Source organism: Mytilus trossulus, chromosome 2, assembly GCF_036588685.1.
Source record: "Mytilus trossulus isolate FHL-02 chromosome 2, PNRI_Mtr1.1.1.hap1, whole genome shotgun sequence".
Classification (NCBI taxonomy): Eukaryota; Metazoa; Mollusca; class Bivalvia; order Mytilida; family Mytilidae; genus Mytilus; species Mytilus trossulus.
The window spans coordinates 26,454,801-26,524,789 of NC_086374.1; the positions used below are offsets into that span (position 1 = coordinate 26,454,801).

At 32.0% G+C, this 69,989-nt stretch overlaps 3 protein-coding genes across 3 annotated transcripts; 1 reads left to right on the forward strand and 2 right to left on the reverse strand.

Moving 5' to 3' along the window:
* The first annotated feature begins 213 nt into the window (after nt 1–213).
* On the forward strand, nt 214–32,937 carry LOC134706860 (stimulated by retinoic acid gene 6 protein-like). Its single transcript, XM_063566176.1, has 16 exons — nt 214–220; nt 2,100–2,175; nt 4,713–4,780; nt 5,974–6,125; nt 10,457–10,577; nt 11,886–11,925; nt 16,740–16,880; nt 19,674–19,774; nt 22,463–22,577; nt 24,041–24,179; nt 26,343–26,500; nt 27,006–27,054; nt 28,272–28,389; nt 29,592–29,723; nt 30,524–30,687; nt 32,142–32,937. Exons 4-16 carry the CDS (start codon nt 6,089–6,091, stop codon nt 32,432–32,434), a joined length of 1,608 nt encoding a protein of 535 aa, XP_063422246.1. The 5' UTR covers nt 214–220; nt 2,100–2,175; nt 4,713–4,780; nt 5,974–6,088; the 3' UTR covers nt 32,435–32,937.
* A 3,967-nt stretch (nt 32,938–36,904) lies between these two features.
* On the reverse strand, nt 36,905–38,210 carry LOC134705686 (uncharacterized). The gene is made up of 2 exons (XM_063564407.1): nt 37,910–38,210; nt 36,905–37,617 (listed from the first exon to the last, which is right to left on the reverse strand). Exons 1-2 carry the CDS (start codon nt 38,208–38,210, stop codon nt 36,905–36,907), a joined length of 1,014 nt encoding a protein of 337 aa, XP_063420477.1.
* A 4,596-nt stretch (nt 38,211–42,806) lies between these two features.
* Nucleotides 42,807–68,522, reverse strand: LOC134706861 (sodium/potassium/calcium exchanger 4-like). Its single transcript, XM_063566177.1, has 9 exons — nt 67,985–68,522; nt 57,935–58,120; nt 55,580–55,663; nt 53,679–53,782; nt 52,898–52,998; nt 51,557–51,849; nt 46,248–46,463; nt 45,545–45,646; nt 42,807–44,449 (listed from the first exon to the last, which is right to left on the reverse strand). Exons 1-9 carry the CDS (start codon nt 68,136–68,138, stop codon nt 44,124–44,126), a joined length of 1,566 nt encoding a protein of 521 aa, XP_063422247.1. The 5' UTR covers nt 68,139–68,522; the 3' UTR covers nt 42,807–44,123.
* Nucleotides 68,523–69,989: the final 1,467 nt, after the last annotated feature.

The window sequence follows — 69,989 nt, forward strand, 5'->3', positions numbered from 1 at the left end:
TTTTTTCAAGACGACGTAAACTTTGCAAGGTAGATTGTGACAGTTACACAAGTGATTTACAGCCAATGCATTTATTGGTCTTTTATATTATAAGTGCATTTTTTACTTTCATATGATATTTTATTCAATCGGATAAAATATCTGTATCTGTGTCAGATATTAAGACATTCATATTCGTTCAAACGTAGCGACTGTATCAATATAAGGACGACATCACCAGGTAAGTTCAAATTTAACAAGATTTTTAATAGACCTACATTAAGAAAACTGCTGGGTGTTTTTCCTTTAAATTATGATCCTGGTGTGTATTATTAATTTAATCTATGTATTGTTGTGTATTATTGACCATTCCTTTTGGTAACCATTTTTAAATGAGAATTGCGGGTTTATTTTACATTAAAAACTTCCACTGATGAAATCATATAAAGAAACATAAGTCATTTTAACAAATTATAACCTTAGATTAATTTAAATTGATATATACATACTACTTTAATATTATTTGTAACGATATATCAAATGAGAGACAGCATTATTTATTGTTTATAGCATTTTCTGTTACTATGCCGACAAGTCTTCACTAGAATTATTGAATAATAATTACAATCTTTGATTAAAATGACCTTGCATGTTACAAGAGCTTTTATGATAAAATATGTTGAGTCTTAGTTTTTTGTCTCTGTTTTCTATGTTAAAAAAACAATGATATTCATTATATCAAGATTTACAGAAGTTGATGGTTAAATGATCTGAAAAATTTATAACACTACTGACTGACCCATTCTTTCATGATTATTTTACTATGATAATTTTATTTTCATTATTACTTTAGAAAAAAAAGAAGCAGACATGTAAGTATATACAAGAAATATCACTGGCAGTCTGCACACTGTAAAACATTAAAAATGATGCGTTTTAAATTTAATTTTCACTGGCTAGTGTATAAGTTTTCATTTGAAATACTTAAAAAATGAAAATAGCAAAAAGAGAGAAATTCAAAAAATTGAAGTCGAAGAAAAACAGACGACCATATGGTTTAAAGAGAAAAAACGACGAAATGATGAAAAAGACAATCCAGAAAAAAACTTCATTTAAAACTAAAGATATATAAATTCGACACCAATTCAAACCGAGGATGAATCCAGGTGCTTCTTCAAAATAAGACGCTTCAGCCAAACAAGTGTTTTTGTGGTGCTCTTGGCCAGGTGTATACCAAGTTGTGTAACACTCGAAGCATAGAGAATGGAATTGCGATTTGGACAAGCAGAACATAACCGTTGTCTTAAAAAAATTTAAACGGAATAATTGCTTTAAAAAAGAAAAAACAATACAATTGTGGCGTTACACCGATTGTCTCTATAAACTTACATATTATTTGAACTGAAAAATATTCTAGTTTATATACTTCATACCGAGTTTATCAATTGTTTATAAAAAAAAAAGAAGATGTGGTATGATTGCCAATGAGACAACTATCCGGAAAAGACCAAAATGACACAAACATTAACAACTATAGGTCACCGTACGGCCTTTAACAATGAGCAAAGCCCATACGGCATTGTCAGCTATAAAAGGCCCCAATAAGACAATGTAAAACAATTCAAACGAGAAAACTAACGGCCTTATTTATGTAAAAAAATGAACGAAAAACAAATATGTGACACATAAACAAACGACAACCACTGAATAACAGGCTCCTGAGTACATTACCACCTCAGGGTTTTAGACATATGGTTTTAAAAAAAACACTGTTCCATCATTATTACCCGCAATGTGATGGCGATATGTCGTAGTTTTTAAATTAGGGATACATAAGTAGCTTTGCGTGTGAATGAACACAATATAATAAAATATTACGTAAAACAAAACATTTTTCTTCGTCATAAAAAGGCTAAAGAACTATGTATGCAGTTTTCGGAAATTCTTCCTTGATATAGGACCAAGCATATCGTTACAGTATTTGTGGTTCAAGTATTTCAGAGAAATCACAAGATATTTTGTCTTAATAATAAAACGTAATGATTGAAACTTTTTTTTTTATATAAATCAAAGCCTGACGATGGGTTATAGTATGTTAATTAAGTAACTTTTCTTTCAAGGTCTTCCAATTATCTAGATGAAGTCCCTTCCGATGATGTAGTAACATTCTTAGAGTCCGGAGCAGTAGCCATAGCTGTAAGTAAGTTCTGCATTACACAACATTGTTCAACATGCATTATATGAATGAATTCATGCAAATTATCTAATAATACACTAAATTTCTGTTTGGTGAGAATCGAGGATAGAATTGAGGCATAAAAATGCATAATCCAAAACTTGATAAAATATACAAAAAATAATATCTGAAAAATCTTCAAATACATAAGATGTAAAAGAAAAAAACAAACTTATATGTTGTCATTGTCTGTGAGACAAAATGATATCTATAAAATTCCAACAAAATCAAATGACGATTGTCATACAAATATGATCGAAAATTAACAACATAACAATTATAGCATATTAATGAGGTCAATTCAAGGGTTTATCGACCAAAAGAAGTATATAGACTTCGTCGGTCTTCGTCCTCATCAATATAGTCGTAGTCAATATAATTCTTTCAGGTCAATATTTCCTTGTATTGACCCCATACAAGGCTATAATTGTGTAATAGTGTAACAACTTCAAAGTACACAGTACTATGATAAATATTTTAATCTTTAATGTGACAGAAACACGTTATAAACAAATTTAACTGTTATGGACGTGCTAGGAACTGATATACTTTTAAATTATTCATTATTTTTAATCAAAGTAACTTTAAATCGTCTTTAGGTTTAGATATACCATTTCCTTTCTGCTATAATAACCAGAGTCAAATGTCTTGCCAAATCTATATTGCTTTCTGAAAAATTAAACCAAGGTAAGATAAATTAATGAAAAGTAGGCAAGCAAGTTGTATCTAAAACAAAAGGTTATTTTTAAATACTCCAAACTATCGTAAATTGTTTCATGGGTTTTATTGGTGCACCAGTACAGTTTCTTAAGAAAATTGTATAATTTTGCTTTAAGTTTTTAAAGAATGTATATGATTTTATTGAAGATTCAAAGAGGTTAACACCTGTTTCAGGTTAGGGTTCGACTTTTTATAACGTGTCTTTTAGTCTATTGTATGTGTTTAGTTCGTTTGTTTAGGTTTTTTTTTGTCATAATATGTCATTCGTTTTCTGACTATTTTTAGGTATTTTCTACTCCTATTTTAATTAATTTTGTGAACGCAGTTAAAGTAACCACTTGGAGACTTTTGTTCGTAACACTGGTTTGTGTTTTCTATAATTTGTGATGATGTATTTATAAAGACAATTCTAATATGACGTGCTTCTTTAGCTTTGTAAAGAAACCATACCATATTATCCAATAAAATTAGTTTTCACATGCGTATATTGACTACGGCAGAAAAATGAATCTCGTCAAAATGGTATGCATTTAATGTATTTCCTTAAATTAAATCACTTTCAAACACTAAAATGATACACATTTTGTTACTAATACTTTAACAATGACAACAATGTGTTACAATTCGTAATTGAAAATAGTTGACCTAGATACAGCAACGTTCTAACTTCAAAACCCCTCCCCCTAAAAACACGTTTCATCTCTCCTGTTAAAAAGGCATGTCATTGTATATTAATTTCATTGAAACATATGTTCCGACGATAAAATATAAAATAAAGAATAGGTTACTACTACTGTTGAACTGAAATGACAAAATTGTTTCATATTTCTGATAAAATGGATTGACCCTAGCAGGGAATCGAACCCCATTCTCCTATAAAACAAATAGGCGTAATTACCAATATACCACCAAGGTTTCCAATCCATTTTACAAACGCAACAAGATTGTCACCCAGTATTAATTTTAATCTCATGTATAAATACAGCATTTGAAATCGTCAGATGCACAAAGGCGTGCCCTTTGATCAACTTTAAAAGGTGTAGCCACCGCAAGTATAAATGGATTTCTGTCAAAGGGCCCCTCCTGCCAAGTCTCGAATAACAGCACAACTTTATCAAGAAATCCTCTATTAGATATGAACATATTTACCAATGCTACAATATTAACCGGCGGAATATTTACGATTAATTTAGTAAACAAAGACCTACCCGATTCTCCTTGTGCGTCCACCGCCATTGACGACTGACTTGAAAATGTGCGTGTCAGAAATTGACCTCAAAGGAAAAGACTGTTGAAATATAACTTTTCTGTTATATTGTGACACAAATATTGTTTTAGTTGATAAATTAATTTATTAATATCTGTTTCAATTTTGAATTTTAGAAATTTATACAACTTTGCCAAATTAAACTGGTATGAACTAGTTGGATAAAAATCGACAGGAAGGTTGATGGAAGAGCCTACACAAATACCGTACACTTTATACACAGCGAACATAGATATTACCGTAATTGTCCTAATCAGAATCGAAATAATTGATGCCAGCTATACTTTATTGTAGTTTTAACATGGGTAGGCATTATATTCGTGTTATTTTAGCCCTCGCTATCGCTCTGGCAAAAATAATCACGAATATAATGCCTACCCATGTTAAAACTACAATAAAGTATAGCTGGCATCAATTATTTCTTAAATAAAGAGGCAACTGTACCATTTAACTCCCGTTAAAGCATATTTAAATCAATACATATAACATGTCAGTCTTTACTTTTTTCAGATTTTACTGTCAATTTTTTTGTTTTGCTTTGAAAAAAACAAACTGGGTGGAAGACCAGGTATAGTAATGTAAGTATCCTTACACTACTTTTCAATAGCATACATTAATTTATCTTTAAAATAATAACTTTATTGACGATATTCAATTTATTTGAAACGTTCCATAAATGATTCTCAGATAGGTTGATCAGACCCAGAAATTTATAAATGAAATAAAATTATTGCATTTTGGAAAATAACAATTATAAAAATATATTGCATAAACGGAAAGTCAATATTTACAAAATCATATCCATCAGATGAAAATGGCAGATATCGCGTTGACTAAACTATGAAGGCGAGAAGACAAACAAAGGGACAAAGAAAACTTACAGAAAGCTTAACATGCAATATTCGTGAAAAGGAAAGGGTATTGTCATTACTACATATGGAACATATCTGATATCATCTGTGAAACGGATTTTACATAACAGTCAACCTACTCGTGATTGAGTCCGTAAAATTTACGAAGGGATGTTTTCAACTTTACCATTTGAAAATCTTGGTTTATTAGCATCCTTTTTTGTAGCAATCTTCTGTGAAGGAAATCATGATAGGAAATACAAGCCCGAGAATATCGTAATAATTGGAAGATATATACTCCGTATGCAGGCGCTGCTGGAATGTTACTACATACAAATAAAAAGTTCACAATTGGAAAGTTGAAATCATCTCTGTTGTCGTAAAAACCGACCCTCATTATCAATTATAGATGTAAGTCAAGATATGAGACACACTTAACAAAAGTTGTGTTTTGGATTTTTATGATGGTCGATGTCAGAGTTAAATTCATACGAAACTTAAATCACGACAAACAAGATTCAACCAACCGTTTTTTTCTTAAAATGTTATGTATTAAGTCAGGAATATGGCAGTTTTGATCATATGGTACGTTTTTATAAATGTTGGTGTTTGTTTTTGTTGTACCTGTGTTTCTGTTGTTTCTTTGTTTTCCTCTTATAGTTAACTTCTTTTAGTTTGTAACCCGTTTTTTGTTTTTTCTCAATCGATTTATGACTTTTGAACACCGGTATACTACTGTGCCTTTATTTAGATCTATATGCATGTTCTACTTAAATCTTTTTCCAAATTCACCCTATTTGCTTGTTGCGACTTCTTTTAACTCACGTGTTAACTTACCTGTTAGGCTTCCCAACAAAAAATAAATTCATAAGAGATTATAAGAGGCATCAATATATTGTTTTTTTATGCATATATTTCAGACCAATAAACTTTTTGCAAGATGATAATCTAGCCATTGTGTATGCAGCGGCGTTCGGATCTACTTCAGACGAACTTGTGACTTTGATATTTAATACTGAAACAATTATAAATTCAATGAAAATTCCAACATTAGTTGTCCCTTGGGTTAGAGGTAAGTAATGCATGCTTGTTATGTGCTAACACACAGAAACAGAGATAGAAATCATGAAATATATACAACAAAACAAATATGCTATCACCAAGAATGTTAAAATCTGTAAAAAAAAAAAAGGTTTTGTACATCATGCACTATTTTGAATTGTTAATTGTATTGATGTTAGATACGGATTGTATTGATGTTAGATACGGGGACAATGTATAAAAAGAAAGAAAAAAGACTGGATTCGAAATTAAAATATATGGAACAGTTATTGTTTCATTTAAATGTGGCGTTCAGTAATTTTTAGATTTTGATTCATTATTATATCAGATCGTTGGTCTTTTTTTTTTTGTATTGAGTTACACAGAAGAAGTTGTCCGTTAATCTTAATCACATTTCATGCAAATCAAAAATGATTTCACATATGAAATTACATTCATTATATTCGATTAAGTAGAATTTATCTTTTTAAAACTCTAAATATGTAGCAAAGCCTGTTTATGGACTTTTCTTATTAATTCGTTCTCGTATAACATTTATTCGTGTATTTCGAAAAATGTCAGAGTGAATTGTATAAACATTTATGTAAATTAAAAACTGTAATATAAATCGCTAAATTCACTTCTAAATCCCTTTTTTAAAGTCATAAGAAACGAGTGACCGGTGAAAAATAATGTTCTTCCAATTCTTAAACCAATGCATACAAACATCATAAACTTAGTCTTCTGTGCTCGAATTTATCATTTTTTTCGTGTAAATTTCGTATAATCGTCAATTTTTTTTTCAATCGGTCAGTGTTGTTGTGAAAATATGTCAGGTAATTAAAGAATGTGTTTTGAAGCCGAAGTTTAACGATTGTCACCTGTTTGTCAACAATTGACGAAAAATAAACAAAAAAGCATGGAAATTGAGCACGTGTTTAACATGTAAATTCAGATAATAGTTTATTTTAAGGACATTCATGCGTATTGTGGTCACCGGATTTTTACGAGATGGGTCACCTAGAGGTCACCTTGCATACGGAAAATATATCGGGGGAATTGCTTGCTGGAAGGAAGCAATTCAAATAAAGTAAACTTCTTCTAAATATGAATAAATTAAAGAATTTTCTTCAGAAAAAAGAATATGTACATAAGTTTTACAATGAAAACTATCCATTGAGTTATAAAAAACATATGCATTAATTTTTTTTGATTTGAGGTTTCTTATGACTTTAACAGCTATATTATCATAAATAGGAATAATAAAAAGGATAAAAGTATTTCAACATATATGAATAAAAAAACATTTAATGAAGCTAAGGAAATACTGAGGTAAATAAAGTTACAATCAACAATAAAGTGTTTCTTGAAACTTTAAGCATACTTATTGGAGAACCAGGACTTATAGAGATAGCAGAGTTCATTTTGCACGTCATTGTTGAGAACCCTTTACATTGTTTTAAACATAAAAACAACACGAAAATACTCCCAAGTAATAAGGATAACGTTTGGATTGTATATTTTAAGCCTAGAAATAATGTTCGAGCTGTACACCTAGCCCTCGCATCTAAAGTTTGCATATAAATGTTCATGTACAGAAAGCTTAAAACTTTCATATACAGTTGAACATGATTCTCAAACGAATAGAAATAAGATATTAAAACGCATATTAAATCAGAAAAAAGTTTCAAATTTGAATAGAAACCGCAGATGTGTATACGGATTCTTTAAAAAATATTTGAATATATCTGAAGCATCTGCAATAAAAAAAAAAACAGCTAGAAGATTTAGGAAACAAATCTTTAGACAACCTGAAGGAAACGGTTATAGCATATTGTAATGTTAACAAAGGTTGACGGCTGTATTAAATAATGCAGGTCTGTAGAAATAATATACGAGCTGTGCCCCGATCTACATTGTCATGATATAAATTAAAGCTTGAAAATGTCACATAAAAAAACGTATAGTTGCATATTATATGTTACGAGGTGTGTTAGTGACCTAATACGATACATATGGAGATTCAACGCCATATGGAATTTACTGACCCCATATATATCGTATTATGTCAATCGCACACCTTGTAACGAATTTATCTTACCGGCTGTCTTCACATGTGTTATTAAGACTATCGGCCCTTCAAAGTGTTTAAGTATTCAAATCTTTGTTTTGACCTGTTAAAAACATACTTCATCTGTCTATAGAAAAAAAAGCAAATGCCAAAATAACAATGTGTTAGCTTTAATATATAAAAAAGAAGATGTGGTATGATTGCCAATGAGACAACTATCCACAAAAGACCAAAATGACACAACCATTAACAACTATAGGTCACCATACGGCGTTCAACAATGAGCAAAGCCCATATTGCATAGTAAGCTATAAAAGGCCCCGATAAGACAATGTAATACAATTCAAACGAGAAAACTTACGGCCTTATTTATGTAAAAAAATAACGAAAAACAAATATGTAACACATAAACAAACGACAACCACTGAATAACAGGCTTGGTTTTAGGAATGTATTTCAATCGTTCATTATCAGTGTCTACGTCTATTTAAACCTTTCAGATTTCTTTTTTGTTTTGAATGGAAGAAAAACCTTACTAAACCTATATGGTTGCCAACCCTATATGGTTATTTACCGTGACTTTTTTAGTGCACCCTTTACTAAATATATACAGTCCCCACGTGTATTCCGTTAACCAATCATATCCCCATAGATATACAGTAGGCAAGATAAAATTACTTCCATTTTAATTGTGATTGATAGTTGTCTCATTGGCAATCATACAACCTCTCCTTGTTTTAAATATTATCAGAAACTGCAGCAAAAGTACAGCAATGACACTGAAAACATTTTTCGTAAAACTCTGAATTTGTGAATCAAAAGTTCATTATAGTTAGTAAATGTCATACATACTTACATGGACTATTATCTTAGAATTAACAACGCAATTTGGTACAAAGTTACCAAATAATCAATAATTCATATAGACGCAGCTTATTTTCATTAAAGGTTTGCTTTTTTTAAAGAAAATATTGTTCTCTTTTGAGATAAATTAAATTCATGCCTTCTAAAATATGGATTTTATTTATTTTCTCAATTATGCCAAGGAAGTTAGAGGCTCATAGTCTAAGATAAAACAAGATATGGCAACATTTCTCATCTTCAAAGTCAATTAAAAAACAGATTTTTTTTATTGAATTCTTTCCAACTATAACGATAAAAATTTGGTTCGGATAAGTATAAATAGTATACTTGATCAGACATGCATGATTTTAAAAAAAAAAAAACATTTATTAATGAAATGCTCAAAACATCAATGCGAATTTTATTCTATTTCAAATTAGTGTTTTTTAAATATATTGGGCAAACTTTTATAAAATTAAGAATGTCTACATAATTTTTTTAAAAAGTCAAACATGAAAGCGGAATCTTTCACATACTGCTGTATGATTTTCATTTTATGTACTTCTGTGGGTTCTCCTGATGTTTTTTGCCTAATTACAAGTAAATATATTCTGCCAGCATAATCAAGTTACTTAAAAGAGATTTGGTAAATAATTCTATTCAGTACCTCTTCTTATCTATCGAAATGATGTTGTCTTAATTAAAAAAAACAATGTACTCAAGTTTCTACGTGATTACATTCTAGTGCATGAAGTATTTTGTGTATTCAATGGGAAATAAAAGTAATACTTTAAAAGTCAAAACAAGGCTTGGATGTGTCATTGACTATAATAAAGGCGACAGTATATACCGTTGTTCAAACTCATAATTCGATTGAGATAAAACAAATCCGGGTTACAAACTAAAACCGAGGGAAACACATCAACCATCAGAGGAAAACGACGAAACAACAAAAACACTGAAGTGCAACATACATAGAAATGAAATAAAAGATATCAAATCCCATTTTCCTGACTTGGTACATGACATTTTAAGACAAATTGTGGGTTTTACCTGGTTTTATGGCTAGCCAAATCTCGCGCTTTTATTGTAATGTTAAATTTACCTCTAAACTGACAACTATTCTATTAAAAATGCTAAGTAAAGATAGTAATTATTTGATAAAACCAAATGTATATTAATAGATAAGCAATCATAAATTTTATATTTGTCAATTTCTGTTTCTGTTATATTTGTTTACACATACCAACTGGATATTGAGAAACTCTGTCAACGTTATTAATGGGCTTAAAATAAATTAACTGCATTGTTGGACAAAGTACTGATACCATATCACGTTTTCTTTTATTTGGCTGCATTTAAATCTTTGAAGGAGGCGGAATATTAAATTACATACTTAACCATCATACCTTAGTATCACTTGCTTATTATTACACTTAACTTTTCAGTGTTTATTTTGCTGATTATGGCACTGTTTGTTTCTCTGAAATTTTATCCTGTTTTTGCTGTAATACGAGTTAAAAGAACTATCATTGAACCATTGATTGGCTTTTTCTACACTGCATTCATGTAAGTATTTTTTATACTTTACTGAATTTTGATGTGATGTGTTATAAGATAGAATATTCTTAGATCAGAAAAAAAACCCACAAATGATCAATTCTTGTAGGTAATAGATATGTCCTGCATATGCACCTAAATGCCATAAAGGATACAAAGCTGTTTGAAATTGATATATGTTGAAACACTCTATTCACTGCATATTCAACGAACAGTGTATAACTTAAATCTACTATGTTTGGTTAATGAAGAATAAATGTTTCGTTGACAATCAAATCACATCTTCATTTTCTTATACACATTTCGACATTTTATTTAGAAAACCTCTATATTTCCAAAGTATGAAGACAGATGCTTAGGAATCACATAAAACAACAAAATGAGCGGGATCGTACATGATAAAAAATAAAGGAACTTGAAAAAAAGAAATTAAACAGTTGTATACATAAATAGCGCAGTGCTACTCAAACGGGTTCAACCATCAACAGAATGGTCAAAATTTCCATCTAGATGTATTTGTAATAACGCATTAGTATTTTTTGCATGACCAGGAGAGGCCTATTACCGGAAACTACTCGGCATGACGAGTTACACGAAGGAATAAACAAAAACGAATAAAACTTCCGACTCGGCTTGGGTTGTTCCTGTTTTTTATACAAAATTCGTTGTTTGTTTAAAAATTTCTTTTGACAATTGTTTTGCATGTTTTTCACGCCGTTAATTTTGTCATGTTTGTATCTTTTTTATCATATGATTTCGTGCCTGTCGATATCCCTAAAATTTGAATTCATATCAGAGGAAATATCAAGGTCTTTTAGTATTTGGTTAGGAAAAAAATAGGAACAATTTGACTATTCCCCTCCACCAGGTAGTGATATCATTTGATGATATCCGTTTTATTCAGAAGGATACATAATAACACAGCCATTACCGATCCGATTGGAGCATTTTAATCCGATGTCTCTTTCAAACATTCGTTTTTTCAAGGCACAACCAAATGCTCTGCCTTCAATTCCATTCCAACGAGTTCTAACTAGTTTTATTTTTTTTGTATCATATATCTCTACTTATCAATGGTTTGTCTAAACATCTGTCCTATATGAAAATATTGAGATTAAGGGGAACGGATCAATCTGCAATTTTGCAATTTCTTTTTTTATATGAATGTAATAAAACTGTTTCAATTCTATTTCTTAAAGTCAACTTTGATATATCAATTTTGCACATAAATAGTTATGAGTAGGACAAAATGCATATTCAAACATTACAAAGGCATATTTTTGAAATAACTTTAAAGATCTATTATTTTTTTTTTAGATTTTCAATCTTAATGTATCGGCTGGTCAAATGTTCGTATGTAAGTATTTCTCTCCATCTTTATTTAATTAAACAAAAACACCAAAAAAGAAGGGAATTAAATTTGGATTTATAGCTAGCTAAACCTCTCAACTGTATGACAGTTGAATGTGTGCACATAATAGGTAAAAGAAATTTCCAGATTTTGGAACTGATCAGTGTGGTATGTCTTTAAATCATACATGTGTTTTGGAGGTTTCATTTACTACTTTGGATTATAAAATTCACTAAAACAAATTAAAAGAAATATAGGAGGCAGATATGGCAATGCATTGTTTTCTTATATTTTATATTAATTGACTGTTATGACTCTATTATATATTGTTTCTTTCGTGCAATAGGCATCTTATCACACAAATTTTCCGGATGAAACTTTTTTCGAGTTTCACTTAGACTTAAAAAATTAACGTAAATTATTGTCTTTCTATAGTCTTTCTTTCTTTTCTTCTTTTTGTGTCGCCTCGTCGGAATAAAAAAAGGGGGCATAGTTTAGGTATTCCGTTTCCAGAATTGTCGGCGGCGACTTCAACAATGTATACGTCTGGTGTAAGGTTTAGTTTATTGTAAAATTCTAAGGGTAGGTAAAAGATATTTGGTATGCAGTTGTATGAGCATTTGCACATTTCTTTTCCCTTGAAAATGTTTTACCCTAACCCTTAGTAATAATATTGAATATGAAATATTTTCCTTGTTGTGATGTATTAGTTTGTTATTAGTTCAGCTAATGCTTAACCACGAATGTCAATTTGTAGAATTCGTATAAGCATAGGCACTACCAGTCCCCTCAGTTATGGTATATTAACTTTCACACTTTTTCTTAGTTTACATGTATTTGTTTGTGACTAGATAAGTTTAAGATGAACCTATAATGTTAAGTTAATGACAATTGGTTTGCAAACTTATTGACAAGTTTCGTTCCAAAGGAGATTTTATAGTCCCACCAACTCATTTCCAAGGAGATTATAAAGCTATGTATTGTCAGTCACGGTTCATTATTTTCATAACTCACATGTTGAGGTATTGTTTCCTAAATTTCAACACTTACAAACACTACAAAGGCGAAAAAATATCTGTGTTAATGTCTATTATTCATAAATAGCTCTATATTTAACTTCTATATAAACTACAAACTATTTTGAATTGCTCTACGATACTTGTGTTGAACTGTGTTATGTCTAAATTATACCATCTCTATATTAAAGTTTGTTAACTTGTACTTAAGCACCAAAAGTTTTCAAATCTGAAAAGATAGTGAAGCTTAGAGTTTTTAATTCGTGTGGATTTTTCGTTAACATGCCACGATATTGTTTTGTGTGCATATTCAGTTTTTTTGTTTAGCATTAAGAACTGTTTAAATTTTAGACATATTGTCTTCAACACTAACAGTGCTAAAACATACTCTGTTATATAAAGACCTGTTTAATTTTTAAAAGATACAAGTTATCGTTTAGCCCTTCTATATAAAAAATGATTTCAGCTTGCGACAGTTTACCTATGTTTTCTGGGTGCAGGCGCTTTATTCAAAATTAAAAACTTTCAGGATTTTTCAATTTTTCCCCTAAAATGTAGAGTCCTGTTCAAAGTTAGTAATATGTTAGTTATAATCTTTAGTTCGTTTCCAAGTATTGGTTTGTTTGCATATGTTGTAGTTCAGTGTTTCAGTTGTTCCGTTGTTTTCCATCTATAGTTGATGTACTTCTCTCGGTTTTTAATTTTCTTACCCGGGGTTTTTTTTCCTAATAGAATTATACCTATATTACAGCGGTATACTATTGATGCCTTTAATAAGATCTAAAAAAAAAAGATAAAGTAAGAACAAAACGCGGGACAAATTTTAGTTATACAGTTAGAACAAAAACTCAAATAAAGGCAACAGTAGTATACCGCTGTTCAAAATTCATAAATCCATAGAGAAAAAACAAATCCGGGTTACAAACTAAAACTGAGGGAAACGTATCAAATATAAGAGAACTACGACACAACAGAGACACAACACCGAAACGTAACAAACACAGAAACGAACTATTATGTAACACCTTTCCTTTCTAACATTTATGGCCTAATATTTGTGTTATGCATGTGTTTATTTATGGAAAGAGAATCTTTCATACATTTGATTTCCAATAGTGAAATATAATCCCTTTTTGGAGAAACCATGGCAACAATCTGCATCTATTTGAACCAAAACAGGGGCAGTACATGTCACAAAAGTCTTAAAAATTTGGTCCAATAGAAAATTCCTATCAATTAGAGTGATACCTTTCCTGAAACCATAGACACATATCTATCAAGAGGTAAAAAAAATCATATGCATTTCTGTTCGTATTTTCAGAAAATTTATTTGCAAAGATCGAGCGTCAAATCTTTGTTAAAAACCCTACAATAATTTTGACCTATGGTCATATAAACCCACTAGGAAGGCTATATTATTCTTCAACTATCTAAAAATCAATTTTATTGTACAAAAACTTTTATATTTAAACAAATCACCATTGCAATAAAGCGAAACTTAACTTTTTAACTGTGTAACGATCCATTAATTAAAGGACAAAACTTGAATTGAATAAATTTTCATCAGAAGTTTTGTATAATTGTCCCTAATCAAATGATCAAACACATCAAACAAATGGTCATTAACTGCTATATTCCTGACTTGGAACAGGCATTTTTAAATGTAGAAAATAGCGGATTGAACCAAGTTTTATAGCGCTAAATCTCTCACTTGTATGACAGTTGCATCAAGTTCCATTACATTAACAACGATGCGTCAACAAAACAGATATCATAGTTGAAATTGTCAAAATATGGATACAGCAGTCATCTCTGTGTAACAATTTCAAAACAGACAAATATTTAACAAAGAAGCCATAAAAGCATCTATCAAGTTTAACAACCACATTCATTGCGTTGCGTGGATATATGTACAATGGAAGTAACAACATCAAAATACATTTGTTATCAAAACAAATGAGCCTACTAGGTATTGTTTAATAGGCACAAAGACGGAAATGGTAAGTTGGTGTTAATATCAGAAAAGTCGTAACATGATCTAGAAAATGTAAAACACTCTTGTGTTGTATGATATAATGCATGATGTATATTAACAGCCTGAAATCTCAAAATTTATTACAATATCCAAAACGTTCGAAATCAAATAAATTGTATCAATAAAGGAACATAATGGTGACCTTCTGCTGTTGTTTTTTCTATGGTCAGGTTGTTGTCTCTTTGGCACATTCCCCATTTCCATTCTCAATTTGATAATTTAATGTGAACCCTTGAGCGAAAATGTTTAACTTTGATGTCCTTATGACGTCAAAATCGTTAAACTGACATATCTGATGGAAAGGTACACTTTGACTCATTGTCGGGGGATAAACTAGATGTGACCAAAAGCTGAAGCAAAACAGATATTTAAACAACACAGATGTTATAGCAAACGATCTTTTTGAGAAAAACTTTGCTTATTTTTAGATATTTATAACAAAATCTTCTATTAGGTTAGTTAGATCGTTTTTCTCCAAATTCCACAAGTTTTGAGAACACTTAATCCAACAAAAAGAAACAAAATTTACACTATGCCTAATGTTATATGTTTATAGATACCAGCGTATTCGTTTGATCTATGTTCGTATTTATTGTGATATTTCTACTGAGAGTGTACTCGCATGGCAGGGATGCTTATACAGATAAATGTGAACATGCATAGACTTCAATATAAATGATAGATAAAAGAAATGTATTTAAATCGAAAATAACCTTCTCAAATCGGAAAGCACGTTCTTAAATGGCATATTAAAAAGCTCAAACACCAAACGAAGTTTAAACAATGCCATAGGCTTGACTTGGTGCAAGCATTTCCATATATAGAACATGATAAGTTAAACCGGGTTGTATACCTTAGTTAAAATCTCATCTGCATGACAAATCGCATAAAATTAAATTACATTGATATCATATAACGATGTGTAAATGAAACAAACAGACGTAATGCGTTAAAGTGTTTAAAAAAATGGGTACAGTAGTTAATATTGTGTTATAACCCAACAAATATATCAACAACAAAAAAAACATGGCATTTGAATAAAGCACACAGAAAAAAATGAAAGACGAGAATACAAAAAATGACTATAGCACATTGGCGAGATGCATTAGTATTTAGCCACACCAAAATGATATTTTCAAAAATAGATTAAACAGTTTTAAAGATTTATTGTTGCCAAAGACAAATAAAAGATCATTACAACACTGAATCAAGCTAATAAACAAGTACCTTAGTAAACTCGAAATTTATCAGTAATGTCTTGTTAGCTTCCGATGAACTTTTCTCAACATATTGATAACCTCGCAAGAAGTACATCATTTTAATTAATCTTGAAATAGGTAAAATGTCTGAGTAATAAAAAAAAAAAGAGTAAAATAATAAACCTTTTCAATCCAATTGCTTTACTTCTGCAAAATATTGTAGATTATTTTTTCATGTATTAGATATAGGAAGATGTGGTGTGAGTGCCAATTAGACAACTCTCCATCCAAATAACAATTTAAAAAAAGTAACCATTAAAGGTCAATGTACGGCCTTTAACACGGAGCCTTAGCTCACACGGAACAACAAGTATAAAGGGCCCCAAAATTACTAGTGTAAAACCATTCAAACGGAAAAACCAACGGTAAATTCCCTACTTATGGAAGAGTGTATAATTGTTTAACTAACACATTGAATTCATTTTACACTATATGCACCAATTAATGATTGTTTAACTATGATTGTTTAACACACCCTATAACGGTGTTGGTGGCTTTTTTATCTTTTAGATTAGAAGAATAGATGCTTTCTTTATAGTTTATATACCCACATCATTATGTTATGTGACATTGATTGGATATTTTCTGTACAAGTCAGTTCGTCAAACGTATAAGTTTATTAGACGTCTTAATCAGGATACAGATTATGAGGTAATAAATCTTTCATAAAATTGAGAATGAAAAAAATCGGGAATGTGTCAAAGCGACAACAATCCGACAATCAATGGTTCGTGTATATCAACCAAAACATATATTGTAACAGTATGTAGATCAGTTCTTTTCATAGATTCTAAACAAAACCATTATGGCATGACAATCATTTGAAGTTGAATTTTATCATTTGAAATGATATAATAGAAGGTGTGTTTCGTAAAAGGATTGACAAATATAGGGTTATATTTACACAAGGAAAGTTCAGAACGAATAAGTCTGCCTTTTATAATGAAGGCGTTTTGCGGACGTTTTTAGAACAAGGGTTGCCATAACGGAAGAACTATGTCTCTATTTATCAAAAAAAAATAACTTAAATACAAAACACTAAGAAAAATACATAACGGAAAGTCCGAAATGGCAAAATCAAATGCTCAATCATATCAATCGAATTGAAAAAAAACCTGCCATATTCCTGACTTGGTACTGCAATTTCTTATATAGAAAAAGGCTTCTGAGACAGGAATCTATTTAATATAACAGAAGTAAGTCGATAATGTCTTACAATAAATTAATTATCAAATTACTGCATACAATATGGTTACAGTTTTTGAAGATATCTGCTTGAATATCTGAATGTTTAAATATTGTGCTAGTTCTTTCAAGATTATAACATTTGAGTTATTTGCCATAACAAGGGATGAAAATGTCCTTTTAATGATTAAATCAAAGCACTGTTCATTCTTGAATATAACGATAAGTCTTTGTTTTGAAAAGCAGTACTGTGTCAATAAAACTCATTTGATAGCGCAGCTTTATTCGCACAGCCATAGCTGTTAAGAAAAATGATCAAGATCTACAACAGTAATGCAATCTTCAAAGTTTACAAGTCTATCTTCTTTCTCTCTACTCACAAGGAAGAGGTTATCCACTGTCTCCGTAAAAATCGTTTCCAGAAAAATATCTATCCCGTGGCGTTTCCCCTTTCCTTTACATAGAATTTAGACTGTCTCAAACTCTAACATACATATATGTCGTGATATTACATTATCGTTTCAGATAAGGGTGAAGGTTTGATACCAATAAAACGAATAATCCCGCGGCAGTTGTTTGCACCTGATTTAAGTCGGAATCTGATGTTCAGTAGAATTAGTTTCTTGATGTGGTTCATAGGTGTTTCTCGTTTCTCGTTTGTTTTATACATCAGACAGTTGGTTTTTGTATTAATGGTTAAACACTAGTATTTTTTTTAGGGCCCTTTATAGCTTGTTGCTCGGGTTGAGCCAAGGCTCTGTGATGAAGACCGTACTTTGACCTATATTGGTTTACTTTTATAAATTGTAACTTGGATACAGAGTTGTCATACCACATATTCTTATATTTATTGACAATTTACACCTTTTGTCTCGTTTTTGATTTTCGAACAGCGGTAAACTAATTGTTCCTTATTTAGATATTCCCTCATGTACATGCAACATTTGTCAAGTAACCCTACTTTTTGTCTAATAGAGAGTGTCATCGCCAGATAGCAGGAATTTCATAAATACAGTCATAATAATGAATATAACCCGTGGGCAAAGTAAGCAAAGTTGGGGATAGATTAACAAATGATTTTATGTTTATATAACAGAAAGTTAATCATCAAAGCATCAATATAAAGCCTCGGTCAAACCTTACCGGATAGCACGAACGGACGCCTAACGGATGAAAATTAAAGTTGTCCGTTGAAAAAATTGTTATCCGTTTGGAGTCCGTTGATGTACTGACCGAATAAAACGGACGTGTAGCAGATGCATAACGGACACACACCGGATATGCAACGTATGAGAAACAGACACACACCGGACAGTAACTGGTTTTGGTTTGTTTTTCAAATTCCACAAAAGGGCTGTGTCTGGCCTGAATAAGAACTGCTTGATTGTGAATATAAAAAAGAAGATGTGGTATGACGGTCAATGAGACAACTATCCACAAAAGACCAAAATGACACAGACATTAACAAATATAGGTCACCGTACGGCCTTCAACAATGAGCAAAGCCCATACCTCATAGTCAGCTTTAAAAGGCCCCGATAGGACAATGTAAAACGATTCAAACGAGAAAACTAAGGGCCTTATTTATGTAAAAAATTAACAAAAACAAGTATGTAACACATAAACAAACGACACTGAATTATAGGATATGAACGGACGTATAACGGACATGACCGGATTGAAAAAAGTTATCCGTTAGGCATCCGTTTCTGCTTACCAATTGTAAAATGAGAACGTATGCGTTAACTTAAAGAAAATTTACAAATATCTGTCTTCTCTGAATGTGAAACGGATTTTTCTAGCCGAGTAACACAAAAAAGATGCCGTAGACCAAAAAATGTCAAAAAATAACTATTTTGATATGAGCGTCACTGATAGTCTTATTTAGACGAAACGCGCGTCTGGCGTACAAAATTATAATCCTGATAACTTTGATAATTATCCGACCAATGATAAATGTTGCCCTAAACGATTATTCGAACTTGTTGGTTATACTCACTGACAAATTTCCTATCGAAATATCTAAAATATTGAACTGACATGCATTTAGTTTGAGCATCAAAGATGAACATTACATTGTTATTCGTTTTAAAAAAGGAAACACCTTATGAATGCAATTGCATGAGTTTGTATGGATAATGAGTCTTACAACGCACGTGTTACGCATATAACTACTATTTTTAAAGCTCTTTTGATTTATTATTCCCTTTATAGAAATTGAAACTTTCATTTCGATGCTTTAACGGTTTTTATTTTCAGAGCTCAAAATTATGCGCAAGCCAGCTGCAATATAATTATGTGAAGTGGCTATTGAAGAAACCAGAATGTGACATTAAAGATAAAGTCACAGGGTTGAAGAGGTATGAGTTTACAGTATTTTTTTTATAAACCTCGTGAAAAATAAAATTACCAAATTTTCAATTCAGTGGAAAATGCCAAACGCAAAGTCCCTAATCAAATGGTAAAATCAAACGATGGACAACAACTGTCATATTCCTGACATAGTACAGGCATTTTCAAATGTAGAAAATGGTGAATTGAACCTGGTTTTATAGCACTGAACCTCTCACTTGTATGACAGTTGCATCAATTTTCATTTATATTTACAACGATGTGTGAACAAAAAAGACATAATAGCTTAAATAGTCACAATATTGGTATAGCAGTCATCATTGTGTTACAATCTCAAAACAAACAAATATTTAACAAAAAAGCACAAAAAACATTTATCAAATTTGAAAACCACTGTTTCGCATGTATGTCGACAGAAAAGATAAATGTCACATAGAAAGAAATATAAAATAATTTGGTCGTTCAAAGTATTTAAATAAAAAATCATATAAAAAATGGTTAAAAAAAATTTAAAGTTATGTTTGAACAATTTTTAAGAAACAGACCGAGATTTAGAATTATCCAGAAGTTCTATAGAATTTTTAAAAATCAACATATAGTTATTACCACTACGCGAGTAAAACAATTTTGTATTTTCAAATTTATAATAGAACAGTACGACATATAATAGAACAATAACATAATGGTCGGATCTTTACAGAGTCACTTAATATGAACCAAAGAAACACAAACAGTCGCACATACAAAGCACACCAACAAAAATGAAAAATAAACATACTAACACATTTTCAAAGAATTTTCAAAGAGTTCTACAAGAAACAATAACCAATACATGAGAAATCATAACAATGTATCAACGTAGCTAGTGTCCCTTTTGCGATTTTAAATCAAACAAGATAACATTAATTTATAAAGAAAGCAAATTGATTTAATCTTCAAATCATATAATATCAAATTCAATCTGTGTAGTCGGTTAAATCTTTTCTTGTCAATTGAAGAAAGTAAAAGTAATCTTTTATTTTACTATGATCCATCAATTTGATTTAGGATTTTTCAATATGACTGGATGTTTCTTTACGCCCATCCCCCAAAACGGGTTAACAATTTGAACAATGTTAATTAAGAGATCTTGCAAATTTAAAATATTATATCATGCCAAATTAACAAAAACCTTCTTACACGCATGGTGTCATTATCCGTTGCATTGTAGAGAATGAAAGACAATAGAATTTGTAAACAAACAGGTAATAAATTCTGATTTAAACTTATTCTCAGATGAAAATAGGCATAAAACATTGTATAAACCATGAATTGTCACAAAGAAAACCACTCAAATCGGTGACTGTTCGATACGTTTTTTCTTGATTTGAATATAAGGAGCTTGTAATAAACCAATTAAATTAACAAGGCTAGAGTTTAGACTATAACACTTTGTGGCCTTTAAAATAGTTTTGCCTGTTTCCGTTAATTCTGCGCTACATCAGTTAGGTCCTTTGCTTGTATCAATCAAAGCTACAATGAAATGAATAGTTACCAAATGTACCAGGCTTATAATTTGATACGCCAGACGCGCGTTTCATGACACTCATAAGTGACGCTCAGATCAAAAGAGTTAGAAAGCCATAAAGTACAAATTTGAAGAGCATTGATGACCCAAAACTCCATAAAAGTTTTGCCAAAAACCACTTAGGTAATCCATGCCTGGGATAGGAAAATCCTTAGTATTTTGAATAATACACACTTTTGTGAACAGTACAATTTATAAAAATTACCATATAATTGATATTCATGTCAACACCGAACTTCTGACTACAGGGCTGCTGATACAATCGATATGATATAATTAGGATATGAATCAAGTAACACATGTGATATTGGAAATTGTTTGTAATACAAAACTGTTGCTTTCTTTAAAATTTCCCTGATTATATATTCGCTTTTTTGGCAATCGTTGCTTTTTTTACTTGATTTTGTTAATTTCTTCAAGATAACCAGATCGAGATTAATGCAACTTTTACTATAAATGAGTGGAATAAGGTTAACATCCAATCACAACAATCAGATTAGTAAAAGCAAAATACTTCAGTCTATTTTTATTTATAGGCTTATATTATAGGCAATCGTCTCAGAAAAAAATTCCTATATACCTTTATATAACACAAGGTACTTAAAGGCGATGACGAAATTCCGTTATATGCCGATTTCTCGGCTGTCAAACCCAGCGATAAATCGGCATATAACGGATTTTTGTCTCCGCCTGACATTTTTCTAAATCGCGAGTTAAGTATCTTGTGTAGAAACATAAAGGTATGTAGGCATTTTTTTCTGAGACGTGTGCCTGTGGTTTATAGCGTGACAGAGACAACTATTAACATATTGTACTTTTGATTAACTCTATGAATAATTATTTATATTTATTGCATGTATAAGAAAACTTACAAGTATGTATGTCCCTTTTGTATATTTGCCTCTCTTCAAATAAATAAGAAAATAAGATTAATAGGTTTGACCATTGTTTTTTTACAGATCTCTTGGTTCAGGGGGTGATAAATATAAAAAAAAAATGGGGAAAATAGTTAGCAAAAGTTACCAGGCTGAAAACATTGTTCTTGGTCTCTGATGTGTATAAAATAAACAAGTTAAAGTAAGTACTGTCAATGTTCGTGTCTTGCTTAATCTCTGTATCTTTTGTTAAGGTCAATCAAAGCTTACAGTAAAGATATAAAGAACAAAATTGGCCTGTATGGTCCACTACATGCATCACCTAGAGTACTTGGAACCTTTGTAGCAGCAGGAATTGTGTTATTTCAGGTTATATACATATTTTTCTGCAATAAGCCTGGAGCTGAAATGATATTGAGATTAACTGTTTCGTCGTAAATAAGCTTAATCATTCCAAATGTTATGCTAGTATCTATATTGGAGAACGTTTGTACATCTTTTATCAGCAAGGGCGTTAGGCGTTGGTTTTTTTAAAACTTTTTCGGTTAAAATAAAAAAAAATCGATGGTCAAACGATTTAATGAACTAACTTACCTCTCACACGTACTTCTTATTTCAGTTTTTGTTTCTTGAGTAACTATATTAAAGAAAACATTTTCTACCTAACCTATAGTTCCCTGTCGTTTTATGAATTATATGCAGTATTTTATTAAATTGTTAAATATGGTGGTCGTGTGTCTTTAATTGACTTTGTTTGTGTGGTTTCTTTTACAACCTTCGATTCTGAAAGACAAATTTGTGACTTGTACGCAATCGTAAGAGATAAAGCCCGTTAGGTATTTTGGACCATTTGATGCTCTTTGTTGTTCGTTTTTATTTGTTTGTCTCCAGAGGAGTCTGAAGTTAGTGCTTTCTGTTATCTTTTGTTCGTAATTTTACAATAGAACACCTTATATTCACTTTACTGATTTTGATTCCTCATTCCTGGTGTGTATGGTTTGTATGAACAGAATCATTTTACTAAAACAAGAACTTATGCTCTGAATGCTTGAAAGTCATTTAATGTTGAGGTAAAAAAGAGAATACGCGTATTTTGGTGTGAAGAATTCCTTTTGATGAGATGTTACTGGTGTATAATTTAAACAAACGTATTTCACCGATTTTCAATGCTCATCAATCGGGAAAGAAGATACAAAGCAAGGTATCAAACTAAAAATAAATAAATAGCATGGAATAAAATAGAAGAGATACATTGTATGTCAAAAATGTAGCTTGTCATACAATGGAAGTATCATTTCTTCCTTCTAATGCGAATACACAGATCAAAATAGGTAAAAGAATAAATCAGTTGTCTACTCTTGTATCTAAATTAGAGACCGAGAAAACATAGCCAGTTGTTACAGAATAGCTCTCATCGTATCAGTCAACCACTTCGTGAAGATGTTCTTTGCCACTTATTGATTTGCAGATTCAAGTTATTTTGTCCATACCTCTATTGAAGCAGTTTTTGATGTAGTGAATACAACCCTGTTTATGACGTCTGTATATGAAACGACACACGATGGGGAAAAGGGTATATGTAACTGTTGGGAAATTAAAAATTAATCGTTGCAAAAAAAAAACAGTTTTAAGTTGATGTTCATATAGAATTAAATACCAAGATACAACATAGACATTTTAGTTTTGGTTGTATCTTTAATCTCATGTTAACCTGAATTGAGATGCAAGCACTCATTTATTCTATTATGTCAAATTATCGACGCATTACTTATTGTTGATGTTATATATAGATTTGATAGATATTTGAAATATGATTTATGATTCTGTTTCAGGTTGGCATGGGACTGCTCACTTTTTATATTCACGATAACCCTGGACTTCAGTTAACGACATACATCCAAACTCAGTACCTCAATACGTCTAAAGAGGCATCAGTACCTGAATTGAAATTATGGGCTACTGTTGCAGAAGGTAAATATATATATACTGAGCCAAAAAAGTTTAGCAACAAAAATGTGAAATTTTATTTTATTACAAAATCATAGCAACATATTCATGAGGATTTTCTTTGTATGGAGCGCGGAAGGGTCAAAATGTGGAAATGAGTATAGTGTTATTCAAAATCAATTTCTCAGCCATACCCTACGTGTACCTATGAAGGATTGGCGGGCACACAAGCAGCTGTCCTTAGTCAATGCACTACTTTTGTGGCTGAAAAAAAGTTGTCACGTGTTGACGTAAAGCGAAGGAAGCGCTCCTCCCTTGACAATAGTTTTTTGGGTCTACCAAATATCGACCTATCGTGTGCAGTTGCAATTTGTCGATATCTGTTTGTTAGTCTCTAAACTGTTGCCTTATGCACATTAAATCGAGCTACGAAGGTAGCAACACTCGTTCCGGCATCAACCATTCCAAAGGGCATTCTGACAGTCATTTTCGGGGAGGCCTGGTTGACGCCCCATGTAATTTGTTTCATAGATGTATGTGTTTTTCTTACTAATGGGGTGTTTCTGAACGTTAGTGAAAAAGAAATTTTTAATATCGCTTTAAAAGTACAGGTACAGAAGGTATAACATTGATAACACGTGCAAAGCTGAAATGGCGCGAAATCAATCACTATGAAAAAAGTACGACTTTTTCAAATTACAGGTAAAACTAAGGACTATATCAATAATTTTTGAATAAATTTTTTTCCAGAAAGAACAAAAACAAATTTTAAAAAGAAAGTGTTGCTAAACTTTTTTGGCTCAGTATATATATACTGTATATATTTATCCATTTAAAGTATTATGCAGCATGTAGTAAAGAAATATTTTGCAAATACAACTGATTTATCGACCTCTGTTTGAAGAAATCCATTTTTAATCAGATTAATAGCTTAGTTAAATATACCACATATAAAAATTATTGGAAAGACTCTTGGTTTTTATTAGATATTCACTCAAAAAGACTTTTCAGATATACTAGTAATTTTTTTTCAAGATATTTCATGATTTTGTGTACACACTATTATGATAACATTTGGGAAAACTGAGTTTGTTTTGTCACTAAAGTAACCATAGTTTCTTATTTTCTCTCAATATGAACATTATCTGGGTTTTTTTATAAAACTTTCAAGTAGTAGTTTTGTTTTCTAAATAAAGTTTCACTAGCTATTTAGGGCGCTCAATCGCAATTCTATTTTTCTTGAAAACGTATCTTGGCGATTGAATCATATTTGAATTTGTAAAATACAGTAAATTGGACGTTATTATATGACACTTTTTGTGGAGTTCAAAAAACGTCATAGTCCTTTCAAGTCACAATCAAGTTGCGTTATCTTATGGACAACAACAATAGGATATTTGTTTTTAAGCATCTTTTTCATATAAACAAATTGCGACCGATAGCAATTTCTGTTAAACATTTCAAAAAGACTGCACCTACAAAATAGGCACGAAAGATACCAGAGGGACAGTCAAACTCATAAATCGAAAATAAACTGACAACGCCATGGCTACAAATGATAAGGACAAACAGACAAACAATAGTACACATGACACAACATAGAAAACTAAAGAATAAACAACACAAAATATACATGAGGCCAACATAAAACATTGTATACACACGATCCTGTAACTGTATATTAAACTTTTGCAGAAGTCGTTTAACTTCAGCACAGAAGTCTCATATATGTCAAACTAAGCTTGTTTAAAAAGTCCGTAGCAAGAAAATCATTGTCTGGAAGGTTTTAGTTCATCAATTGTGACATTTTATAACATTGACAGACGAATAATGTAATTGATAGTCATGCAAATAAACTCCTAATAGATTACATATGTTAGATGATGCGGATTTCGTCTACAAAAGACTCATCACTGACGCTCGAATAAAAAAAAAAGGAAAAGGAAAGATAAATTACGAAGTTGAAAAACCTAACCATCTTAACACTTCCCTTCTACCAGCTTTCGTCCGTTCCCTCTCAGTAAACTTCTTTAACATTATAAGATTACAGCATAGGAATATATTGCGTCTTCGAATCCTATTTCACAAACGCAATAGTTTCAACAGCTACTATCGTAGATTTCTGACCGTCAAAAAAATGTATTTCAGATTTGTATTTATTATATGCTTAACCGTTCTCTTTTTTAGTTGGTTTTTACGTTTCATTATCTGTGTCTAGCATATTCATGGTCGGTTATGTCATTGCAATCTTCATCAGTTATCGTAAAGATCTAGAAAAGATGCAAAGAGGAGACTACACATTCTTGCCATTGAAACTCAGAAAAAGCTTAAATGACAATCTTGTTGTAAGTGTTATCATCTCATTATGAACATTGACTTTGTTGGAATGTTTTCAACATGTATAGATCCAGGGTGATTCTGTTATAATATTTAAAACATTTCTTTTTTATCCTGTCAAAAGTATTGGAATTATTTAATACGAGATATGCTAAACGCTTAAATTGAACAATATCTTGTATTGATAACGATAAAAAGAAGGGATCTTTGTATTTAAAAAAAAAGGAAAAGGTAAAGGTATCTTCAAATCAGTTGTCTAGTTTCTAAATTAGAAATATAATAACTTGAGTTTTCTAAATAAAAAAATACAACAATATTTAAAAAAAAAAAGCAACACCATAGAATTAAGTTTGCTGAAGAACAATGACAATGGCTCCTCAGTTATATAGCAGTATTGCCTTATATAGCATGCTGTTGAATCCTTAATACTAGCCTTTTATGGTAAACAGGGTTGGTAACGTGCTATGGTTTTTATTATTTTAATTAGTTACTTTTCACTTTTTTCATTTTTAGACATCAAGTTTACGATATTCTGGTGCACAGATTGTATATTTGATATGGTGTAAGTTGGCGTATTATATCTGAAACGTATCCATTGTCTTTAAGCGAAATATATCTATCATATCTGGAAAGGAAAAATGAAATAAATCTTAGAAAGATACTTCATATTCAGCACCAAATACCGTTACCGATTGGCCATTATGACAAAAGTGTGTCAGAAATCATATCTGATATTCTTCCTCAGTCATAACCGTTCATCATTACCAAACTGAACAAAGAAATAACACGACGGGTGCCGTATACGGTGCAGGAAATGCTTACCCTTCCGAAGCACCTGATTTCACTCCCAATTTTTAGTGGAGTTCGTGTTGTTTCTTATTTATTATTTATAACTGTTGATGTAAATGTCCTTTGGTTTTGTGAGTCTTTGTTTACTCCTTAGTTTTGATTGTTATTGTCTTTGTAATCCAAAAAAAAATTAGAGTTCCGGGCCGAATCCGAAACAATATTCAAATTAAATTATTCTACCGTTTTAAAAGTTCCTTGTAGATATTTCTAAGAGCCTTTGTGATCTAGCGCGTCGTGCATAGTGCAATTTATGACAAACGAGACAATTTTAGTTTTGAAATTATGAATTTCCCCGACCGTAGCAGCATTATACCAACTATATATTTCCAAACTCATTCGAATCAATTATTTGGTGCAGTCAGTTGCTATAATAAAACAAGATTTTTACTGGTTTAAAATAAAATAAGAAGATGTTGTATAACTGCCATCGACATAATTATCCACAAGCGACAAGATGTCATAGACGTTAACGACTCAATGTAACAGTAGGATTTTAACAATGAACTATTTACAGCATAGTAAGCTAAGAAAGACTATATACATACATATGTAAAACAATTCAACCGCGAAAATAAACGTCCTGATTAAGATATAAAAGTAATCCATGAAAAATATATATGATATACGGCAACAAACGACAACTACTGAATTAGAAGCGTTTGACTTGTTCCTGCAAACTTATAAAACTGTCTTCCATACCTCTTCTTTAAAACTAACACGTTTACGTCTATTTTTACGGAATTATGTATATAATAATGTCGATTGTGTGTTTTGTCTTTACTTAAAAAATACTCAGAGAAGTGACATAGATTAAACATTACTGGCAAGGTACAAATCAATCAATTGAAACTAATGATTGAAAATTTGATTATTGGTAATTGTATAACAGATTGTATCAAAAGAATAAAATGTGGTTTTGATTTATTTCAGGCTACCTATTGATAATAGGGATGTTATGGATAGCTTGCTTTATGATATCTTACATTATAATTTTGCCTCTTGCTGGAAAAGTTTCATTTTCATTTTTTGAGCCAGTTCTTGTTGCTGTGTGAGTATCATAAAGAGATACTGGTATTTCTTTTTTAATGATAAGTCTGTTCCTTATTATCTCTTATACCTATACCGAACCAATTGCAAATTAAATATTTTAAATTACAAACACGTGTTGCTTGATTCTCTAACACATCAAATGAATGGATAATTACTGTCATTTATATTACACAAACTGCTTGATAATATAATTCAGTATAAATCTGGCATTTCAACAAGAACCTCTTATGAACTTAACGAGTAAAAAATCCTATAAAAATTTACGGACAGGATGACCAGTTGATTGACCGCTAGAATATCTGTTTCACAATTGACGATGGCTATTTTTAAATTGTAGAATAAGACTCATTGCCGGGTTTTAATTCACACAAGCAATACAACAGCTTCAACATGTATAACAGAATCTCCTTATTCTGATGTTGCACCTGGATTTGTGCATCAGTCATAACATTTCTGTGATGTGATTTTTACAGTTTTGTCTTTTCTGATAGTTATAGTGATATAAGATACAAACTATGCCAATTAGAGTTTAGGAAGGTCGTCATCTGTAGTTACTTATAATAAAAAGATATACTAAAATCGATTGGATTACAGGGATCATATTGTTGCCTGTTCTATCCTTATGTTGATTTATTCGATAGCTATGTTCGTCAGTCTAAATATTTTGACAATAGACATTTTAAAGAAGAAAAAACAAAATGTAATGCTCACTAAATTATCCCAGACATAGATTACCTTAGCTATATGTGGCACATTTTTTTTTGGAATTTTGTAGCCTAAATGCACTTTAACTTTGTACTTGTTTGGTTTTATAAATATTTTGATATGAGCGTCACTGAGGAATCTTATGTAGACGAAACGCACATCTGACTTAACTATTTGGTTATCTCTAATAAAATGGATGGTGTTTTGATATAACGAATATACAATTTACAATAAATTATAGCAAATTATCATAATAATTTGAGACATGGTTTTACAGAATGAATAAAAAAAGGCAACCTAAGGTACAACCGTTAGTCTCACAAGGGGTTAAATAACAAAGCAAACCAATCTGAACAAGAGATGCTGCAAAAAAAATGAAGTATATGATCCAACATGATATCGATTTTTAAATGTTACCATCATTCCCATTGTAAAGATAAGATCAATGAACAAACACAGCATACCTATTTCTTTGTGTCTTTTGTCATTTTTCAGACCGTTGATGATGATAAACTTCGGCTTCCATAAACTGCAACTTTTTTTAACAAGAAAATTCTTCCTGCAAGATATGCCTGTTATTATGCCTAGAGGAATTAAAACTCAGAAAACTCTTGCTTTGGAAAATTTGTGAGTATTGACATTAGTTTAAAAACATTTGTAAGTCAACACAGCACATGCGTTGATTCTAGTGAAGTTTGGTAATCAGTCAGTGAATAAAAAAACGTTTGGTGAGATCCAACAGCAGAAATAAACCCTAAATCAAATGTCAAAAATAGTAGTCAGGAAATGACATACGATAAGCAAAATTATAGAAAACTGTTGATTGAATAATGCGATTCACTAATTAATACGGTTGAAACCATAAACTTCCTGTTTCACTTCTTATGCAAACTTTTTTTTTAAACTCGATAAGTTAACACTGCTTCAAAAGCGTCCACAATTTTAGAAGGTTTTCAACCCTTTTCAGATTAGTATTGCCTTTGGATACCGAAATTGTTTGTCATTCCTATAAAATACTGGTTAACTAACAGAAACAGTGTTGTGTGCATAGAACACTCCTCTTTCATTTATAAATTGCCAGTTATCATCATATTATTCCTCTAATGATACATCAAAAGCGTTGACCAATTATGAAAAGAGATGTGACCCGGATGTTTATTCCATTCAAATGAATAGCTGTAAAGCTGCATGTTAGTGTGCATAGGAGAATAAAAGTATCAATAAAGGAGAACACATTTGGAGAACACATTTGGAGGCTACATTATTGGATTATTTTTTTGATTTCTATATCAAACTTTGGATTAAAAATTATCAAATAAGTTGCATAGTTTGATACGTATGCTTTATTTTTTTCGGGTATTTTGTTAGTTCTTGTACCCTTTGTATTATATATCCACATTTTCTATCCAATATTTGTTCTTTTTCAGAAAAATGTTCAACATATTGTCATTCTTCATGTTCTTCTTTCACGTCATCATTGAATTTGTCAGTTGTTTGACGAGGATTACGGCTGGTCTATGGATCGGTTTGATATCACTAGCCAGAATAGATAAATATATGCTTCCAAGGGGTTATGAGAAGCAGGACACAGGTAACTTAATTATAAAACTATGTTAACGCTGTCTCTATTTGTGACACCTTGCTGTGTAATTTTAACGTATATAGATATAATACCTGACTGTGTAATTCAAAATTAAATTCATTTTCCCTTTTACGTTGATACGTACCTTTTTAGAGACGGCTGCGTGAGCTCAAAGATTAAAACATATCTCAATGAAATTGTTTTTGAAATAAAATAAAACAAAAAATCATTGATTTGATTGAATGTTGTTTGCTTTACGCCGCATTAGCACAAAAAGAGTTATATCGCGGCGAATAATTCAACAAAAATTCAAAACGTTGAGGTAACCCGAATGTTGCTTCTTCTGGCAAAAACATAAACAGATTGACTTCTAATTCTGATATACATAAGTAAGTTTTCTTAATTGTTTGTATTATCTCACCCTTTATTTGACAAGCACTTCTTTGATGACATGAATTATCATTGATATGGTCATATTTATGAACTAAAAAATGAAAAACTGCAAGTTTAATAATTAATTGCGTCCGAAGCGCTTTTCTGAATTCACCTTCATCAGGAACGCTCAAAGCCAAATATTTGAAATCTGAAAATGGATTAGTACCAAAAATCGGTGAAAAGCTATATAACAAAAATACCTAAAATGAATAGCCAAATTCATCTAAAACCCACTTTGCCTGAATGAGTAAAACCCTTAGTTTTATAATAATTTCAAAATTTATAAACAGACAGTTTTAGTAAATAAAATTGAGAATGGATATGGGGAATGTGTCAAATAGACAACAACCCGACCGTAGAAAAAAACAACAGCAGAAGGTCACCAACAGGTCTTCAATGTAGCGAGAAATTCCCGCACCCGGAGGCGTCCTTCAGCTGGCCCCTAAACAAATATATACTAGTTCAGAGATAATGAACGCATTACTAATTTTCAAATTGTACACAAGAAACTAAAATTGAAATAATACAAGACTAACAAAGGCCTGAGGCTTTTGACTTGGTACGGGCGCAACAATGCGGCGGGGTTAAACATGTTTGTGAGATATCAACCCTCCCCCTATACCTCTAGCCAATGTAGAAAAGTAAACGCATAACAATACGCACATTAAAAAGTTTGGTAAATCATGTCAGTACCGAAGCACTGACTACTGAGCTGATGATACCTTGGAGACTGATAGTCCACCAGCAGAGGTATCGACCCAGTGATGTAAAAAATTACGTTAGCTGTATTTTTCAAAACTTTTAGAAATGTTTCTTTTCAATGCACTTCAACTTTGTACTGCATTTGGCCTTTTTAACTTCTTTGGGTCCGAGCGTCACTGATGAGTCTATTGTAGACAAAACGTGCGTCTGGCGTAAATACAAAATTAAATCCTCGTATCTAGAATTAGTTTATTTTATAGTGAACTGATTGATATAGCCATGAATTGAAATGTTACCATCGTAAAACACTTTTTATTTTATCTCAGGCTATTCGGCGTATATTGGTATGTTAATGGTAGAGGTTCATCACAGAAATCCAGTAGCGTCAGTATTTTGTAACGAATTATTAGTTAGCAACAGAGAAAAGAGTCGTGCTAACGTTTTTCTAGCACCTGTAAATGATCAACAAGGGAATTTCGAAACAATCAGTCAAATAAATAGACATATTTGCCGTAAATGGGCTAAGCTAGTCACACTTATCAACAATCCATCGGCCAGACGTAATTTTGTTGAAGAGAAATGTGAATGTTCAACCGAACAAGTTGAAATCGTCATATAGTTGGAAGACCTTGTTGATCTAGAGGAATATTATCTTAAAATGGCTATTGTTTAAAGAACTCACAACGATGTTAATAATTTTGTTAGAGGCTAAGAGAGATGTGGTTATAATATAGTATGTCTTATATCATCCAGGAATATGTATGTTTTAATAGAGAGAAAAAAAGATTGGCATTAACTAAGGCAATTTGTTCAGCAGAAATATGTATCAAGACGATTTAATAACATCTAAATAGTTTATTACCATCTTACATTATTATGTTTTATTATTGAATGTGTGTATATATTTATAGTAGATCGTTGTATCGGTTTGGCCGCTATCTGCGAACTTTCTTTGTAATTATTTTATTTTCAATACAAGATGAAACATGTGAAATTACATAATACAGAATTGATACAAAGTTAAAAAGTTAATTAACACTTGTAAGATCGATCAAATCCTAAACGTATAATAAGATATACATATTACAATTGATTTTGTTAATAAAATGCTGCTTCTAACAATCCATTTTTATTTTTCGTGTACGGGTTAAGAAACATACAGAGGATTTTTCTATTTTAATCAAATACTTTTAACATTCTATCCCACCATATTTCGAGGGCAACATGCTCTTACATCTACATTTGTATATATAGTATTAAAGTAGCGACAAGATATAAATAACTGTTTTACTGTTGAAAAAATCATCAAACAAAACTAAAATGACCTCTTTTGCACTAAAAGGCAAGACGATGTCATAATTTCTAATCCAATCTATAATCTTTCTTTTAAAGAAATTACATGGTAAAATTCTAAGAACAATATTAAATTAAAATTTTGTAAAAACGAATTTCTGGTTATGATGAAGGGCATGGAATAAATAGCATTCCAATCTTCAATCTGTATATATTTAGGTCTATTTCCCATTTGTTACGGGAAGATAATGATAATACTTTATTCCTCCAGAAATAAATTATAGAAAAAATCACAAGATTTTGGGTTCTTTCTTCAACTTTATCTACTAATTTTTTTCAATATTATCAAGTTTAGAACGACTTTTCCATCTATTTGGAATAGCACTTAAAATACCATAAAACTCTACAAAACTAGTATTGATATCATACTTTTTCTCAAATTCTTCATATGAGAATAATGTATTATATCTGACACCAGATTGTTGATAAAAAAATACACAATTTTCAAAATCATCTTGCCATCCATAGTGATGTTTGGATTTAGCCATATGGACTGGCCCAGAATATCGGTATTGCTTTCAACTTTCAACTTATTTTTCAATTTTGAAAAATTAACCAGGATATAATGACAAAAAGGATTGTCTTTTTTTGCTAAATAAAGCAATCCTTCCTATGATTCTATGTTCTATCAATTACGTTATGGTTTATAAACGGGTGGGTATTAAGGCAACATTCCGCCATGATTCATATATTTACTGGTATATTCAAATGGAAAAATCACAAAAATTCTGAACTCCGAGTAAATTCAAAACGGAAAGTCCGTATTCAAATGGCAAAATCAAATGTTAAAATTACAACCAACGAATGGAGAAAAACTGTCATGTTTCTGACCAGGCACAGGCATTTTAAATGTAGAAAATGCTGGATTGAACCTGGTTTTATAGCGATAAACCTCTCACTTGTATGACAGTAGCATGAAATTCCGTTATTTTACAACGATGCGTGAACATAATAGACACAATCGGTAAAATAGCCAAATATGGTTACAGCAGTCACCACTGTGCGACAATCTCAAAACAAACAAACATTTACAAAAAAAGGATAGAAAGCAACTATCAAATTAAAAAACACATTCATTGTTATGCATGTTTGATGTCAGAAAATGTAGACGTCAAATAGGACGAAATTCTGTCGTTCAATGTATATTCAAAACAACTATTATTTCGCATGGGAATGGTGGTGTGCAGGGTTAAAATATCAAAAAATATGTTAGAATTTATTTCAGAAACAGACTGAGATCTAAATTTATCCAGAAGTTTTTTAGAATTTCTTACAATCCATATATATAGTTAATACCACTTCACGAGTTAAATAATTTTGTCGTTTGTTGTTCAAAGTATTATCACATTTATAATAAAACAATAAGATAATGATATAATAGAACAATAGAAAAAATGATGGGGTATCTTAAAGTACAGAGTCATGTTATAAGAACAAAAAATAACACAAAAAGTCGTATATATAATGAACACCAGCAAAAATGAAAGATAATTCAAACACATTGACGTGAAGTATAAGTACAATATCACACTGAGTGAAGACGTCAGAACGCAGAATCTATTAATCAAGACCAACATTTATTATTTTTGAAGTTGAAACGGAATATTTATCAACAAGGTATTGGTACCTTCCGATGAATCTTTTTAGAAAAAGGACGAGACGTTCTTTAACATACCCCTGGTTCATCAACTTTCTGTTCAGACACTGGTGACGCTTTGAAAAGTTTGAATAGGAGCTGCAAGCTCTTGAATATCGAATAAGTTGGGACACGTATATCCAATATGCAGGTGAAGTTGGTATCTTGCTACTAAGGTTGGGGGAATTACAATTTCAAAATTAAAATCGTCTCGTTGTCATAGATTCTGGTACTGAGATGACTGGGTATGTCAAATTCGAGATATAAGTCTAAAAATGAGGCGGAGAAAGCCATGTATGTTGTTTCTTTATTTTTGTTCTGTAGGATATATAAATGGAACCCAATCAGAAAAGTTCTGATTGTTAATGGAAAGAACATCATCAATATATCTGAAAGTGTAATTAAATAATTTGGCTTCTTTGATCTTCTTGTTTTTGAAAAGTTTCTGAAGGAACTCCGATTTATATGAAAATAAGAAGAGGTCGGCAGAGAATGGCGACCAGTCCGACCTAGTTACAATTTGTAAAAGTTAACTAGTATTGTAAAGAACGGTCTTCAAAACGGCGCCTTGGCTAACACCGAAGAGCAAGCAACCATTCAAAAAGAACAACCAACGATTTCATCTATAGGAAAAATGTGAAACGAGAAATACTTAAGAATAAAACCAACAACTGCCTCTGAAAATCAGTCCACACATAGGAAATAATTCTTGATGTTAAACCACTTGATTACAAACTTTTATATTAGCTATTTTCTTAAATTTTTGGCCACCAAATGCTTATTATTTTCAGCATAGGGAAATGTTCAAGGGCACAAAAATCCACATTCAGACAGGGAAAATACATTATCTGCACTTAAGTATTACTGAGTGGTACTCAAATTAATCTGGAAGGTCGAATACTATAAATCTCTTCAAGAAAACACCAATCAATTTCCATTATTGCTACTCATCTTAATACATTACTGGGTCGCATACACCCGTCGCTTTAAGAGCTAAATGTTGCCTAATACCTATTGAGATAATAAAAAAAAATGAATGAAACTATATTTACATAGTTATCAAAGGTACCAGTACTATAATTTATTACGCCAGACGCGCGTTTCGTCTTCATAAGACTCATCAGTGACGCTCAGATCAAAATAGTTGTAAAGCCAAACAAGTACAAAGTTAAAGAGCATTAATGACCCAAAGTTCACAAAAGTTGTGCCAAATACGGCTTAGGTAATCTATTCCTGGGATAAGGAAATCCTTAGTTTTTCCAAAAATTCTGAGTTTTGTAACAAAAACTTTATAAAATGACCACATAATTGATACTTATGTCAACACCAAAGTGCTGACGACTTGGATGGTGATACCCTCGGGGACGAAACGTTCACCAGCAGTGGCATCGGCCCAGTGGTGTAAATAGTTATCAAAGGTACAAGGATTATAATTTATTACGACAGACGCGCGTTTAGTCTACATAAGACTCAACAGTGACGCTCATATCAAAATACATAGTTTTTAAAAATTTGTTTTCATCATGACGAATTCGCAAATATAATTGCTATTCATTTAAAAAAAATAGAACTGTAATACCACATTCAGTATTCAATGTGCTATTCAGTTACAACAGGATAACTCGTTTTAGTCGTAGATAAAGGCAACAGTAGTATACCGCTGTTCAAAATTCATAAATCGATACAGAAAATAAAATCCGGATTACAAACTAAAACTGAGGGAAACGTACCAAATATAAAAGAACTACGACACAACAGAGACACAACAACGAAATTGCGATTAATCCGGTTTTTGGTGGATTCGTGTTGATCAACCCTTAGCTTATTTGTTTCTGTTTTGGACGTATTGATAATAGTAAACACAAAAGCGTCTTCAATGTTCGTAAGCTTTACTAGTCTATGATATACAAGAGAGACGTCGGCAAGTGACGACGTTGCGGGCCTATTGTTACGTAAATGGCGGTAAAACGTTAAACAAATAAAAGAGTATAAAGTAACTATAACTAATTCACCAAATTCTAGGGGCCGCAAAATGCAATTACTGTTCATGTATTGTTCATAAAAAAGGGTATTGAAAAAAACACTTTTAACAATTAAAGTTCATATTTCCAGTGGCACCAGTTTCACAATTGGTCTCGTGGTAATCAGTCCATTTGGTGTACGTAGTTTGACTGCTCTTACGACTCCATTCTTCCCGGTGATCAAATCTTTTATAACTGCTAGTTTCCACATCATTCTCGGTGAATTGTCCATGATTTGTACGACGGAACCGATTTTCACATGTGCGCTTTGGTCTCCGGCGACGCGATGAAATTCTCGTAATCCGGTGAGGTATTCCATTCTCCATTGTTTTGTAAAGTGTTCAATCAAAGTTACTTTATGGTTAAAACGTTTGTTTGCCTCTGTGAAATCTAAATTAAAATTATTGTCCTCTGAATCAGAATTGTTGTCTTGCGATAATCTTCTTCCCTGCAGTAGATGTGACGGCGTAAGCGGCTCTGGATCTCGGATGTCGGACGATACATACGTAATCGGACGATCGTTGATTACACGTTCAATTTCTATCAAAGTTGTTCGTAATACGTCAGAATTTACTTGTGATTTTCCGAGCACTTTTTTCAATGTTGTTTTCGTAATTCCAACTAGTCTCTCCCACCATCCACCGTACCACGGTGCTGCTTTCGGGATAAATTTCCAATTAATTTGAATTTTCATTTCCTTCGGAATGTCATGTGAGGCGGAAACAAAGGTTGGTGCATTATCGGAATACACAGTACTCGGAATTCCTCTCCTACTAACGAATCGTCTAAACGCTAATTTGAATGATTTAATTGTCATATCTGTAACAAGTTCTAGGTGTACGGCACGAATACAAGCACATGTGAATAGGCAAATATACGATTTTGTAACAAGTCCATTATCTTTAACGAATAGTGGTCCAGCGAAATCAACACCAGTTGTCGTAAAAGATAATGTACTCCGATAATGCACCAACCATTGAAGACGCTTTTGTGTTTGCGTGCATGAAACTGGGCTGTGGCTGACTTTCTTGATGATTTGTGTAATTAATAAACTCGTGTGCATTTGGGTTTAGCAATGACTTACTTGACTGTTTGACTGTGATTTCCGATTCCTTAATGATTTTTGAAACTTTAGTTACACTCATTTCTATGTCATATGTGTATCTGTCGGCTTCCTCTATTTCTTCGCTCACTTCCTCTTCCGATAGTTCCTCCACAATCTTCTCGTTCAGTTGATCGATCGTTTCCTGCTTCTTCACAATAAGTCCTCGAATGGTTGAAAGTTCACTAACGTCATATTCCTGCAAAAGTTCCTCGGAACTCGGTTCCACTTTCTTCAGTAACTTTGTAAGAACTCCCCGATGTCCAGCTCGTCTGGTCTTCATCTTCGCGGTACTCATCTTTCGTATTCTTCTGTTTTTGTCACGGCACCAATGTTTTGGACGTATTGATAATAGTAAACACACAAGCGTCTTCAATGTTCGTAAGCTTTACTAGTCTATGATATACAAGAGAGACGTCGGCAAGTGACGACGTTGCGGGTCTATTGTTACGTAAATGGCGGTAAAACGTTAAACAAATAAAAGAGTATAATGCGGGGTTCACACATTGCCGATTATTGCTCCCGTTTGAGATCAGACAGCAATACGACACGAAAAGTGTAAAAGTCGGATTAGTATCCTCAATTATCTGGAATGTCCTATCATTGTCTGAACGCATTCCTTTTAAGTTCGTAACAGATTCTTACGGGTCGGGAAGGGTCCAAATAATTCGGCAAAGCACCCCGACAGTTAGGTGCGTCCCGTAACATTCGGGACAACTGAGACGATTTTGTCTAATCAGATTACAATCGTGGCTATGTCGTGACAGATTCTGCTGTATCGGATCGAATTCCGAACAATGTCTTGTGTATTCTGGACGGTGTCTTGTGGAACGGGAATGATCTGGAGTAATTTTTCATACTTGTTTTTCTGCCGATTGAGTCCAGATCTTGTCGATTGCGAACCGTTTTTTCCCGAAACCGTTCAGAAACAGTCCCGTTATTAATACGAAATTAATCAATGATACCCACGTTAGAGTCCCGACAATTACAGAATACAATACGAATGAGAACAGACAAAGCCGTTTGCAATGCGATAGAGCGGACAGTGATAGGATTACGTTCCGACAGTTCCTGATCATCCCGAATATTCCGACAGTTTTCTAACGGATATCTTCCGGCAGCGTCGGTTCACTGTCTAGTCACTGTCTGATCTCTGTCGGATTACGTTCGGTAGAGTCGGGACGAAGTCGTGACATACTCTGTCGAATTTTACCTGGTGAAAAATACAAATCGGGTTAGAAGCGGATTCAAAACGGGATTATCGGGACTAATTCGCCTAGAAACGGTTGAATATCCTCGCTTCCTGAACACTATCTGATTGTTGTCGTGATCAAATTATTTTTTTTCACAAATTTTGATTTAAGTTTGAATTTCCATCCACGATTCACAGGATCTTGATCAGACTTTTGATAAATTTAAATCGGGAATGGTCCTGTCGAGGACGGTAGTAAAAATCGTGAATGTGTGATCCCAGCTTAAAGTAACTATAAATTATTCACAACAGTTTCGTTTCGTCAACTGTTATCTGTCTTATTCTATATTTCGTTATATTTTGTCAGTTCATGAACTTTTGAGATGACATATTCCGTTTGTATCTTCGGCTTCTCTTTCTGTTGTTCTAAGACAAATATTTGAATTTCAATATTTCTCAAACGATCACAATAATTTATGAAGTTCGTTGGTCTTATGTTCGTCATTCGAACGCATTTTCATAGAAAAACTTCCGACAATTTCCATTAAAAATATAGAACTTTATTCAAAACGTTCAGAAATATTTGCACGATCAAACGGGTGCTTCATGTGCTGTGTGCTACGCATGCGTGAAAGTATTCCTATGAATATATATAGACATCAAAAACGTAAAAATACGAAATAATTCAGTATGAATTAAACGAGAGAGACAAATATATCTCTTACCATGGAAATATAATAATATAATACTTCCAAACTCTTGCTAAAGGAATTTAAATCGACAAATGATAATTTCCTGCTTTTATGAAACACAAACCAATACGTAGATGAGTCCGGACTCGTTTTGAATTTATTATCCACTTGCCACTTCCTGTTTTCATTTCATTTTAAAACCGAATGTTGTAACGTTATCTTTTCTTCCATTGTTTACAACCTCTTACAGTCATTATAATCGTTCCAAAAAGGATTTTATACAGTTCCGACTTAATAAACAACAATTTCCCCCAAATATTGATTTAGACGTTTTATAAGGATACCGATAGTTGCAAGTAAATGTCTGCTGTGGTTCCTTGTTTAAAAAAAAATTAATACTACTTTTGTGTATCAGGAATGTCCCCTCTAACAAACTGAAGACAAGAAATTGTGAACTTGATTTCAAGATTCCATGTAAGTGTCTTTCATAATAAGGGTCAATACAGTCAAATCATACAATACCTTGGTCCTTGAATTTCTAACAAAGTCAAATATGCAGCATCCTTGGTCCGTTGCTGTTACACAAAAAGGTTGATTTTAAAAGCTCACAAATCGACTAAAGCCCTTAATTTTCTAGCTTAAAGTTCAAGTTGAAGACACACTCTCTTGTTCATTAAGAATCATTAAAAAAATCTGTATTTAGACCAAAAGAGAGGCAAAAAATATCAGAGAAACATTAAAGACGAAAATAAACTGACAACGCCATGGCTTGAAAGAAAGAAAAAATCGTTATTTTCGAAGGCAACGTCATTGACGATAAACTATGATATCAACGTTGTCCTACTTAACTCGACTGAGAAAAAAACAAATTTGAAGAAGAAATGCAACATGCAACTAAGACTCATTATGTAAATCAAAGATAAGTTATGTGGCTTCTTTGGTCCTCAGTAAGAATATGTTTCCAACCCTGAACTACTGTTAGACAGTCTAATGCAGTTGAAAATCGACATGCATTTTTGTGCCTGTTTTGGAGCCTCTGACCTTTGTTAGTCTTGTTTTATTTTAATTTTAGTTTCTTGTGTACAATTTGGAAATTAGTATGAGTTCATTATCACTGACCTAGTATATATTTGTTTAGGGGCCAGCTGAAGGATGCCTCCGGGTGCGGGAATTTCTCGCTACATTGAAGACCTGTTGGTGACCTTCTGCTGTTGTTTTTACTATGGTCTTGTTGTTGTCTCTTTGACACATTCCCCATTTCCATTCTCAATTTTACGATAAACAATTAGGAAGATACAAGTAGGCCAAAATGTGAATTGTGGAATTACTTTATGTGAAAAGCAATTAAGATATGTTAGGTACATTGTTTCCAGTCCGAGGCCAATCATTGGCCTAGTATCCATGTACAGATATTTGAATGGCTGTCATATCAAATATCAAAACCATAACACATAATCCAACTGTTATTTTTATTTTATAGTAAATTGTAAAATATTTCACCATATTCACAGTTCAGAAATATATTTACTAGATTTATAACAAATTAAAAAATACTTTCCAATTGATAGTGAAGTGAGGTATTAGTAATTGAAATGTTATCACATAAACGTTATTAGAAATACTGTCAACAATAAATCAAGCACATTCGTTTTTGCACCTATTAATCAAAATTGATTAATGTTCTATTAATTAGGTTTGTATATCAAATAAATTGATTATTAATACGTATAACCACTGATTATAATTACAAACAACGATGATCGCATGCCTGGTTTCAAATATTTAGCTTTTCGAAGCATGTGATTTCACGTATGAATTTCACGCCTATAACAGTCTGTATTTTTATCAATTTTGAAACATATGTACAACTTCTAACTAGAATCCATGACACGTGATGATTTCAACATACAAACTTTCAACTTTACATTTATCAACTGTAGCTTTCCCTCTGTTTAAACAGTTATCAAAGATACCAGGATTATAAACGAGAAGAAGATACCAAGGAACATTCAAACTCATAAATCTTAAACAAACAGACAACCCGTTGAATAAACAAACAAACAAACAAAAAACTTAAGACTTTGGCTGTGCAACACGAGCACCACAAAAAACTGTTATTGATCGTGTTGCTCAGTCTTTAGTTAAACTGAATTTGGAAAAACGTTTTTGGTTCTGAATGCACTTCAACTGTGTACTTAACTTAAGAAAAAAAGATGTGGTATGATTGCCAATGGGACAACTCTTTTCAAGTCCTTAAAGAGACAAAATGACACAGAAATTAACAACTATTAGTCACCGTACGGCTTTCAACAATGAGCAAAGCCCATACCTCATAGTCAGCTATAAAAGGCCCCGAAATGACAATGAAAAACCATTCAAACGAGAAAACTAACGGCCTCATTTATGTACAAAAAAATGAACAAAATACAAATATGTAACACATAAACAAACGACAACCACTCAATAACAGACTCCTACATAGAAAATGTGGTGGAGGTAAACATGCTAGCGGGATACTAATCCTTAACTTGCCCTTTTTTAATTGTTTTATTCGAGCGTCACTGATGTGTCTTTTGTATAGGAAACACATGTCCATTTAATACGTTACGCTTATGTATTTTAACACTATTCTGACTTCATTCTCAGAGATGTGCTCCTTATACATTCAAACAATGTTAACGGTCAATATCACGTATAGACATGATAGGTGGGCCGATGCTATGTGTTGGTGTCTCAACATGTTTTCGCGGTCTTAAATATTTTAGTTTTACTTTTTACGGATTGTATTGCTTTTCCTATTGCGACATTATGCCCAAGTGGTCGTCTGATGCATGCATTGCGAGAGACGCCAAACTACTTGTCGTAAATATATACTACTTAATAGACATTGCTTTGTTGTATACTATAGGTTTATCACTCAAAACACGCCAACTTAAACAAAATAAACATTGAACTTAGATATCAAAACTAATGAAGGGAGAAAAAAGTGTACCAATATGGTTAAGCTTTTATTGTTATATTCTTTTGTTTAATTGTTACATTACTATAAATAAGTATGCACTTGTAGAGAAGTCTCTTCACGGCTATGTTTTAATGAAAATGATGAGCTTAACATTATGTTAAATCAACAATATAACTCCAATCAATTCTTGTGTTATATTCTTATAAATGTTGTGATTGGTAAAACAAAAATATTCGTTAACACTAGAAATTCAGGCAACGACGTAAATAAATTTTCATTTTGGGGTTCAAATAATAAAATTCATCCTATTCCTATATAGGTTAGGAAACGTTGAATTTTGGGATAAATACTAGTTCAAATATAAGCTGCATTTGTCCTCGGTTCGAAACGTTCTCTTGTTATGCATCAGACAACCGAACGATCCGTTATTTTAATCAACCACGTAACAAGAAAAGAAAACTAAAACTTTCAGTACCTCAGTCATATGCATCGTGGTTAAGTTTATCTTCACACAAAACCATGTGTAATTGATCAATTTTGTTTTTTCAAACGTTATTAATTAACAGGACATTGCAGATTTTTGACAATACTATATCATAATTCAATAATTCATTTGTGACGATGAATTAACAATTTTATTTCCGTTGCCATATTGCAGTTTATTTCATTTCATTCCTCGTAGTCACATAAAATGACATGTTAAATACTGTCATTTGCTTTGTATTTCAATGTATGTATGATAAATCTATAATCGCAGTTTTTGTTGAAAATCTGCACTTTTAGCATTTATGTGATATCAAGCATTTTCAAAAGAGTCGTCTTAGCTTCCATCGAAGGTCATTCAGATTAATTTATAGAACAAGGTCTCCAAACTCAGCGTTTAACATTTAGTAGCATTGGATTTGATCTTATTTTCGTCATTTGCTTTATATTTCAATGTATGTATAATAAATCTATAATTGCATTTTTGTTAAAACAACTGAACTTTCATTTATATGATATTAGACATTTTCAAAAGAAACTTCTTAGCTTCAATCTAAGGACATTCAGATGAGTTCATTTAACAGGGTCTTCAATCTGAACGTTTACAATTAGTAGCATTGAATTTGCTCTTTAAAAATATTTTCGCATTTGTGTGACGTTTAGTTTAAATTTCCTCTTACACTCCGTGACAAATCATTTTGTAGATATATCAATAACATATTATAACATATGAAACATGTTCTTATGAATTTTCTCAATAAACGTAAGTAAACAAATTAACTACATCTAAATATATCATATACACATATCGTTTCATATTAATTGTACATCTTTATACAAGAGTGCTTACAAACGTGATGCTTAACATTATCTTGGACAAATCTCTGCCACAAAATTACCAAATACGTTCAGTTCATATAAAACAGAGAATGTTATCACAATCACATAGGCAGATAGACAAACAATCCCAAAAGGTTTACTTAACGTCCATTTTGTGAAGAACATGGCCAGCAATAAAAACACGACTGTTGATAATAGAGTTATAGATGAGTAGATTAGTCCTTCACTGCTTATTTTGACGTAGTCACCATGATTGACTGCCGCTGTCTCAATCAGCCATGGAAGACCAAGGCAAACCAATATATCAAACACATTACTTCCAATGGAGTTTGCAACTGCCATATCACCAAGTCCTATAAAAATTAAAAATAAAATATTGAAATTAAGAGATAAAGAGCAACTGCTTTAAAATAAGGCACCAGTAGTTCCCAAAATATACCGAAACTCAATCAAAAGAAAAATTAACGAAAAAAGTAAAATCACTAAAATCCTGAACTCCAACGAAAATTCAGTTACTTAGTATTCCGATATCAAAAGAAGTAAGACTGTGCAACTTCGACATTTCGTTATGGTGATTGTTAAAATTGTGCAGTGTCAATATAAGTCGTGCTTCCTCTTAAATCTGTGTTAACATGTTTGTCTATAGCGTGTGCATGTATGTAAACGCCATACAATTGGACAGAGAGTAATGTTATGGCTGAAAATTGGAGTAAATTGAATAATTGAAATCATCACATTCGTCATAGATATTTTGAAACGCTTATGCGATAAGATCAAACTGATTTATTTTCAAAATATTCTTTTAACATTTAAGATTTGTCGCGTGTCAAATTATGATAGATATAGACTCTTTGGGAGAAACAGATTTTTTTACGTCAACAACAAACTGGTAGAAGTATGCACACTTGTCTCCTTACCAAACGCACAAGATCTGTTTATAAGCCCGGTTTCCTTGATGAATTTCTATAATTTTTTGCATGTTCTTTTAGAAAAAGTAAGTATATAATCTGAAACCAGTTTTTATATTACCAGAGTATAAAGGTCCAAATAATTCAAGGATATGTATGCAAGCATTTAAGAAAATTTAAAGGCCATTAAAACTAAAACAAATGTCTTAAAGATAAACGTAATTTAACATGCATTTTTTGTGAAACCTAACAGAAGCGATTTTTTTCCATTATGTGCACTTACTTTTGCCTGTTCTGCCTAATATGCACTGCGTTCATTACAGGAGACGCTCCAGATGTTAATTCAACCAGCGTCGCTTTTTTTGTGAGTTTATGCAATTCCCTTAGATTATATTACTTGATTGGTATATTTCAAATTGAAATAAAAGTAGGTTTTTCTTTTACATATATCTGTTTTTTTTAAACATTTACAAGCCTATGCTATTAGCCATTTAACGAACGGGTACTACATGTAGTAAACCAATGTCAATTTCTGCTTACCGTCTCGTGATACAAACAAACTGGCCAAACAGTCGGGGACACTTGTTCCTGCTGCTAAAATTGTTAACCCCATAACGGTATCTGCAATGCCTAAGGAATCTCCTGAAAATAGTAATTACATAGTTACTATATCATCACACATTATGGAACGATATCGTAAGTATCAAATGTACCTCCAATTTGTATAACGTGTTGAAAGCTCTCTTATGTTGACATTTAAGTGTTCTTTGGACATAGATTTGATTATTTTATTAAATGTGTTGGTTCTTATGACATGAACATTGCGTAACTCAATGATGTCCTTTTTCGTAATGTTTTCAAAACATCAAACGATAATGAAAATCTATTAACGCTTAACTGGTGTGTTATTGTTCAAGGCAACATATCCGTGCAGATGACATGGTAATACAGTATGTTCGGTCTTGTGAGCACTATCGTAGGTACATTTCTTTTCCAATTTTTTATGAAATTTACACTAAGGTTCTATTATAAAATGTAAAATCACAAAAAATCTGAACTGAAAATTACAGCAAGCCCTTAAATGAGTTCAATGATCGGCGTAGCTTGAATACTTAAGGGAGTCATGCTCCTTGGAAATGGATTGTAGTGTTAGCAATATCATGCCTGCATTACTTTTACAATATTTATGAACATTTTTTTGTGTAAAATATTTCTTGATTATCTAATAAATTTCCAAGATTACCTGCTATTGTTATCATCCAAACCATTATATATGAGAAACCTGCAATCCACACTACTGACATAATAAAAGTCAAAGGATACATCTTCCTCCATCGTCCTGGTAGCCTGCAGTCTGGTATACTTATATATAAAATTGCTTTTACGGGTAGCATGGTTACCCAGAGGATACGAGCAGGGAAAGATATTGGTATCAGCCATGGTGATTCATATTCTTTACCTTCAAGAATTGCACAATTGATTATAAAATGAGAAGAAAAAAAACAGATGTAGTGTGAATGTTGACTGATTAATATGTTTTGTTGTGCTTTCTTTTCTACATTAAATATAGCGTTACTATTAAACCAGCAGCATTATCACAGGGTCGTTGTAGACAAGGTTGGTGAAATTTGGTTGGTTACTTATCAATTGTTAGTGTAAATTAAAAGCCTTGGTCACACCTTACCGGATAGCTCGAACGGACGACTAACGGATAACTTTTTTTTCAATCCGTTCATGTCCGTTAGACGTCCGTTCTTATCCGTAAGACGTCCGTTTATATCCGTTGCATGTCCGTTGAGCGCACGTTTTATCCGTCGACGTCCGTTCTGTCATGTAGAAAACTTTGAGCATGTTCAAAACTTTGAACGGACGTCCAATGGATAAAATGTCCGTTGAACGTCCGTTGGGCGTTCGTTTTGTACGGTACTCGTCCGTTTCGTTTCCGTTTTGTATCCGTTACGTGTCCGTTATACATCCGTTTGAGGTATGGAATATAAATTCACCAACGGACTTCTACCGGACGTTTAATGGTTAAAACAAATGAGAAACGGACTCGTACCAGACGTACAACGGATAAAACGGATGATGAACGTATCTGAAACGGATAAATGCCAATTGAAAATTTCGCGTCAGAAATGACAATTATTGGTATGTCAGATTTCTTAAGTTAGATCATAAGTATATATTTTTGAGACAGAATTTTCTTTTGATTTGCCAAAATGAAGATTTTACTATGCTTTTTTTCAAAAATTTAATAAAAAGTACGGGTCACCATACTTTTTTTTAAGCTATGAGTCGTTGAAAATTGCCAAAATTCGGTTAGTGTGTTCATGAAAAAACACATTAGTGTGCATAAGAAAATTCTATGAGATAGAAATTTGAAATTAATTGTGAAAAGAGTGGTTTCATAATATGTTTTAAGAAAATAAAAAGAAAACATGGTGTCACCGAACTTGTTTTCTTGCTGCAAGTAAAAATAAAAAAAATCCCTATTAGGCCAGTATAAATTTTGTATTAAAAGAGTTATCTCCCCTTTGCTTAAATTGCTCATTTGATATAAAATGATTTAAGAACCCTAAAAAATGATATTGTTAAAATATTTTGTTTAATACAATTAATTAACAAGTGTTCTCCATATAGAAAAACAGTCTAACAATTGATTTGCAAATCTTTCTCCAAATTTGCAGATTTAGGCAAATAACTAGACCGATTTTGTACTGTGATTGTACAATCCAAGATGGCGGTGTACCATCAATCTACCTTAAGGTTCGTGAATTCTTTTTATTCATAATCGACCTAAGAGTATAGGCACGTCTTCACAATCAAGCAGCTGTTATTCAGGCCGGACACTGCCCTTTGGCGGAATTTTGAAGACCAAACCAAGACCAGTTACACATAAACATTTTGAATATTTATGCGATTTACATGTATTATTATTGTCGCCTTTGATTTTTCCGTATATCTTGTTCACCCGTTTTATCCGGTACGCTTCCGTTAGGTGTCCGTTTTATGCGGTACTCGTCCGTTGGATGTACGTTCGACATCCGTTCTGTCCGGCACGTTTCCGTTTCTCGTACGTTGCATATCCGTTGTGTGTCCGTTATGCATCAGTTACACGTCCGTTTTATTCGGTCAGTACATCAACTGACTCCCAACGGATTACAATTTTGTCAACGGACAACTTTTATTGCGTAAACCCCTGAGGGTTTACGCAGTATATATTGGACGAGTGATGTAGTCTTTCGGAACACCGGATGTTATTCGGAACACTTCTGTTCTTTCCATGACCACCTTTCAAATACATGCGCAATAGCTATGACCACTTTTCAAATGCATGCGCAATAGCTTACTAATCTGTTGAATATGCATTAGCATCTTAAGTTGCTATAGAGATATTTTACGTATAATCTGAAATTTATATAATACTTTCTTGCACACGATTACAAGCTGCTAATATTAACCTACATGCGTAGTGTTTTAATTAGTCAAACGATGTAACCAGCTGTGCTAGATATGAGATAAGATGTCATGTAAACAATGCGCTTTATATTCTGAACGAGAATAATTAAAAATAAAATCTTAAGAAAGAGTTTTAGTAGCATTTTTTTTTATAGATTTTACGTTAAGTGAAGATGTACATGTTTTTTATACTGAAATTAAAGGAAAGTCTTTCTTGCATATGATTAAATTACAGTTTGTTTTTTTTTGTTAAATAATGCACATTTAATAAAAAAAAAATGGTTATTAAAAATAAAATTAAATAGATATTAAAAATGAGAAAATAAAATATTTTGAACGAGAACAATTAAAAAAAAAATCTTTAAAAAAAGTATAAACACTTTTTGAAATTTTACGTCTAGGATAGACCAAGGACATGGGAATCATAAATACGTGCCTCAAAAAAGTGGAAAAACGAGGATTTTAAAAAAGAAAATCGTTTATTGAAAGTAACGTTGAAATTAATTATGAAAGTTATGTCCGTATTTATTTTCATTAATATTGCAAATTTAAAGTTATTTTCTTTGTTTAAATATTGCAACATTATTTACTTTTTTTTAAAACAAGGAGGTCACATAATAACCTCTGAATCCTTTTCTTCATTAAAATGCGACTGATAAGTACAGATATTCAATATGAAAAGGGCGGAAATAACCGTGACTGAAATCTAAATCTAAAATTTATTTTAAAAAAATACACATTTGAACATGCAAATGTAAGAAATGATACTTCAAACAATGAAAATACGAATCAAATGTACCACTTTCATTACGACTGATAACCTAAAAATTAATCATGCATGCAATTTTAGCAGACTTAACCAGGTCGGCGATAAGATCGAATATAAAAAAGAAGATATGGTTTGGTGTCAATGAGACAACTATCTACAAGAAACCAAAATAACACAGAAGTACAAACTATGGGTCTCCGTACGGCCTTCAACAACAGGCAAAGCACGTACCGCATAGTCGTCTATAAAAGGCCCCGAAAAGACAATGTAAAATAATCAGTCAAAAAAGAAAATTTACAAAGTCCGTATCATCGTATGCGTAACTTAGTTGCTCACCAGAGGAACGCTAAGCAAGCATTTAAACCCGCGTTCCATAAGTTTGAAGTACGTCGTAAAGCAAAGGTATAACGCTTGGTGAACGCTTTTCCTTCAGGAAAATTTTAATGGAACATAAAAAATGTCATTCAGCTCAAGCGTTTGTCAAGCGTATACATGTAAACTGCACGTACATAATATACACGCTGCACGAGCGTTGAAAACGCTACAGATAAGTTTGAGACACGTTAAGGGCACATTGCATACAAAAATACTCGTCGCCTTAACGCTAGGAGAAGAAGTCCGATACGGGTGAAACTTCATCAAACCTTCAGAAGATGTTACACCCTCTCCAACCATGCAACATGTGACAAGACATAGAAGTACAGGAACTACTCCCATTAGTTTGAGCTGTACAAGATCTACAAAAATATCCCGCCTGCCTCAAAGGTGCATAGGATCGACCATGGTCCAGCACTAATGATACAAGTATCAACCAGAGTTACAATGACGTGGTAGTAAGTCTTTAAAGGCCACCGAGCGGCCTCCAAAAATGAAAAACAACTCTATTTAGTCGGCTATTAAATGCCCCGACCATTAACATTTAAAAACAAAAATCAAACAAAACTAAGTAGCCTGTCTTATTGATAACAAAATAATTTACGAAAAAAACTTGACCGACATGAATTATGAACAACAACCACTGTACTTCATGTTCCTGGCTTTAGAATGGACATTGGTACATAAACGATGTGATGGCCATAAACCCAACCCTCCCTAATGAACCAAACCATAAGGACAACACATCGCAAGAAAAAAACTGTAAAATATCAGTTGCAATTCGCGTCCCTAAAAATATGGGTAAGGTGCACAATAATCACTTGCATAAAAACAATGGACACAAATCACTGAAATAATCGCACTTACCGAAAGCTATTTCAAAGCTAGTGAACATGTATACGAACCAGTGGGCATAGACGGACTGGTAAACATGTAAACAGACAGGCTAATGCAACAGACTTATTGGCAAACATTCACATATAGACAAACCTGCAGTCGGGAATGTAGAAAGACTAGGAGAAACGCATAGGTACGCTTTACGCACACCCAATACACGTTTTAGGTCGTTGTGCACACGATACAGAAATGATTGACAGGTTGAATGCATCAAATTTACTAGCGTATTGGTAGCGTGCATGATTTTTTTTACCACGGCCAACGTACGTCGGATCTATACGTTGATGTGTGAAGCCGGTATTACATTAGGTAAACAGGCAGTGTCAGTTTCTAATTCTTATGCACAACAAAAGTAATATAAAACAATACATCTTTATTAAACAATTATCTAATATATATATATAATGCCAAACAAGCATTTGGGTTTACGATTGCATTTCTTTTTTTTAAAGAAAGCAACTTGTTTCTATCCGTTAGGCGTCCGTCCGTGCTATCCGGTTAGGTGTGACCGAGGCTTTAGAAAATAAATATTGATAACAACAGTAAAATGTGAATCAAGAGTTTTTTTACTAGTTTGCACTGAATCTCATTTATCATGTCAGGACATTTTAAAGTTTTCCTGTACGGTATGGGTTTTTGGTAAGTTGTTGAAGACTGTACGCTGATAGTTTGCTTAAATTCATAGCATTGAGACGTTAATACATGGTTGACATGACATATCCTTGTTAAATATACCTAAATTATGATATCAATTCAGTCCAGTTTAACATGCATAAGTATTTGTCATCGTGATATGATCATTTGATAGGTTCATTTCTTTTGCTGCAATAAAGTTTAATTATTTCGTCTAGATTTTAAACATAAGATCTAATGGACAATTTTTGAATTACAAAATTTCAGAAATTGATTGAAGATTTCAAATACATTTTTATACTGTAAAAAAAGGTGTAATTCAAAAACGTATTATTACAGTTTGTTTTCAATGATTTTATTTTCCTCCGATTTTTTTTTATTATTATTTATTGAAAATAAATAAGATTATTAGGACTTACTATCTTTATGTCCTTCGTGGGGAACACTCTCGTGTGTTCCTGTAAAGGATGTTTCTACCTCATCGTGTTTGCCATCTTCAACATCTTTTACCGAATCTTTAGAAGTGTTATACACACCATTGCCTATCTTTTGTGAACCTGTCAAGGACTGAGTTTCATTTTGTGATGGGGGGTCTTCAGGAATATGTCGGAGTTTTCGATAAAGTCTTTCAAAATACTCTTCGAGATCTTTATTCCAGTACATTATAAGAATGTAGCCAAGATACAATAAAAACATAATCAAGGCTTCATACCTGTAAATTAAAGATTGAGGGACGTTCAATTATGAGTTGTGCGTGTCTTTTAGTAAGACTTTCATTTCTATGTAAACTTTGATTAAGTGGTAGTGTAAAAACCTATTAATCATTCATAAGAAATAGTTTCTACATTATCGCTTTATATGTCGCAGGCAAATAACTTTGTCGCTTCGGGAAAGTTCCACAATCATGTATTGTAAAAGTTAACAAGTATTGTAAAAAACTGATTGTCAAATTGGTAGTTAAATCAAAATTAAAAACAGTCGCCAAAAAAAACAGGGGGGGGTCTCCTAGCGCAAAAGGTGTTAAAATGTGATAACCTTAGGGTTCAATTTATATTTATCAGTCTTAAATTATGTAGTTCAAAAGAAGATATTTTCAGTTCATGATGGTGTCTGTAAAATTTTAAAAGGTTTCACTTCAACTATACTTCTTTATACCCTTAGTTTATCTTCCTTGGTATGATAGCTTACACAAAATCTCAGCCAATATGTAAATGTATGTCAAAACATGAAGCAGACTTAAATGTATCTGTTGTATTTTTAATTTCAAATCAATGATATTTATACAAATGACATAAACAACAATTTTGAATTATTAGTGAGAGAGCATCATCTATATAGCGGAATGCAAGCTTCCAAAATTAATTCTTCCAAAAGAAGTTCCTGTATGTGTTTTCTATGAATAAAGGAATATGTCGGTAACAAGAGTGGTACAGTTGATGTTCAAATCTTTGGCTTAGAGTGTTACCGATAATTGTAAATCCAGAAAAGCGTTCCCGACGCCTGACATGTTTGACGTGCTGTTTTATGTTTCCGTATAGTTTTGTAAGATAGAAGTAATAAAACAGATATATATTTTACCAGTCAATTTACGGTTTTGATACTGGCATGGTTTTGATAAGTAACATTCAATGATACATAAAATATATACGTTCTACGTACTTAATAATTTTTCAGTGCATTTTTGTAAGTTAATATTAGTTTTAGCAAAAAAACTTAATATTGATAGGTTTGAAAATTTAACCTTTAATCAAAAAACTTACCAGTACACTTTGCCATTTTGTATGACAATCACTAGTGTAGCTACAGCAATGATATAATATACACAGTCTCTTAACATTGGCCACCATGTTAGATTAACTACCTTCAAAATATATCAAATTATGAGATTTGTGCAATCTACAGTGCAATCTAAAGTTTGAATTCCAGATATATAAAAGTAGTATCGAATTGCTGTGTATGTACGAACGCTTAACTCAACCAAAAGCTTGAACTTTATTATACTTAATAGTGTTTTTTATGGTCTTGAAGGAAATCAAAATATGTTTTGACTAGCCGTGGTGTAGTGGTTAGTGAATTGGACTACTAATACAAAGGTTCCTGGTTCGATTCTCGTTAGGGATGAAAATTCCAGGGACTGAATTTTCGGCTCTCCATTGACACTATTTGCGAGTATGGTATTGAGGATACGATGGTAGTCCGTCAGAAGGGGATGATAAATGGCTGACCCGTCTTAAGAGAGAGCCATATCCCTTGCACGTTAAAGACACCCTTGTAGATTTCGAATAAGCAGGCTAATGTCGCTACAAGGCAGCACTCGCATCTGCAAAGTGGAAAGGGATTAATATAAGTTGCAAAACTCGTTTTCCAATGCACTTTAAATGTTTAAACTAAACTATAAATATTAAAAACAAATCTCAAAACATGGCAGGATTTTTTATTTTTCTTTCATCTAAAAGAGAGTTGGTATTAAACGTAATATTGATATAGCCGATGGTCAACACTTTTATGGTAAAAAGCATTTCAATATATCGATGAACTTACCATTCCAGAGAATAAAGCACAAACTCCAACAATGAACAGAATGTTAAAGACTGCCGATCCAACAATTGTACCTACTCCTACGTCGCTCTTTGAAATAAATACCCCTACAAAGAATAAGCTATATTATTGAACATCAATTTAAGCTAAAACATTCCGGTTATTCTCACTTGACTTTACTCTCAAAAATTAAAATTAAAAGGATAAACTACCAACATCATTTTCTACTTATATATTGCAGTATAAATTGTTTCAGGGTTATATAATTATTTGGTTTTTTTTCTAATTTGTAAGCAAGTTTGTACTGATCTAATATCTAAAAAAAACAATCTCTAATCTATTTCACTGAATAAAACTTTATTGAATAAATACTGATATTAAGTTGTTGGTAAAAAATAATCAGAGGGCCACCGACTCCATATTTGTTATTGTTGTTGTTGATTTAACAATTAAGGAATGACTGTAATATTTTTTTCTGTCTATGAAGAAATAACATAAAAAATTTGGTGCACACTGAATAACGCACGTAGCGGGTTATTTAACAGTGTGCATCACATTTTTTTTATGTTATTTCGAATAGACAGAAAAAATATTACAGTAATATCTTATAAATTAATTCCAAATTCCATTTTAAACCGTAGAAAACCATGAAAAAACGTCGATGACGTCACGGTAACATGATTAAATTATGTCTATGGGCTCATTACAAAATAACGTCAGCCAATCAGAAGACGCGTTACATCCAAAATTGAATTATTCATATATGTCGTCACAGACACAACTGTCGAAAGAACGTGCGTTGTATGTTTTTTCTTTGTCTAATATGTTCTCCTTTTTATTTGTATTGTAGTCCTGTAATATTATGTTGTCATTTCAATGTTATATTCAACTTTGCCATTAAAGTGCGAGGTTTGGCATGCCATAAAACCAGGTTCAACCCACCACTTTTATTCCCCTTTAAAAGTCAGGAAGATGGCCATTGTTATAATATTGTTCGTTTCTGTGTGTGTTGCATTTTAACGTTGAGTCGTTTGTGTTTTCTCTTATTTTTGAGATATTGAGATAAGACGTGGCACGGTACTTGTCTATCCCAAATTCATGTATTTGGTTTTGATGTTATATTTGTTATTCTCGTGGTGTTTTGTCTGTTGCTTGGTCCGTTTCTGTGTGTGTTGCGTTTCGGTGTTGTGTCGTTGTTCTCCTCTTATATTTAATGCGTTTCCCTCGGTTTTAGTTTGTTACCCCGATTTTGTTTTTTGTCCATGGATTTATGAGTTTTGAACAGCGGTATACTACTGTTGCCTTTATTTACAGTGTGACACCTTTTCGCTTGATAGTATTTTTAAACATTTGGTGTAATTTGAATTAAGAACTCAACAATGATGGTTGTAAACTATTTAAAAAAGTAGGTGACTCTAGGGTCATTATTTATCTTTAAAACAGACATTTAGTTACCAAAATTTTTTTTAAGTACATGTATTGATGTACAAATAAATTATATCTATTTAGGAAAATTCCGTAACATTACTTAACAAAACCTTAAACTATTTATTTCAGTTAGAATACCACGTTTCCAAGTTAAGCCAGAGTTTCGGTGCCTCCATTGTATCCGATATCATCACAATGTCATTGTGGGGTTCGTGTTGCTCAGTTTTCAGTTTCCTATGTAGTGTTTGGTGTACTGGTCTTCTTTACGTCTTTCAGATTAGTTATTTTTTTGCCATGATGCGTTGGTTTCTCGTCAATTTATGAGTTTGAAGGTATCATATGCATCGTCCGGCTTTTTTTGTATGGTATACAAATCAAACAAAAAAGAGCATCGGTTACTTTCTTACCTGAATCTTAAAATTGTGCGAAAGTTTAAGGCAGTAAACCTGATTTTGAATTATGATTTATCATATTACCTATCAGCGCTGTGAAGAATTCCGGTGCAGAACTTCCTGCGGCCATAAAAGTGGCACCAGCCACATCCTCTTTAAGTTTTAATTCTAAAATAGATAATAAATTATTTGATAATTTGATATGTAATAAATGTCGGTAGTACATGATAATCTGATATAATACATATCCTGTATCGATATTGGACCATATGTCATGCAATCCATATATCATATATCATAACATATATCAGAACCAAACAGTGGACGTATTCCAGTTATGGCTTGAAAATATATACAAAGTTGAAGCGTTCTTATAAAAAAAAGAAAATTCCAAAAATGTATTCAATACATGCATAGTGCATTAATTGACTGTGGTAAGACTACCAATGACATTGAGTGTGTAAAAATTAAATATACAGATGACTGCATTAGTGATACTTACTTCATATAAGAACAGGAGATGTATATTATTGGGCTTGTATAGTCGAAACAGACGAAACATTCGAGCATTACCAAGTGGTTGCAAAAGGCCCCAAAGATACCAGGTTTATAATTTATAACATTAAGCGCGCGTTAGTTCTACATAAACACTCATAGTTAGAACAGCGGTATACTACTGTTGCCTTCATTCATATAATAATAAATTGTCCAATCACGGAAACAGCCTTGAAACCTTTAAATTCCAAAAGTTGTGCTAAATCTACTCAAGGTCGTCTATCTCTGGTGTTAGATAAATATAAAAGTTTCTCAATTTACACAAAATGATCACCTTAATCAGAGGAGAGGATTTCAGTTCAGTTTGAATACGCAAAACGCTCATTTTCTACATTATCAAGAATTGTTTATGTAGGTAAATTAGAAATAAAAGAAAAGAAAATCAATAAACATGGAAACCTGAAACCACTTCGTTTTTTCTACTGATAGTCGTAAGATAAACTTTGGTTTGATAATTATTTTTACATTAATTATAACATAAACGGTACCAATGTGTCTGCACCAGATGCGCATTTCGAAAATCAATGTTAAAATAAAGTACATCATTTTTTAGGTATTTACCATACAATTATGCAAATAATGAAATAATGACTAGGTTTACATTTCTTTCATTGAAACTATTGAATACGTGCAAAGAAATGTCACAAGATTGATACTCATCACAATAACAATCGTTTTGTAGGAAAATAATATCACCGAACTCAATGATGATGTTCTTTATTTTAACAAGTCAAAAGTAACTTTATAATATTTTTTTCAAGATTATTTTTGTTTTTGTGTTCTCTTCCAAATGTGCTGCAATATTACCATTTTAATCTGCATGTTTTGTGTATGTATATTAAATGGTTATCTCAATTTGTATATCTTTGGTAAATAACATTGGTTTATTTACTTTAATGATGAAGTAAATCATCATAATCATAGATACTCGACATATTTTCTACCCTTGTATATATTACATGTATCTATATCAAATATGTGTGCCTTAAAGATTACAATTCTATATGTATTATTATTATTACTTTAATAAACAAAATGTTTATCAGCAAGATTTGATCATGTGTCATATCTTTCGAAGAAATACAAAAACAGCATAAAACTTCGTCAATATATTCCTTGTCCAAATTTGGTCATACTTTTCTGTCCTTTTTAGTTTATAAAAGCTATAACGGCTGGAATTTCAAATATGTTGGCTTTGAAGAGGCATGAACTGTCGAAATGCGCATCTGGTACAGAAAAGTTGGTATCATTAATGTTAGTCACCTTGTATATTATAAAATTTGTGGTAAAAGATATAGGGTGTGCTGCGAACACGTTACCTTACTTTATATCTTCTTGGGACATACTGGACAATTTGACAGAAAAAAGGAAAACCATAAAAATGGAGAATAGGTACTTTTACTAAGTACGCTTATAACAGAAGCATGCATCTGATATTCAGAATGTTATGTGGCTCATAAATATTTTTCGTTTCTTTTTTTTATATATAGATTAGACCGTTGATTTTTACACTTGTCATGTTTGGGGCCCTTTATAGCTTGTTGTTCGGTGTGAGCCAAGGATCCGTGTAAAAGTCCGCACTTTGACCTATAATGGTTAACTTTTATAAATTGTGACTTGGATGGCGAGTTATCTCATTAGCACTCATAACACATCTCCTTATATCTATAATCTAAAAATTAAATCATTTTACTATCTAAGACTTCTATGATAGTGTATAGTTTGACATTAGTATGTGCTTTACAATCCAATGTAGGTCTATTATATAAGAACGTTATAGATAACAAGCGCTGTGGTTACACAAGTCAGGATTTAATTAAATTATCCGTATTTTCCTATCCTATATTCAAATTTAGAAAAATAATTATGTAGATGAAAACTCACCATCACAAATTACTTCTAGGGAGGCAACAAAATAGTCGTCACAAACAATTGCCAGTGCACCAAATAAATACAAGGCAATAAAAATGTGGAGAAATACTCCGCCATCTTGTGTTTGTTCTAATGTAAAGAAATTGCCTGGAAAATTGTCCACAGATCTCGGGATGCAATCTGTAGTGTTATCATCGTCTGTAAAAGATAATTTGAAAGTAATATTACATTTATCATCAAACTTCGACAAAAATAGCTAAAAATAAGAAAGTGTGATATGATTGCCAATAAGACACGCATCGACAAGAGACTAAATGACGAGGATGGGTTCTGGTAAAAAGTTACACGCCACATAATGATCAGATGTCTCATTTTCACACAATGAGTTATATTTTGAACAATTGCTTTTTCAGATTCTAACTATATCTTGTCAAATATGTTGCCATTTTATACATTTCTAATATTCTATATCAAAGAATATATGTTTACAACATGACAAATACTAAACTACAGAGAAAAATATATAAAATACATAATCAGAAAACAAGCGACATTAAGTAAAGATATAAGTTCTGTTTGACCATGCAAGTGGCGGATCCAGAGGGTGGCGTAGAGAGCGTACGCTCCCTTTGCTTGGACGATTTTTTTGTAAAATGATTAATCAGCCTAGACTTCGTGAACTTTGCCATTTCCCGTGTATTTAATTTTTATGCGACAATTCTTTACTTATAAAGATATTTTTCGCTGATATTTACTGATTATGTCAAAGTCATGTTATTCGCTATGGTGGAGTTGACCAGTGCGTCAAAAAAACGTCACTCGGTCATTTTGAAATTCAAATTACAGTAACACATTGCTTAGGCTGAGGATGACAACTATGATACTTTCAAAGCGACACAGGATTGAGCAAGAACGTGGTGACTTCTATTTCACAATTCAACCAAATAGAAAGTGAAACTCTATTACACTCTCATGAAGAAAAAAATCCACAGCAATATTATTTACCTACGAAAACATGTGTAACCCCAAACGCCCCAAGCCTATTTTAAATAACATGATAGCTGAATATTGATCCCCAGTCAGTATAAGCTCTAAATAGATTTAAAGTCTAAGGTACGAACCATTTGATTTGAGGAAGCAGTCTAAGGTATTTGAGAGAAAAAAATCTGAGTCTGATTTTTGCATTAAATGAAAATTATGACCGTATCTGGATTGAAAAAAATAATCATGTCTACTCTTTTGCTATAAGAAACGAAAATTTCCAACAAAATTATTTAGCATTAAATGAGCATGATGAATAAAAAATGGGGCGTATTTTGTTTAGGCCGGGGTTTGCATGTCTGACGGGAGTGTCTGTTTCGCCGAACTGATATATTGAATACTAACTGAATACTGCTGAGTGTGGCCTTCATGTCTCCATTTGTCGACCGTAATTCCCAAATTCGTTGTCATTTTAGACTCATTCGTAGCCTTTGGTTGATTTGGAACCCCTCACCTCCCTTGTGAAACATATCAACCAAACATTTGGATAAAAAATGCTTGTTAGACTTTTTTAACTCGTGTCGGTCGTATTGTAAGTCATGGAACAGCCCGGCATATTTCTTTTTTACAACAAGAAATATGTGAGGTTTTCGTAACTTAACATACAACAAACGAGAATTGTCCATGTCTATTTTTACTGACAAATCCCACATCAAATATATCAGTACATAGCTTTGGATCCATACTAACATTTTATGATAGACAATCAATAGGGAGAATACAGCATGAAACAGGTCAACCTTTACACTTTACAGCAACGTGACCCACGTCAGGAACCGTTTACAAAGTGAATTTTACACTTATTTTATGCTTTTTAGCAACAACAAAAAGTTCAAAATTTTATAAAAACTTCGCCATAACCCCCCCCCCCTCCTCCTCCTCCTCCCACCCCCCCCCCCCTCTTTTCAAAATTCCTGGATCTGCCCCTGCATGCAGAGTTGATGTAATTACGCAATGTCTTTTTTTGTTGAATTATGATTTAAATAAATACTTTAGATAAGTAGTGTTTAGGCCAAGAACAATAAAATTTTGAAAAAATAGTCTAAATTGATAGATTGACTGGGCATACCAATAAACAGAATTATATATTTTTAATACACTACATATTACAATATTTTAATTAGCGTAAATCTTTAGAGTTTCATTACGCAATAAAGTTAAAAAGTGTGAAATGTTACAATAATATAAATAATCATCAAACCTAATTATTTACCTTAACATTTTATAGATTCAGTGATAACATACATATGAAAATGACCTAGTATTCCAAATAAAAGACAGTTGGACACAGTTTTGATAACTTTCATAATTTTGCCTGAGACCGTTGAAAAATAATTATGAATTATCTCAACCTCGATTAAAACCTCATATTTGAGAAGCATGCATAAGAACAGATGCTACCAAGTTGCCAAATAGTTCAAAGTATTCTTTTTCGACAATCACAGATGTTATTTTAAGTTTAACAACGACGAAAAAGTTCGTGAAATCTGTATTGTCATAGGTTCCTGGGTATGTAACGACTTCCCATGAAATAATAACAGATTATTACATGGCATTTTTCATATCGCATGTATTATCAGCCCTAGGTTCAATATCAGCCCAAAAGCCGCATGGCTCGAGGACTGATATTGACCGAGGGCTGATAATACATGCGATATGAAAAATGACATGTTATGATCTTTTATCATATGCTTCAACAGTAAAGAAAAATAACAGATTCATGTGTTGATCCTTTTACGTGGTTCCCGAGGTTTATAGAGTAAAAACGTTCACGGACGTCGGACCCAAAATTTGCCCCGGATACATTCAATATGAAATCTTTCTATCAAATGCCTCAACAGAAAAAAAAACCAGTTTAATATGAACGAATCCACAAAAAATAATTCAACAATATACATGCACATAATTATAAACATTGTTTGGAAAAGTCATTATTTTAAAAGAAACTTTCAGAAAAAAATAAAAAATGCATTTATTTAATAATTTGTTTGTTTGTTTGTTTTTATTATTTTATTTTTTTATCATTTATCACAATATACTTTCCAGTATTCAAATAATTGTTTTGTACACTACTTTGAAATGTTTTTCACTAAAAACGTAGCATTGAGGTGTATTTTCTGGAATTGCCCGAGTATCACCGGAATGCCATGTGATAACGTTACGGAAAGGCATGTGATAACAATCGAAGCATGTCATAAACCTTTCATATCAGCCCGCCTAAGCACCAATTCGAAAAATACGAAATTTACGTCAATTTAATGCTATTATCATACGGTAAAAATTATATGCTATTTAGTCTAAGTATATGATAAAATAGTATACTATGCAAAAGAATCAATAATGTGTAGATTTGTTGTCTTAGAAAAAACGGACATTTACTGATTGTCATCAATTTACGGCATTATACAACAATTTTGTTTTCATACAAGTAAAATATTTACAATATCACATACATGTATACAGTATTCAATTTACATAAACATGATTGTTTAATTTCAATATTGGGGTAATCTTTCCTTAATCAATCTTTAACTTTTGGGGGGGCATAAATTCTATTAAATTTAGTATTTCACGACAAAAAAGCAACCATTGATTATGTTAAATAACGAGTAATCTTAACGTGTTTCATTTTTTCTCAAAATAAGATTACATCTGTAGCTTAAGACTCTTTAATATGAGAAATATGTAGATGCAAATAATTGGATTTTAAAGATATATTTGAAAACAATTTTTTTAATTTTTAAGAAACAGTACCTTAATTTCGTTTATTTTTTAAAGGTCATAATTTCCAAAAACAACTTTGATACAGATTTTAGAGACATGTAAACTCCTTTCTAGATGTAAGCCCTTTAAAGTATAACATATGCGTTATGTTTTTTTAGTACATGCTATAAAATAACTCTACATTTTTATTTCCATATTCCCTTTTGTCAGTTTTCACATGAGAAATGTAAATTAATTTGTTTAATTCAAGTAGCAAAATAAATAATTTGTTTAATTCAAGTAGCAAAAAAACATTAAAATGATAACATTGATTTGACAAATATAAAGGTGAAAATATAAAAAAATGATCTGACTTCATGTGTGTGGGTATTAAAGGTAATTAGTGCAATAATAAGTATAAAAGATAAAACAAACTTCAATAGCCTGAAAAAAATAAAGGCATTTTGGGCATTTCCAGAAACTTATAAATATTCTTCCAGTTCCCTTAGTGTTATTTTTTTATATAGTAATTACAATATCTCATATAGTTTTAGGCAGAACACAAAGCAAAAAGCCACAAAAGGTCCAGAAAACTTAATTTGAACTAATGTGCGCTGGATTTTCTGGCTCCACTTTTGGGGTTCCTCTCGTTTTGCTTACTCGACTAAAAACAATTGACTACATTAATGGACATCATAAATCTACCATTATAGATAATTTTAAAATGCTTACTTCATACTGATGAGCATGAAAAAATACTTAAGTTGTTTTATTTTGCGACTTCAATTTTTTTAACTAATAAAAGAAATTCTAAAATTCTAAATATTGTAGCGTTATGCATGAGATTGGTTAATAATAAACACTATTTAGTTTTGCTTTAATTGAGATGACAAAAATAAACAATTTCAATGAAATTATACTGAAAAATTTCTGCGAAAATTCTAACATTTCATCTTCAATATTATGATAGAGAAACTTTAAAAAAGCAATTATGTACAGCAAAGTAAGATCTACAAACAAGTCACGGGATCAAAATTGTCAAGTTATAGGCCTTTATAGTCAATTTCTACAATTATCGTAATTTTTTGTAATCTTTTACCAAAAACTTCTCCTCTGACACTACAAGGCCAAATTGGATCAACTTGTCCACAATCATCATTAGTTTATTTAGTTTTCAAAAGTGTGTTCGATGACCCCGATTGCCCACACAAATGGCTGAAGTGGTTATATATAGAACATATTGAGTAAAATCCAAGTTTTTTTCTATTATTCTGATAACCGTAATAAATACAGGAAATCTGAAATGGTAAAATTGTTCAGAATGTTGAGTTTTACCAATTGTACATATAAGTCAAAACTTTGAGACGATTCCCTGTAGCAGTTCACCTCACCTCACCTATCCTCTTCATGCCGGTGTCCTATAGCCATTCTTCCCCCATGCCCAAATTTCCGGGGGGAAATACTGGATCGATCCAATATTTCCCCCCGGAAAAATTGGCATGATCCCACTTTTCCCCCTCAGCGTTACAAGGGGAAAACTAGGATCAGGCCAATTTTTCCCCCGTGAGTAGCATGAAAAGCTAAAATTTCCGCCTTGTAATATAACGTCGGCGACGTCACGATAAGATTTTTTAAATGATAGTAACTTTTTTCTCAGTTTATAGTTAACAAGGCTTCATCGTGTGAATATACATTTTATATGTATTTATATGTGTTTTTCTATGTTGTGATGTTATACTATTGTTTCAGAAAAAGGGAGAAGGTTTGGTACCATTTAAAAAAAAGTTTAACCCCGCTGCAAATGTTTGCACCGGTCCTAAGTCAGGAATCTTATGTACAGTAGTTGTCGTTTGTTTATGTAATTTATACGTGTTTCTCGTTTCTCGTTTTTTTAAATTTAATTTAGACAGTTGGTTTTCCCGTTTGAATGGTTTCTCACAAGTAATTGTGTGCCCTTTATTGCTTGTTGTTCGCTGTGAGCCAAGGCTCCGTGTTGAAGTCTGTACATTGACCTATAATGGTTTATTTTTATAAATTGTTTTTGGATGGAGAGTTGTCTCATTGTCACTCATATCACATCTTCCTATATCTATATACATGTTATATATTTATTCACACGAAGCACATTCTGATCACATCCATTCTATTTCGTGGACCCTTGGTATCATTGACCAAATAAATACAATTACTTTAACCACTTCTGGTCATTCAGTAGTTTTTTTCCTTACATGCGGACATATAGACAGTCATTTAAAAATGTAAAAAGACTAGGGGACACGTAGAAAGAATGTTGAACAGAACGACAGACTTGTTGACTCATAGACAGACTGATAAACCTGTAGACAGCTGATTTGTGTAAATGTAAATGAACAACAAATTTGTATATTTATAAATAAATATAATTCTAACACTGTTCGGTTTAATTTCCAGACTCTTTATAAACATAGTGAAATCTATAATGGGGGAAAGATTGGCATGGGGGAAAAGTTACTATATGTATACGTATTGTCAACTTTCCGCAGGGGAAGAATCACAATGATCCAAAATTTCCCCGGGGGAAAGATTGGCTCATGCCAGTCTTTCCCCCGGGGGAAAAACTGGCATGGGGGAAGAATGACTATATAACAGGTCCGCATTTAAGGCCCTTTCCTGTAGCAGTTTAATATTGCCCTCAAATAATAAATTTTACCATATTTTCTTCTTTTTTTGTCTATAATCTTGAAAAACTATTAAAGATTTAGAGCCTCTTGTTTGATTAAACTTGGAGTTTGGTATTTCAAGATACAGCTACTATCACAATTATACCTTGTGAATATTTCATTTTATTTGTATAATATTTGTTTGCTTAAATCTAGGTTAAACTTTCTGAGAGAGAAAAAATCATCCATTTGAAAAGGTAGCTTTTTAATTAAAAACGTGTTTCCATTTGTGTCACCGAAAAATCTTAAACTGTATAAACAACATTTCTACAGATTGTCGGAAAAAGATTTCATCCGTATTTTTAATTCTTTGATGTTTCTATTTACAGACAGTGTTTTAAAGCATTGGTTCATTACTCATATTCTGCCCTTTGAAAACGAGACCCTTACACTAATGACGAATAAACAATCCAAGGTACACCGACGGCAACCAAACAGCACAGAAAGAAACCCAAACAAAATTAAAAGGTGATGCAAAATTTTACAGTAATTTTGTGAAATTGGACATGCGTATGTCAATTACTTGGGATTCGTTTATTTTCGTGGGTACCAATTTTGTGGTTTAAGGAAAACTTGCATGTTCGTGGATATTCAATTTCGTGGTTTCGCTGAGGTCTGCACACAAGCCTATAGGAAGTTTGTGAGTCTTTGAACATTTCATTTCGTTGTTAATCTGTACCCACTAAATCCACGAAAATTGGTATCCAACAAATATTAATGAATCCACAGTATTTGGTTTAATTTCTCTCTCAGATAAGTTTTTAAAAACATGAAATATATACATGTAAAAAAAATAATAACTCTTTTTATCAAACCGCTCTAACAAAAAATGGATCATTTATATGAAACTTTTTGATATAAAACAAAAGTCTTCAAAATTTCATATGTCAAAACTACCTTTCCTTATAACAAAAAAAATCTCAAGTCTTTATCCATCTTCCCCTGATTTTCATTTTTTCTTTCTTTCCAAAACCCATAACTACGCATGTAATATATCTTAACCATTATTATATTTTTTACCAGAAATATTATCTGGTTTATACATTCCTACAATAACATGTAACGACAATGGTCTTTGAAGATATGGTTTTAATAGTGATATAACTTAATCAGGTATTTATGTGTATGTTCATACCTGACCTCCTCCCTCCCTTGACAAAGCTGTTGTGAATTATCAAATATTCAGTTTTTGAACATTTTTTTTTGTATAAGTACCATATACTCTGTATTCAAGCACTAGTTGATTCAATTTTAGTTTGATTTTATTTCATTGCTTGACAGACAGTAATCACAAAATTAAAAAAAAATCACGTGTTTTTTCCTACATTTATTGCTCCAGGTTATACACCTCAATATTACATTTTGCGGTTTTTGAGGTTAATATAACAATTAATTTTCCATAAAATATCATTTATGAATAGTACTGTGTAGTGCATGGGAAGTTTAGTTTATAAAAAGTTATCGGAAAATCCAGAAGGCGTTAGTACATTCTACGCAAAAATAGAATAGATTTGATTTTATAATTATAGTTTAATGTATTTGTATTCACATACATTTAAATCGTCTGTACCAAAGCTTACATCAAAATACAAGAAATTAAACTCATTATGGGTCGACTGGTCTATGTAAATTATGTCATACGTTTGTCTGTATGTTTCATAGAATCTATGTGAGATAAGTCTTATCAAGCGTTATTAACTATTTAAAACTTCAATATAATATCTAAAACCATCCTATATAAACAAAAATTACGTTAAGGAACAGTAACTACCGTCCAATCAAATATTTTAAACGGCAATGTAAAATCTATTAATTCTGTTTTAGGTCGGATTTCAGAGAAATTATTCAAAATTACCTATGGCAGATGAAAGTATTCCATATTTCTCTTCACAAAATGAGGAAAATCTTTATGCCAAATAAGATCAGTAATAAAAGAGGGACAAAATATACAAGAGGGACATTCACACTTCTAAATCGAAAAATAAACTGACAACTCCAAGTCTAAATGAGAACAAACAGACAATCAATAGTACAAAAATACAACAGAAAAAAATAAGGACTAAACTACACGAGCCCCACCACAAACTGGGGATGATCTCAGGTTCACGGGAAGGATAAGAAGATTCTGCTTCAAATGTGGCACCCGTTGTGTTGCTCATGTTAGAACAAAATAATTATAATATTAATTCGGTAGGTCACATTCGTGAAAATGGAACAGGATTTTAGCAACAACGCAAGAAAAATATCCAAATATCCATAACAGTCCATCAACTCGTGATAGGGTCCGTTAAATTTACGAAGGGAAGACATTTACTTGTTTTCAACCGGCCCTCATTGTTAATTTCTAGATCTGAAGCAGAATTAACTTTATCTATTGTATCCTTTATCTCTAACTCAAAGGAATAGATGAGTTCAACATTGTCACCAAATGAAGAATTGTTTAATGAGCGAACATCATAATATAGCGGAAAATAAAGTTAAAGGATTCTGCTATTTTTTTACTTTTTTAAAGAAGTTCCTGTATGGAGTCAGTCTCATAAGAATAAAGAAAAAGGCGGCAAGAAGAGGGATACAGTTGTTTCCCATGGGATTGCCGATTGTTTGTGGCTAACACGTCCTTCAAAAATCTGCCTAGAAAGAAGCAGAATATGAAATATCCCAGATGAGATATAACCAGGACTATTAAGATGGCTAAACGAAGAAAATTAAAAGTATCTCTCAACTGAACAAAAACAGAACATAGGAAACCGGGTTGTACTCGTACCACATTACTTGAGAACTTTGGTGGCAGAGGAGCTGCATTAGTTTTGCTACACTCCGGGGGAAAAGCAACATGTGCCAAGAAAGAGAGAGGAACAAAATAAGCTTGTCATAGCCCAATGTCCTATTTGGGACTGACAGGACAAGTCAGTAAGTAACTGGAAATTTCTATCGTGGTGTTCTAGTAACGTGAGGAGTTATACATTGATGATGTGTTTATAGTCGGTAGTGTATAGAAAATACAATGTAAAAGAAATAGGACGAGAAAAAAGTGATTAACTCAAAGAGAGAATCAGCATTTGTTCAAGGAGAACTGTAATTAATTATACTATTTAAAAAATTTCGCAATGTTTTTGAAACAATTATCCGCATAATTAAATTACATGAGTTTTAAATATGGTGCATTCTTCAATATCTCTATAAGATATCCATCTGGTGCCGGTATTAATGTTCTTGTATACCCGTTGAAGGCATAAAAAAATCACTATAGAAATAGATGTATCATGGTTTTGAGGTGTTTTTTGGGGTTTTTTTTAGAAATGTTTTACGCATATACAAGACGTTAATTTCCATGTAGTTTGTTTTTTACATTATCTGTCTTACAGTATCTGACAGCCACCTGTCCTGTATTGAAGAGAGCTTTTTACACCCACTATTTAAAAACTACATGACTTTGTTTTGCAAAACGAAATCCATCTTATAAATACATAATATATACAACTTCTTATATCTAAATATGGAAGGTATAAAACCGATTTATTGTTGTCTAAAAAATGTCCAAAGGACTGGCCATTACTAATCTTTTCTATTCGGGTACTTGTGTCTACTAATTTATATCATATACAACATCTATAGTTACCTTCAGATAAATCCCTCTTATGCCGTTGATGTGTGTGAGGTTGACCACCACTAGCCCTATAAACAAGGGTGCCCAAAACAACAAGTGTATACAAAATCACTAAAATCCCAAGTTTTAAATAACGTCCGTTTCTTTTACACTGATATCTTTTCATTTTCCGTTTCTTCACAAATCATATAATTACTATCAGAATTATTATCCATATAAATATAGAATGTTATCTGATACACATTGTACCCGGTTGATAATAGAAACATCTCAGTGCAAGATCATGTGTTATAACAATTTTATCATCGTTTTATTTAATTAATTCACTGACATAAAGGTTTGCATGCTATAACAATAATTGAAAACGACGCACAAGTTGGAAAAATATAGCACGACAGGTTGCTACTATTGTAATGGAGGCGTTTATAGGATAGTTTCAAATCAATCTGATAATATAGTTACATAATAATAACTATGGTTTAATATTCCACACATGAAACGTTCAAGTTAATTTATAAAATGTATTTACAAATATAAAAATGGTAGTTATTCATTTAACAATAAGCCAATTCCCCAATTGAGCCTCAATGATATGAATATCTTCACTTTGATTATTTTCATATTTATAAAAAAAAAATGAACTAAAGCATTCAATCACTTTAAAGACAACAAAGATATTAATTTATTTGATAAAAAGATCTTTATATATTTTATAATTACCCAATAGACAAAGAAAACCTTGTCACATTAACATAAAATCAATAAAGAACGACCTGGTTAACCAAAACACAGTAATCAACAAGATAACAACAGCTATTTATACCTTACACGGATGGAGGAGGATTAAAAGTGGCTATTCTACTGCCGAATTCCTTATACGGTAGAAAAGGCAGGTTTATTTATACAAAGCAATCATAGGAAAAAACATTAATTAAGAATACGAACAGAGCTGTCGTGTACGTCAATGGTACAGTAAAACAACAAGGCCTCTAAAGATATACATCAATTATAGTATCATCCTTAAACATTCGTTTAATTAGATTTCTCAAGTAACATAAGGTTATGAAATCAATGTCTGCAGAATAATGGCCCTTATACAAACATTTTGCATCAATTCCGAATTAAATAAATCCTAAAGAAAGAAGAAACTAATCAATATACCAATTTATACAACCAACAAAACTGGTATGAAACTATAGATACCAACAATATAACGAAAACCGTTTTAAAATAGTTTGATGAAAAAAAATGCAAATTAGTATTTTAAGCAAATAGCTTAGCTATTACTAAAATACGATATTGAATAAGAATATGAATATAACGTTCCCAACATAAAAGCAGAAAAGTTCTTCATTCCATGATAAAATAGTTAGTCCACTGTTTTGTCAGGAGTTTCTCTGATATGAACTAAAACAGAACAAATCTCATCTCATCTGATTTTCATCAAAACAAATAAACATTTAAGATTATATTAAATCTCGTTTTAATATTATACTAACGGTTTTGATATCATAGTCAAATAATTTACCCGAAAACACAGGAAAAGACAAATAATTTTTAATAAATTATTTGCCGGTCACTGTGTTTGAGGATGAATTCCATTGCGTTTTTTAAAAGTAAAACAACGTGTTATTTCATATCAAATCAGACATACCTAACAATTCACTGTTTCAGAGACAAGAACATTCCTTGGAATATTTTGAAGTTTACACCAAATATTGTGCGTTAACAATTTCCTTACCAGGTGGTATTTTCTTAAATTATTGACATGGCGTTCAAGAATACGTACAATATCATAAGGTATATTTCAGACTTTTTTTATACAAGGCCTAGAAAATGATAATTTTCTAACATTGATAATACTGTTTTTATATCGCACCTAAAAATTATCAAAACAATAGACATTTAAAATTACTTCCATGATTTATTAAAACTCCTGAATGTGAAAATGATGAGACATTATACAAACTACCCTATTAGCTGCGGATTCGACAATATACTTTGAAAAAATATGGTT

Excerpts from the sequence above, each read along its gene's own strand:
- LOC134706860 (XM_063566176.1), top strand. The coding sequence starts at position 6,089 with ATGAAAATTCCAACATTAGTTGTCCCTTGGGTTAGAG. Across the intron at positions 19,775-22,462 it reads AAAGTCACAGGGTTGAAGAG|GTCAATCAAAGCTTACAGTA; the intron begins GTATGAGTTTAC and ends TCTTTTGTTAAG. Across the intron at positions 22,578-24,040 it reads CAGGAATTGTGTTATTTCAG|GTTGGCATGGGACTGCTCAC; the intron begins GTTATATACATA and ends ATTCTGTTTCAG.
- LOC134705686 (XM_063564407.1), bottom strand. The coding sequence starts at position 38,210 with ATGAAGACCAGACGAGCTGGACATCGGGGAGTTCTTACAAAGTTACTG. Across the intron at positions 37,618-37,909 it reads AATCACAGTCAAACAGTCAA|CGTTTAGACGATTCGTTAGT; the intron begins GTAAGTCATTGC and ends CATTCAAATTAG.
- LOC134706861 (XM_063566177.1), bottom strand. The coding sequence starts at position 68,138 with ATGAAAAGATATCAGTGTAAAAGAAACGGACGTTATTTAAAACTTGGG. Across the intron at positions 52,999-53,678 it reads GTGCTTTATTCTCTGGAATG|GTAGTTAATCTAACATGGTG; the intron begins GTAAGTTCATCG and ends TATATTTTGAAG. Across the intron at positions 51,850-52,897 it reads CAAAATGGCAAAGTGTACTG|GTATGAAGCCTTGATTATGT; the intron begins GTAAGTTTTTTG and ends TTTAATTTACAG.